Below are 72,089 nucleotides of genomic sequence, written 5' to 3'. Positions count from 1 at the left end.
TAGGGAAATCAGAGGTCACCTTGACAGCCACTGGGATGGGATGGCGACCACTCCTTCAAGTCATAGGTCCCATTCCAGCAGTTGGCATCTTTCAGTGACAGTATCCTAGGACTTCCTCAGTCTGCACTCACTCATCCGGAGGAAATAGCATCGAGGATAAACACTCCTGGATTTCCTCTGCACCCTGAGGAGGCCGTCAGCTGCAACCTCTTCATATAGAAGCCACACAGCAGCTGCTGGAGGTTGCTGCTGGTCTTGGGATTGCTGATAGATCCGCATTCCTCTGCATCTTTGTTCCATCGCAGCAACAGTGATGACAGTCCCCTGCTGTGGCTGGATGCATTAGTCATATTTGTAATGACCTTGTCTGGGGAATATAAGAAACAGAGCAGCTCCTCATCAATGTGAGCAGTTAGCATTCATATCACATGCAAATAAGTGTGAGTGCTTGCATCTTGCATTTTGGAAAATCATATCAAGGTAGGAGTTTCATGGTGAATGGTAGGGCATTAAGGAGTGTAGTGGAACAGAGGGACCTTGGTGTTCAGGTGCACAGTTGTCTAAAAGTGGAGTCCCAGATAGACAGGACAGTGAAGAAGGCTTTTGGCACACTGGCCTTCATCAGTCAGGGCATTGAGTATAGAAGTTGGGAAGTTATGTTGCAGTTGTACAGGACATTGGTGAGGCTGCACTTGGAGTATTGTATTCAGTTTTGGTCACCTTACTACAGGAAGGATGTTGTAAAACTGAAAAGAGCGCAGAAGAAATTTACAAGGATATTGCCAGGACTCAAAGATCTGAGTTATAGGGAGAGGATGGACAAGCTAGGACCTTTTTCTTTAGAGTATAGGAGACTGAGGGGGATCTGACAGAAGTAAAAGTCATGAAAGGCATGGATAGGGTGAATGCGCTCAATCTTTTTCCCAGGGTTGGGAAATCGAGGACTAGAGGACATCAGCTTAAGGTTAGAGGGGAAAGAATAAAAGGGAACCTGAGGGTCAACTTTTTTTACACACAGTGGTACACATATGGTTGAGAAGGGTACATTAACAATATTTCAAAGGCATTTGGACAAATACATGGAGTGGAAAGCATTAGCAGGCTATAGGCTAAGGGTAGGGAAAAGGGGTTAGCGTTGATGCATATTTTGGTCGGCATGGACCAGTTAGGTCCAAAGGGCCTGTCTCTGTGCTATAGGACTGCATGACTATAAGACAAATGACAGCTGATCATCCTTCTCCATACAGGTGGGACATGGTACATTCCGACTAGGAGCACCATGCAATAACTCATCTTGGAACTTTGAGATTGGACCTTGTTTGGATGAACGCCACAGTGATCATGTGGCAAAGTGACAGTAGGAAAGTGTACATGCTGTATGAATGCTGAACCCATCTCCTCCCATCCCCACATCACCCATGAAAGGCAGCATTCCATATAACAGCATCTTGCTGTATACATGCGGTTCAAGCTGATAGGGTTCAGCTCTGTGCCCCTGTAAACCTCAGGATGTTGTGCATTAGCATTATCCTTTACAGACAACTCTTTAATTGTCGCTTCACCTCAAGCAAGGGGCATGTTAACAAGGTGGCTACTCCTAGGGTAGTTATGGATGAGCAATAAATACCGGCCCAGCCAACAAAGCCCACATCCTCTACTGAATTAAAAAAAACACTTGCACCACTGGCATCTTCCATAAATATAGCTCAGAAAGTATGGGTGCCATCGGAGAGATGTTAAACCGAATATGATTGAAGTAATGTTGTGAGAAAGTGAAAGCGCTAGTTCCTGATTTAGGACTGAGAATGGTGGAAGTGAGAGGAAAGGTCACATGACCATATCATCACCATCCAAACCACCCGGTCCAGATAAATAGAACAACGTAAGCAGCTTTCGGCTTCAAAGGCTATATCCACAGGGGTCACCTTTCAATGTGCTCTTCAAACAGAACTGAATGAACAAAACCAGCATGTGATTTTATCTGGCATCAATGAGGATGTAACTGTATTATTGTATTTGTCAGAGAAGAATTTCCTGCATACTCAGCTTATTGAGAGAGTCATAGAGTCATAGAGCTGTACAGCACAGAAACAGGCCCTTTGGTCCAACTCGTCTGTGCTAACCAGATATCATAAAATAATCTAGTCCCATTTGCCAGCATTGGCCCACATCCCTCTAAACTCTTCCTATTCATATACCCATCCAAATGCCTTTGAAATGCTGCAATTGTATGTGCCTTCACCACTTCCTCTGGCAGCTCATTCCATACATGTACAACCATTTTTGTGAGAAAGGTGCCCCTTAGGTCCCTTTTATATCTTTCCCCTCTCACCCTAAACCTGTGCTTGCTAGTTCTGGACTCACCCACCCTTATCTATTTATCCTATCCATGCCCCTCATGATTTTATAAAGCTCTATAAGGTCACCCTTCAGCCTTCGACGCTCCAGGGAAAACAGTCCCAGCCTATTTAGCCTCGCCATATAGCTCACATCCTTCAACCCTGGCAACATCCTTATAAATCTTTTCTGAACCCTTTCAGGTTTTACACCATCCTTCTAATAGAAAAGGGACCAGAATTGCATGCAATATTCCAAAACTGGCCAAACCAATGTCCTATACAGCTGCAATATGATCTCCCAGCTCCAATAATCAATGTTCTGTGCAATAAAGGAAAGCATACCAAACACCTTCTTCACTATCCTATCTACTTGTGGTTCTACTTTCAAGGAGCTATGAACCTGCACTCCAAGGCCTCTTTGTTCAGCAGCACTCTCTAGGACCTTGCTATTAAGTATGTAAGTTCTGCTCTGATTTGCTTTTCCAAAACGCAGCACCTGACATTTATCTAAATTAAACTCCATCAGCCACTCCTCAGCCCATTGGCCCATCTGATCAAAATGCTGTTGTAATCGGAGGTAACCTTCTTTGCTGTCCACTACACCTTCAATTTTGGTGTCATCTGCAAACGTACTGACTACACCTTCTATGTTCACATCCAAATCATTTATATAAGTGACAAAAAGTAGTGGACCCAGCACCAATCCTTGTGGCACTCCACTGGTCACAGGCCTTCAGTCTGCAAAACAACCCTGCTCTACCACCCTCTGTCTTCTACCTTTGAGCCAGTTCTGTATCCAAATGGCTAGTTCTTCCTGTATTCCATGAAATCTAACCTTGCTAACCAGTGTCCCATGAGGAACCTTGTCAAATGCCTTACTGAAGTCCATATAGATCACATCCACTGCTCTGCCATCATTAATTCTCTTTACTACTTCTTCAAAAACTCAATCAAGTTCATGAGACATGACTTCCCATGCACAAAGCCATGCTGAATATCCCTCATCAGTCCTTGTCTTCCTACATATATGTAACTTCTGTCTCTCGGGATTCCCTCCAACAACTTGCCCACCACTGATGTTAGGCTTACCAGTCTGTCGTTCTCTGGACTTTCCTTATCACCTCTCTTACCACGTCTTCCGGCACCTCACCTGTTACTATCGATGATACAAATATCTCAGCAAGAGGCCTAGCAATCACTTCCTTAGCTTCCCCCAGAGTTCTATGACACAACTGATCAGTTCCTGGGGATTCTCTCGATCTCATGTGTCCATACTTGACATATGCTTCCTTCTTTTTCTTAACTAAAACCTCTTGTCATTCAGCATTCCCTCTACCCACCGGCCTTTCCTTACACCCTCTGGACTCTCGTTTTCTCATTTCTGAAGGCTTCCTATTTTCCAGCCATCCCTTTGCCTGCAACTGTCTGCCCCCAATCAGCTTTTGAAAGTTCTTGCCTAATATTATCAAAATTAGCCTTCCTCCAATTGAGAACTCCATCTTTTAGATCTGGTCTACCTTTTTCCATTACTATTTTAAAACGAATGAAATTATGTTCACTGACACCAAAGGGTACTCCCACTGACACCTCAGTTACCTGCCTTGTCTTATTTCCTAAAAGTAGGTCAAGTTTTGCACCTTTTCCAGTAGGTACATCCACATACTGAATCAGAAAATGTTCCTGTACACACTTAATAAATTCCTGCCCATCTAAACCCTTGCATTGAAGTAATTGCAGTTTAATTTATCAATCTTACCTTGTTCTCTGCTTTGTTCCTGCTTGCCTTACTCCTTTTCCCAACTGTACCAGTCTCAGATTGATGTCTTTCCTCACTATTTCCCTGGGTCCCCCCCCCCCATTTCCCTGGGTCCAACCCCCCCACCTTAGTAGTTTAAATCCTTTCAAGTAGCTCTTGGAAATCTACCTGCTCATATATTAGTCCCCTTCCAATTCAAGTGCAATCCATCCTTCTTGTACAGGTCACTTCCACCCAGAAGAGATTCCAATGATCCAAAAATGTAACTCCTTCTCCCCTGCACCAGCTCCTCAGCCACACATTCATCTGCTCTATCCTTCGATTCCTACCCTCACGAGCTCATAGCATTGAGAGTAACCCAGATATTACTACCCTTGAGGACTTCCTTTTGAAATTCCTGCCTAACTTCCTGTATTCCCCCTTCAGAATCTCATCCTTTTCCCTTCCTATGTCATTGGTTCCAATGTGTACAATGGCCTCCCTCCTCCTTGAGAACATTCTGCACCCTCTCCAAGATATCCTTGATGCTGGCACCAGGGAGGCAACACACCATTCTACTTTTTTGCTACTGGCCGCAGAAACATCTGTCCGTGCCTCTGACTAGAGAGTCCCCTATCACAATCGATCGCTTGGAACCTGACCTACCCTTCATTACATTAGAGCCTATCTTGATACCAGAAACTTGGCTGTTCCTGCTACATTCCTGAGAGTCCATCACCCCCTCCATTTTCCAAAGCACCATACTTGTTTGAGATGGGGTTAGTCACAAAAGATTCCTGTACTACCCACTTACCCCTCCTACCTTTCCTGGAGTTAACTCACCGACCTGACTGCATCAGTGGCTTTTTTCACTTCCTATAACTACCATGCATCACACCCCCTAGCTCGTGTAAATTTCTCAATGACTGTAATTGCCGGTCCAACCGATCCATGCAATCTGATAGGATTCACAACCAAACACATTTCCTGCAGACATAATCATCAGCAACATGGAAACTCTCCCTAAAGTCCTGCAGCTTACAGAAAGAAAATATCACTCTATTCAAGGCCATCTTGCTCCTTCATATTCTTCAGACCCAGAAAATAGCACAGTTTTTTGCTCTAAAAAACAGTGCTTCAGGCTAACTTAATACTTATAGTTTATATTTTTGAAATTTAAGGTTAGATGCTGATAACTATGCACTTACCTGTTCCTGTGCTGTGAGCTCTCCCACATAGGTTCCTCTGAGGTCAGCTGTGAATTTTGATGTCTGTTCATTTTTCCTAGATGCACTCCGATGTTCAGAAATAAGTGAACTCAACACCAAAGGCAGTAACTGTGCAGATTCACTGCTGTGTCAGTTAGCAGTGTAGGTTTCTTTATCTCTCTCCCTCACTGACCATGTGCTTGCTGACTTTGTCTATCTTTCCCACTTTTAAAAGTGCTGTTGTTTTGATTTTTTCCATGCAAAGTTCCAAAACAATGCAACAGCTTATAAAAACAGTAATTGCTGCTCCTGGAATTTGAGGAAAACACCAAAATACCTCAAAAAAAAACAACTCTTACAGCCACAAATTTTTCCCATCCTCCATCTTGGATTGCCCAGAAGAGAAAGGAGAACATTATGTCCTGACCACCCTTAAAGTATATCAATTTGTGAAATTTGGCTTGCCCCATTCATGAAGATATCTTTTGCTTGACCCTTATTTCACTAGTATGGATAGAATCAGAATATGAATAATCACTGACGAATCAACTTCTCAGTCGAAAAGTGTGGTGCTGGAAAAGCACAGCAGGCCAGGCAGCATCCGAGGAGCAGGAGAATTGACGTTTTGGGCATAAGCCCTTCTTCAGATTCTGGTTTCCAGCATCTGTAGTCCTCACTTTCTCCTAGTGAATCAACTTCTCAGCCAGGGATGATGTGAAAGAGTAATTGTCTGAGGATATTACTATATTTGGACATTATATTCCTCCCTTACTTCATCACTTGACTGAATTGACAGAAAGGACGAATTCCTCCATTTTTTTCATGCAATGCAAGAACGAATATAAACATCACAAAAGAGCTGCTTATTTTGAGACAATGCAACATTGGTGGGACTCTTGGCTTGATACTGAAATACCTTCTTGGACAAGACTAATACTCTACACATTAGTTGTGACCTGAGTGCATATTTTAATTGTGCTCTTTGTGGTTTTCATTTGTATGAAAAAAAGACTGAAAGCTGTGCATAAAATTTCCGACTTAAATTGGAAAATTTTTATCTTAAGCTGGAAAGAAATAGTTCAATCACAAAGGATCAAAATATTGCCAACATATGTTAGTCTCAACGTTAAGGGTAGAGAGATTGTAAATAATCCTGGACTTTAGATTCTAGTTTAAGATTTAGTTGATCTGGTATTTTTAATGACTTTTTACAGTTTAACAAGACCAAGGTGTCATTTTGTGAATAACACAAGAGCCATTTTAATTATTCCATGTTTAACAACCTCAAAACACTGGCAAACTCTAGTTGTGAGTATGGTTCATTAGAGTGAATAAGGTTGTATTTCTTCTATTCTTTCCGCTAATTTCCTTGTATTAATTAGCAATGTCTTTAAAATGCTGTGAGAAATAGGCAGTGGGAATGGGAGAGACAAGATTCACCCCAAATCCTATTAGCTAAAACTGTTCTGGTGTCTTAAAGCTACAGACATACAAATGAATATTCAAAGAGGTAATGCAGCCAGTCTAAAATGCCCCGTCTCAGACATGCTCCAATCAAATTGTTTGGAATGTTAAAATACACCTATTGTGGGTAAATTGCCTTTAATTGAGCTACTTATTAACAAATCTCATAGGCAATCAAGTAGAGAAACAATGATTTAAACATCATTGCAAGTAACAATCAAAATAAAGCCCCTCAGCTCAACTTGGCTATTACCTAATTAATGATGAATCTGCCAGGATTCCAAATGTCTGTCTCTGGAAGTATCCAGCATTCAATCCTTGAGGGATGTTGTTCTTCAAAGTCCTGTTGAGGGAGAGTTCTGGTGTTGGATTTTTATACAATTGTCTCTCTTTCAAGTGTGTGGTGTGACATTATGGATGACTCAACACATTCTTTCATCCCCCAATATGACAACACTTCTGGAGACCTCAATTCTGTTGTCTGCCTTCTTATCAGAAGTAGCTCCCCTATTCCTTGTTACATTCTATAGTTTTCTATTTGAAACACAGCTTTTCCTGCAACTAACCCCTTTACTCTAAGACATTCCTTCTGCAGGCAAACTGAATTGTCCATTTATCACGAGGCAGCAGGTTACCAGGTTGTGTTACCTTCTCTGTCCCAGGAAACAACTTGTGTATGTTGCTTCATCCCAGGAATGATTAATCAGCATATTGCTTTAAATTCCTTTGTAACAGCTTCTCCTTTCTCCTTTCATCTCAAGAAATAGTTTATTCCAGACAGTTATTTCTGATTCTTTCAATTCATGAAGTTATTAAAGTTCTGAAGTTTACATTGCCGTACACCTCTGGAGCAAGTGACACTTGAATCAGGGTCTCCTGGCTCAGAGATAAGGACAGTATCACCATGCCACAAGAGCCTCCTCCCATTGTCTTATGCTTAAGTTAGTTTACAAAGATGGAAAAGACCAATTAAGTTAACCATATACCACATCATTTACAAATTGAGCATTAACAATAGCTTTTAATTAAGGAGTATAAAATGAGTTTTTCAAGGTCCATGTTTTTTAAGTCATTGAAGTGATCAGATGAAGGGTGTTCTTGTTGTGGATTGATGTAAAAGATGTGTCGGTTACATTATAGGCAACCCAGGATTTCAGCACATGTGGAAACATGAGCTTTGGACAGTTAGTCAGTGATTTCTATCCTGGTTTCAATAGTTCATACAGACAGTTAGTCAGGACCTTTGACCAACATGAACACTCGAACAGTTTTGTTTCAAAGAGGGAAAGCTCCAATCTACAAACTGAGTTTTGAATTCAATTTGAAATCTACCTGGTCTTTCAGGAAACAATAACGGTTGTGTCTTTTGTTTGTTACTTCAGTAGTCTTTAGTTGTTGATTACATTCAGTGAATTTGTTATTATTCATTAACACCGCGTCATCTGTCTACTGGACGGTATACGTCTATCAAACTTAAAGCATTTGAACAATATTGTTTCAATCACAGAATAGTCACTGTCTAGCAGGTGGCACGGTAGCTCACAGTGCTAGGGACCTGGGTTCAATTCCAGGGTTGAGCAACTGTCTGAGTGGAGTTTGCATATTCTCTGCAGTGGTTTCCTCTGGGTGCTCTGGTTTCCTCCTACAGCCCAAAGATGTGCAGGTTGGGTGAATTGGCCATTCTAAATTGCCCCTAGTGTTCAGGGATGTGGACGTTAGGTGCATTAGTCAGGGAAAATGTAAAGTAATAGGATAGCGGAATGGGTCTGGGTAGGATACTCTTTGGAGAGTTGGTGTGGGCTTGTTGGGCCAATTAGCCTGTTCCCACACTGTGGGGAATCTATGAAGGCAGCCATTCAGTCCATTATGTCTGAACTGGTTTTTGTCATTATATTGATCATGTTTGCGATGCAAGGCTTGGCTATTCATTCCTCTTCTCCTTTTCGTTGCTTTTCTCACCTTTTCTCAATTGTACAAATTGAGGAGTTTATAGGAGAACTTTTCACTGAATGTCTACATGTGTTTCCTCCCATAGTCCAAAGATGTGCAGATCAGGTGGACTGTCTGTGGTAAATTTTCTGTAATGTCCAGGGATGTGCAGGCTAGGTGGAGTAGCCATGGGAAATGCAGGATTACAGGGATACAGTAGGTTGCAATAGATCTGGGTGGGATACTCTTTGGAGGGTTGGTGTGGACTCATTGGGTAATACTTCCACACTGTAGGGATTCAATGGTTCAATGGACACATTAGCTATCATGGTGATACACAACTGACATATAGCATACTGGACAGATATCTGTCAGAGGAATGAATTGATCCTAGATGATTCCTTAATAAAGAGGAGCATACTGCAGCAGTACAGAAGCAATCAGCTCAAATTTTAATTTTAATTGCTCAAATTGCTTGTCCTACAAATTGACATCATCAACATTTGCATAGCAGAGTTGCCAACCAAATTATAGATGTTAAATTAAATGTTGAGCTCTCATTTTATATTCCTGGTCATTTTTACCATTGGTAATAGATCATTATGATACGTAAAATCTTCACTCTGCTTGCAGTTCCAAGGTGGAGGATGTTCACAGCTTATTTTTATAGCTCACTTGATAATGTTATTGATTCCAAGAGATTTAATCAGAAGCAGCTTTTACAGCAGACTTGCCTGACTGGCGTTTTGATAATCTTGGCTCTGGTGAATTAGCTTATCCCTGTTAAATTTATAATTCACGCTGCCAGAGTTTTCTTCATTCTTCCATGAGAACTGCTGTTATAAAAACATGACCATTCTCAGCCTCCGAAAATTCCAACAACTCCACTGGCACATCGTCATGCATGTGAAGCATTTTAATGTCAGAAGGATTTTAAGAATTTCAGCTGGGAATTCTAATCAGTAATCTTTATTCAGCAATACCATAAGTTATAGAGCAGAATTAGGCTGTTCAGCTAGCGGCTAACATGTTTCTCAACTCCTGCCTCCCTCCACCCAATAAGCCTTAATCCCCTTAATAATCAAGAACCTATCTATCTCTTTCTTAAAGATGCTCAATGACCTGGCCTCCACAGCCTTCTGCAGCAATCAGTTCCACAGATTAACCATCCTCTGGCTGAAGAAATTCCTTCTCATCTCAGTTCTAAAGGGCTGGTCCTTCACTAGGAGGATGTGACCTCGGGTCCTAGGTCTTCCAATAGTGGCAAGATCTTCTCCACATCCATTTATCCAGGTCTCTCAATATTCTGTAAGTTTCAATAAGATGCCCCCTCATTCTTCTAAACTCTATCAAATACAGACCCAGAGTCTTCAAGTGCTCCTCAATGACAAGCTCTTCATCACCAGCATTCTTGTAAGCCTCCAGAGGACTTCTTCCAAAGTAAGAGCATCCTTCCTTCGAGATGGGACCCAAAACTGCTCAGAATATTCCAAATGCAGTCTGACCAAAGCCTCATACAGCCTCATGAGTATATCTTTGCCCTTACATTCTAGCCCTCTTGAAGTTAATCTTCCTAACTACCAACTGAACCAGAATGTTAACCTTAAGACAATCCTGAACTAGAACCCTCAAGTCTCATTTTGCTTCAAATTTCCAAAGCATTATATCAATTGGAAAATAGGCTATGCTTGTATTCTCCTACCAAAGTGCATGACCTCGCACATTCCCACATTGTATTCTACCTGCCACTTTTTGCCCACTCTCCTGACCTATCCAAGTCCTTCTGCAGCCTTCCTGCTTCCTCACCACTATCTGTCCATCCACCTACCTTTTGTGTCATCCACAAACATAGCAACAATACCCTCAGTTCCCTTCTTCAGATCATTAATGTATAATGTGAATAACTGTTGCCCCAACACTGACCTCTGCCGAACTCCAGTCACTGGCTACCATACTGAAACAAACCCCTTTATCCCCACTCTCTGTCTCCTGCCAATCCTTTATCCATGCCAGAAACTTCCCGCAATACCATGGGCTCTTAACTTATTTATCAGGCTCCTGGACAGCACCTTGTCAAAGGCCTTCTGAAAATCCAAATAGATCAAGTCCACTGGCTCTCCTTTGTCTAAAGTGCTTGTTAACCACCTCAAAGAAATTTAATAGATTTGACAGGTTCAACCTTCCTTGACAAAGTCATACTGACTCAGCCCTACTTTACAAAGCACTTTCAAGTACTCCGCAGTATCATCCTTAATAATAGACTCTAAAACCTTAGCAATGGCTGAGGTCAGGCTAACCAGCCTATAATTTCCTGCCTTCTGCCTCCTTCCCATTTAAAACACAGATATTTCACTAGCTATTTTTCAGACTCTGGGATCTTCCCTGACTTCAGTGATCCCTGAAAGATCACTACCAATGCCTCTACAATCTTTTCAGCTATCTCCTTCAGAACTCTGGGGTGTAGTCCATCCAGTTCAGGTGATTTATCCACATTCGGATCTTCCACCTTCCCAGGCACCGTCTCTTTAGTGATGGCCAAAACACTCACCTCTGCCTCCTCACTGTCTTGAAGTTCTGGTATGGTACTGATGTCTTCCATTGTGAAGACAGATACAAAGTACCTATTCAGTACCTCAGCGATTTATTTGTTCCCCATTGCTGCTTATCCAGCCTCAATTTCCAGTGGTTCATTACCTGCTCTTGCCTCTTTCTTACCTTTTAGATATCTAAGAAAACTCTTCCAATCTTCTTTTATATTACTAGCTAGCTTAATCTCATGTTTAATCTTTTCCACTCATTTCGCTTTTTTAATTATCCTCTGTTGGTGTTTATAGGCTTCTCAATCCATAGGCTTCCCACTAATCTTCATCAATTTGCATGCTTTTCCTTTGTTTTTATGCTGTCTCTGACTTCTCTTATTAGTCATGATTGCCTTATCTTCCCCTTGGTATGTTGCTTTTCCTTGGGATGTATTTCTGCTGTTCCTCCCAAATTACCTGCAGAAATTTCTTCCATTGTGGCTCCACTATCTTCGCTGCTTGACTCCCTTTTCAATCTACTTTAACCAGCATCTTCCTCATGTCTTCATTGTTACTTTTACTGAACTGTAATACTATTACATCTTAACTTAGTTTCTTCCTCTCACAGTGCATGGTGAATTCCATCATATTATGATCATGGCCTCCTAGAGGTCTCTTCACCTTAAGCTCCCTAATCAAGTCTGCCTCATGATCCATCACCAATCCAGAATTGCCTCTTCTGTAATGGGATCTACCACAAGTTACTCCAAAAAAACATCCCATAGACATTCCATGAATTCCTTTCCTTGAGATCTATTACCAACCTGAATTGCCCAGTCCATCTATACATTGAAGATCCCCATGATTATTGTAATACTGCCTTTCGATCTTCTGATTTATTTTCTGCCCCACATCCTGACTGCTGCTAAAAGGCCTGTACATAACTCCCATCAGGGTCTTTCTCCCTTTGATGTTCTTCAACTCTACTCACGAAGATTCTACATCATCTGACTCAATATCATTTCTTTCTGTCAATTTAATTTAATTTCTTACCAACCTCAGCCCCTCTGCTCATCCGCATTTCCTTTCAATAGGAGGTATATCTTTGGATATTTAGTTGCCAGTACTGATCATCTTGCAGCCATATCTCTATGACACCCTCAACACCGTACCCGCCAATTTCAATCTGCGCTATAAGCTCACTTGGCATGTTTCATATTCTGCGTGCATTTAAGTAAATGCCCTCAGTCCTGCATTCACTGCCTCCTTTCTCATAGTTGTCCCTTAATCTGCTATGCCTGAAGTAATTCACAATTTACATAGATGATTTGTAGTTGAGGACCACGTGTAGTGTTTGCAGATGACATTAAGATGAGTAGTAGAGCAAAGGTGCAGAAGACTGTGAAACTTTGCTAAGGGACATAGTTTAAGTGAGTGGGCAAATGTCTGACATCTGGATGGGTATATGAATAAGAAGGGTTTAGAAAATAGAACAATACAGCGCAGAACAGGCCCTTCAGCCCTTGATGTTGCGCCAACCTGTGAACTATTCTCAGCTTGTCCCCGTACATTATCCCATAATCATAAGGATTGTTTAAGTCCCCCTAATGTGGCTGAGTTAACTACATTAGCAAGTAGGGTATTCCACACCCTTACCACTCTCAGAGTAAAGAACCTGCCTCTGACATCTGTTCTAAATCTATCATCCCTCAATTTGTAGTTATGCCGCCCTCGTACAAGCTGACATCATCATCCTAGAAAAAAGACTTTCACTGTGTACCCTATCTAATCCTCTGATCATCTTGTATGTCTCTGTCAAATCTCCTCTTAGCTTTCTTCTTTCCAATGAGAACAGGTTCAAGTCTCTCAGCCTTTCCTCATAAGACCTTCCCTCCAGACCAGGCAACATCCTGGTAAATCTCCTCTGTACCTTTTCCAATGCTTTCACATCCTTCCAAAAATATGACAACCAGAACTGTTCAGAATATTCCAAGTATGGCCGCACCAGCGTTTTGTACAGTTGCAGCATGATATTGCAGCTCCGGAACTCAATCCCTCTACGAATGAAACCTAACACACCGTATGCCTTCTTAACAGCACTATCAACCTGGGTGGCAACTTTCAGGGATCTATGTACATGAACGCCAAGATCCCTCTGCACATCCACACTACCAAGAATCTTTACATCAACCCAGTACTCTGACTTCCTGTTATTCTTACCAAAGTGCATCACCTCATATTTAGCTGCATTGAACTTCATTTGCCACCTCTCAGTCCAATTCTGCAGTTGATCCAAGTCCCCCTGCAACCTGTAACATTTTTCCACACTGTCCACTACTCCACCGACTTTAGTGTCATCTGCAAATTTACTAATCCATCCACCTATGTCTGCCTCCAAGTCATTCATAAAAATGACAAACAGCAGTGGTCCCAAAACAGATCCTTGTGGCACACCACTCGTAACTGGACTCCAGGCTGAATATTTTCCATCAACTACCACTCACTGACTACTTTCAGAAAGCCAGTTTCTAATTCAAAATGCTAAATCACCCTCAATTCCATGCCTCTGCATTTTCTCCAACAGCCTACCATGTGGAACTTTATCAAAGGCTTTATCTGAAGTCCATGTATACCACGTCAACTGCTCTACCCTCATCTACATGCCTCGTCACCTTATCAAAAAGCTCAATGAGGTTTGTGAGACACGACCTGCCCTTGATGAAACCATGTTGACTATCTGAAATCAAACTTTCGTTTGATAGATAATTATAAATCTTATCTCTTATAATCCTTTCCAAAACCTTTCCTACAACAGAATTAAGGCTCACTGGTCTATAATTACCTCGGTCATCTCTATTGCCCTTCTTGAACAAGGGTACAGCATTTGCAATCCTCCAGTCGTCTGGTACCAAACCTGGAGACAATGATGACTCAAATATCAAAGCCAAAGGCTCTGCTATCTCCTCCCTAGCTGCCCAGAGAATCCTCAGATAAATCCCATCAGGCTTAGGTCTACATTCACTCCTTCTAGAATTGATAACACCTGTTATGTGGGAAGCAAGAGAGGAAATTGCAGAGCCATTGGCAATGATCTTTTCATCTTCAATGTCAACAAGGGTGATACCAGGGGACTGGAGAGTGACAAATGTTGTGTCCCTGTTCAAAAAAGGGAATAGGGATAACCCCGGGAATTACAGGCCAGTTAGTCTTACTTCGGTGGTAGGCAAAGTAATGGAAAGGGTACTGAGGGATAGGATTTATGAGTATCTGGAAAGACACTGCTTGATTAGGGACAGCCAGCATGAATTTATGAGGGGTAGGTCTTGCCTTACAAGTCTTTTTGAATTCTTTGAGGAGGTGACCAAGCATGTGGATGAGGGTAGAGCAGTGGATGTAGTGTACATCGATTTTAGTAAGGCATTTGATAAGGTTTCCCCATGGCAGGTTTATGCGGAAAGTCAGGAGGCATGGGATAGTGGGAAATTTGGCCAGTTGGATAAAGAACTGGTTAACCGGTCGAAGTCAGAGAGTGGTGATGGATGGTAAATATTCAGCCTGGAGCCCAGTTACAAGTGGAGTTCCGCAGGGATCAGTTCTGGGTCCTCTGCTGTTTGTAATTTTTATTAATGACTTGGAAGAGGGAGTCGAAGGGTGGGTCAGTAAATTTGCAGATGACACAAAGATTGGTGGAGTTGTGGATAGTGAGGAGGGCTGTTGTCGGCTGCAAAGGGACTTAGATATGATGCAGAGCTGGGCTGAGGAATGGCAGGTGGAGTTCAACCCTGTCAAGTGTGAGGTTGTCCATTTTGGAAGGACAAATAAGAATGCGGAATACAGGGTTAATGACAGGGTTCTTAGTAAGGCGGAGGAGCAGAGGGATCTTGGGGTCTACATTCATAGCTCTTTGAAAGTTGCCACTCAGGTGGATAGAGCTTGTAAGAAGGCCTATGGTGTATTAGCGTTCATTAGCAGAGGAATTGAATTCAAGAGTTGTGAGGTGATGTTGCAGCTGTACAGGACCTTGGTAAGGCTACATTTGGAGTACTGTGTGCAGTTCTAGTTGCCTCACTTTAGGAAAGACGTGGAAGCATGTGCAGAGGAGATTTACCAGGATGTTGCCTGGAATGGAGAATAGGTCGTACGAGGATAGGTTGAGAGTGCTAGGCCTTTTCTCATTGGAACGGTGAAGGATGAGGGGTGACGTGATATAGGTTTATAAGATGATCAGGGGAATAGATAAACAATCAGAGACTTTTTTCCCTGAATACAACAGAGTGTTACAATGGGACATAAATTTAAGGTGAAGGATGGAAGGTATAGGGGGGATGTCAGGGGTAGGTTCTTTACCCAGAGAGTGGTGGGGGCATGGAATGCGCTGCCTGTGGGAGTGGCAGAGTCAGAATCATTGGTGACGTTTAAGCGGCAATTGGATAGGTACGTGGATAGGTGCTTAAGCTAGGACAAATGTTCGGCACAACATCGTGGGCCGAAGGGCCTGTTCTAAGTTTAAAAGCAGAGAGGTTATGTTGCAGCTGTGTAGAGTGCTGGTGAGGCCACACCTGGTGTATGCGTGCAGTTTCGGTCTCCATACTTGAGAAAAGATATGCTAGCAATAGAGGGAGTGCAGAGGAGGTTCACTAGTTTGATTCCAGAGTTGAGGAGGTTGGCTTAGGAGGAGATGCTAAGTAGACTGGGATCATATTCATTGGAAAATGGAAGGATGAGGAAGGATCCTCCAGAAACATATAAAATTATGAAAGGAATAGATACGATAGACCGAGAGAAGATGTTTCCATTGGCAGGTGAAACTAGGACAAGAGGGCACAGCCTCAAAATTAGGGGGAAACAGATTTAGGACTGAACTGAGAAGGAACTTCTTCACCCAGAGGGTTGTGAATCTCTAGAATTCCCTGCTCAGTGAACTGGTTGAGTCTTCCACAGTAAATGTTTTTAAAGCTAAGATAGGTATTTTTCTTGAACAGTAAAGGAATTAAGTGTTATGGTGAGAGGGTGGATAAGTGGAGCTGAGGCCACAAAAAGATCAGCCATGACCTTATGGAATGGCGGAACAGGCTCGAAGGGCCAGATGGCCTACTCCTGCTCCTATTTCTTCATGTTCTTACGTAAGTTACATTCTTGAGTCTTTCCATATTCTCTGTCATACCACTTATTCTGGAAGCTTTAATTTCCTCTGCTCAACCTCGCCCCTCCCCCCCACATTAATTGTTTCCATACTTTAAGCCATTCATTTACCTCTTTAATCTTGTTGACCTTGTGCTAAATAGTTTGTATCTCAAGCAGTAATCAAGAGATTACTACCTTTTTGGTTCTGCTTTTCAGTTTAATTTCTTGTTGCTCATAATCCCTCAGCATAGCTTATTTCCTCATTCTACCTATATCATGAGTGCTTACATGGGCCACAAAAACTGGATCTTTCCCTTCTTGCTCTAAGGTCCCCTGCAGCCTAGATGAGATATCCTGAACCCTGGCACCAGACAGGAAACACAGCATTTTAGACTTTCAATCCTGGCTGCAGAGAATAGAGCCTACTCCCTGACTGTATTATCCCAGATTACAACTACATTTTCTTTTCTCCCTCCTCTTGAATGTCTTCCTCTACCAGCATGCTATGGTCATTTTGCCTATCTTCTTTACAGGCCCTCCTCTCATCCACAAAGGGAGCAAGAATCTCAAACCCATTAGACACGCTCAAGAGCTGAGGCTTCTTCAGCACTATCTCCTGGATCCCTCTAACTGACCCATTGGTAGTGACTCCCTCCAGTTCCTGAGCACTGACCAAATTCAAAGGTAGTTAACCTAAGGGATGGGACTGCCTCCTGAAACAGAACCAGGTTATGCCTCCCCCTCTTCCTGATGTGTCTATTGTATGAAGCTCAGTCTCCAGCTCATCAACTCGGAGCTGGAGTTCCTCAAGCAAGTAACACTTACTACAATGTGGTCACAACAAATCATGATGGGTCCACCAGTTCCCACATCATGGAGGGACAACACATCATCTGGCCCTGAATCTCTATTTTATTTACTTAGTTCTTAATTTGATTTTTAAAAATTTCCTACAAGTCTTTTAGTCTCTAACCTGAAAATATTTCCCCTATTACCTTCAGTCTGAAAGTAACCTATAATAGTCAGTCAAATTAACAGCTATTACCAATTAATAAGCTTGTGGTTTTCCTGTGATGGCGCTCTTTCTGCGACTGTGATTCTGTGTTTCAACTTATTCTGTAAAAAAAACCTTACAAACTATGAACCAAAAAAAAACAAGAAAAAAGCAGTTCTTCCCCTCAACACTAAATTGCCACGCAGCATCAAAAGACCCCGAACTTAATACTCGAACATTTTGGTCTCATTCTGGACGTGATTTGTCCTTCCTGATCATGCACAGCATAATGCCTTTAAATCACATCCCTGTTGGTGAAACATTCGTTCTTTGTCTCCACGCTCATTTATGCTTTTAAGGAACTTGGAAAAAAGGAATGCATATTTGCTTCTGAACAAACGACAAATTATTTGATTTTCACTGCTTGAATTTCAAGCTAAATGGGCAGCATGGTGGCTCAGTGGTTAGCGCTGCAGCCTCACAGTGCCAGGGATCCAGGTTCAATTCCAGCCTCGGGTGACTCTCTGTGTGGAGTTTGCACATTCTCCCTGTGCCTGGGTAGGTTTTTCCTCCCACAATCCAAAGGTGTGCAGGTTAGGTGAATTGGCCATACTAAGTTGTCCCTAGTGTTCAGGAATGTGTAGATTACGTGCATTAGTCAGGCTTGAATATAGGGGAATGGGTCTGCGTGGGTTACTCTTCAGAGAGTTGGTTTGGACTTGTTGGGCTGTAGGGCCTGTTTCCACACTGTAGGGATTCTAAGGCATTGCTCAGGAGCTCTTTCTCAACTGATAGCCACACAGATCTCCCAGTCATCATAAACCTTATTTCAGATAATTTAAAGGCATTTGGTGTCACCATCGATCCAAAGGAGATGGAAATTATAGAACTGAAAACCTTATATGAATAATATTACCATTGAAGGGTCCACATCATCTAAAAATGGATTTGTTTGAAATTAATTTAGCTCATCTTAATTAATTGTGCAATATTTTGGAGCTAGTTCAGAGAAAGTTCACTAGATTAATTCCAGAGATGAAAGATTTTTCCAATGCAGAGAGATTAAGCAGGTTAGACACGAATTTAGAAGGATAAGAGGAGATCCAATCGGGGTATATAAGAAGTTAAAGGGGATTGACAAAGTAGACATGGAGCAGATGTTTCCTCTTGTGGGACAGTCTAAAATGAGAGGTCATAACTTAGGATATGAAATAGCAGATTTAAAACACAGGTGTGGAGGAATTACTACTGGTTGCAAATCTGTGGAATGCAAGTGCAAGAGTGCTGCAAATACTGGTGGATATAAGGAGGTGATAGACAGGTTTTAATTAGTAACAGGTTGAAAGGTTATGGCTTGTGGGCAGGAAAGTCAAGTTGAGGCCGAGGTGAGATCAATCTTGATTGGATTAAATGGAGGAGTAGGTTTGAGGGACTGAATTGCCTACACCTGCTCCTAGTTCCTCTGTTCTAATGTCTTACAGTGACCCATCAGATAGATTAATTATTTCTACCCACATTTCCCCAGAAAGATCATGACAAGTCAATGGTGGTCAAAGATTAAGTCACTGAAAGTCTCCACAGGTGAACTATACCAAGTCTTGAAGCAATGAGAGTAGAAATCCAGGGGCTCGTCCTAGGCCAAAGTGACCCAAAAGTGTATTCCATAGGGAGCTGAAGCTTGGTGGTCACTTGCCAAGAAAATATCTCTAAAACGTGGCACAAGTCACTCAAAGAAACAAGATGTTTGTGACATAAAAATGTGGCATAAGATAATTCACAATGGCTCTTCAACGCCCCCATAGGAAGTTATGTACAATTAGCTGAAAGGAAACGAGCACAATGGAAATTGAGGAGCAATCAGTCTTCTGATCAAGCTGACCTCTTGACTTCCTGTGTATGGAAAGAAAAAACGTCTTGTGAAAAATGGATTTTAGAAGCATGTGCAAACCTTTGACAAATTTTTGGATGAAACATACACTACTATCAACAATCATCTACAAACCAGAGTTATTATCTGTTCCATTCAGTTATTAATAACATTTGATATTAAATGGATTAACACCTATGTTTTAAAAGCACACAAAGAGACAAACTGCAGGAAAATTAAATGGACATACAGGTTGTTATGCTATAATGCGGGTTTCATTAACATGAATCACTATAACACAGTTGACAAATTGGGCACACTGTTTCTAAATGCAATACACTGTTTTTGAAGAATGTATTGGTTATAATGCAATTCCAGCCCCAATAGTTTAAATGGTGCTGCTATTACACAATTTTCTTATAACACAAGGTTGCATGAGGATGGAACTACTCTGTTATAGCAGAACTGACTGTACATGAGGTTTGCCATTTGGTATTAAGAGTAATAAGATTTTCCAAGACATAAGAACAACAAACATTGGAATCTGTGAGAAGTGCTTGATGTGAGGGGCCAAGTTGGAAACAAGAGCTAAAAATGTGTTGCTGGTTAAAGCGCAGCAGGTCAGGCAGTATCCAAGGAACAGGAAATTCGACGTTTCGGGCACAAGCCCTTCATCAGGAATGAAGGCTTGTGCCCGAAACGTCGAATTTCCTGTTCCTCGGATGCTGCCTGACCTGCTGCGCTTTAACCAGCAACACATTTTCAGCTCTGATCTCCACCATCTGCAGACCTCACTTTTTACTCCAAGTTGGAAACAAAACTTGTGAACAAAATGGCAAGAAAAATGAAATTATTTATTGTGGGTATTGAAAGGAAAAAGTTAAGACTATAAGAAACAGTCGTAAATGTAAGCCATTCAGCCCATCAAGGAGGCTCTGCTATCCAATCAAAATTGTGCTCCAACTGATTGTGTTTTCAACTCCACTTTACGGCATACCCAATCAATGAGTCCCTTGTAGATCAAAAATCCTTGAATATATCCAATGAACCATCCTGCACTGGTTCTTGTGGAAGATAATTCCAAAACCCTGTGAGAGATTTCCTCCTCACCTCCTTCTTAATTCCTTTATTTTTCATATTCTACCTGCTACGTTCAGATTCCTCCACAAGAGGAACAAAGTCTGAGTACTTATGCAGCTGTGACCCCCTCAGAAATTTATAAGTTTCATTAAGAATTTCTGTCATTCTTTTAAACTTCAATTAGCTTTTCCTCATATGACCACTCCTTCAGCCCAGGATATAAGGCAGAATTATTTTATCTCAAAGGATATTCAGAATTCTATTTGTTTGTTTCTGGTTCAAGTCATTTATTTCTCCTTGCCTAGAAAACCATATGTTGTGGGAATCATATGTAGGCCAGACCAGGTAGGAATGGCAATTTTTCTTCCCTCAAGGGCATTAGTGAACCAGATGGGTTTTAAAACAATTGACACTGGTCAAAATCAGAGTAGATTTAAATTCCAGATTTTTATTGAATTCAACTTTTAACCATCTGCCTTAGTGGCATTTAAACCTACACCTTCTGAACATTCGCCTACAGGTTGGGAATTCATGGTCTTGTAATATTACCACTACATCACTGTCTCACTCTATACCAGCAGTAAAGGCTGACTTTTCAAATACATTTGAAACTGAGATCGACAGATTTTTGATTGACAAGAGAATCAAGATTTCTTGGGGTTGGGTGGAGAGGGGGTATGTAATGAGGTGGGCGAGGAGTGCTGGAAAGACAATTAAATGCAGAATCCTTATTCAAAGAAGGAGTAAGTCTTATGGGTTGAATTGTCTAATCCAGTTCTTTAAGAGCTTATTGGGCATGGTATAAATATTGCAATAGTAACAAATAGCAACAAGGCCTCCTTAGGTCACTTTATCCTCACAGGAGACAGCACTACTTCCTTCAAGATAACAAATGGTCATTGAGAGACATGTAACCTTTCCTTGGTAAACAGAAACAATGAACCACTGACGGATGAAACAAATCAATATCAAAAATGTCACAGCTGCTAAAGACTGTGTGAATAAACAAGAGTCACCAGTTTCTAAAATACAAATTGTTGACACTGAAGTGACTGCAGGTCATCATTCTTTAAAGATGATTAGATTGCAATTTTAGAAGTTGAGTACAACTTGCAATGTTGAACACATTTCCTTTGTGCAGATATATATCCTCAGACCAGAAAATGAACTCCGTCAATAATGTAGAGTAAGTGATTCCAATTTTGTTTATAAAAAGCCCATCTGTCTGAGATCAGAAGGAATTTCACTGAAGTCCTGTTTGTGCATGCAGGCATTAGAAACCAGTTGACTGACACCCGTTCAGCTATTGCGGAAGTGTTTTTGACAAATTACTCATAACATTCTATGTTTTGCTCTAAAGTACACTTTCTTATTATTGCCACATCCTTTGAAAAAGGACACAAAATAATTATTGATTTGGGGTTTGTGGTTAAAGACAGTGATTAGACTCTCAATGCTCATCTTTAAAGACAAAGTGGGTAAGCAACTTCCAGTGACTAGTTAAACGCAGAAATTTTAGATGTATTACCGAAAGCAAACCTACTGGAAATTATCTTTGTAAAAATGCCTGAATCTGATACATGAATTCTAGAATTAGGGAATGAAGAGTTAAGACTTGGGAAAGTGGCTCAAACAAGCAAACAAATCTGACTGCTAGAACCAAATAGCCTTTGAACCTATATTAGGACAAAAGGAGTGGATGTGGAATGTGTGTGTTGTGCATCCTCATCTGACTTCACATTCAATGACAGCATCATCCATGCTTTCACATCTTCAGACTCGGCTTCACCAACACAATCCTTGTCAACTTCTAAATCTGTCAGCTTCTAAATGTCCACATTAAGAAACTGCATTATCCAGAACTCTACTGCCTGCATACATTGAATGATAATTTATCCACTATCCAGCATTGAGTTTTTGCCATCCCCTACTGGCTCCATATCATTTCAATGCATTGGCTTCAACTCCCAACTCTTATTGCAGATCCCCTGTGGTCTTGTTGCCATTTAAACTCCAGATCTCAGAACATCTCTGAAGTGGGCTAGGGCTAGAATTTTTGCACAATTTCTTAAGGAGTCCAGAAGGCCTTTCCTGGCATTGGGAGCAATGTGTTGCATTACCCAACTGAGTTCTGGGTAGCGAGACAGGATTCTCACTAGGAAGCAGCAAATGTTTATGAATGAGGACACTTGTTTGTTGTCACCCTGATCACCATGGAATCACACCTCATTGATATGCAATTTCCAACTGTACAACCCACCGATACTAAGAATTCCCAACTTGAAAATAAGAGTGACTAACAAGCACTTGTACCTCCAGATCTCCATCCTGGACACCGGGCATCTACATCTCATAGCATGCTTCAGGACAATGGCCACATGCATGCCATATTCACCAACAGTGACATGCAGCATGCACCCACTTCACTGCACCATCAAGGCACATCCTCAGTCCACTTACAGCACACTTTTGCACTGCATTGTTGCACTTAGTTATCTTTGTAATACAAAAATATAATACCTGGACATTATCACATCAATGTTTGTGACAAGTTGCTGTGCACAAAGTGATAATTGCTTTAAGGGAAGTGGTGTCATGTAACTGGTTGCTGGAAAGTAATCCAGAAGTCAACACTAATCCACTGGCTCTGGTTCAAATCCTGGGGAGTGTTGGTGAACAAAGAGACCTTGGAGTGCAGGTTCATTGTTCCTTGAAAGTAGAGTTGCAGGTAGACAGGATAGTGAAGAAGGCAATTGGAATGCTTTCCTTTAATAGTCAGAGCATCGAGTATAGGAGTTGGGAGATCATTTTGCAGCTGTACAGGACATTGGTTAGGCCACTTTTGGAATATTTTGTTCAATTCTGGTCTCCCTCCTACCGGAACAATGTTGTGAAATGTTAAAGGGTTTAGAAAAGATTCACAAGGATTATGCCAGGGTTAGAGGACTTGAGCTATAGGGAGAGGTTGCATAGGCTGGAACTACTTTTCCTGGCACTTTGAAGGCTGAGGGGTGACCTTATAGAAGTTTATAAAATCATGACGGGCATGGATAGGATAAGTTGACAAAGCCTTTTCCCTGGGGTGGGGGAGTCCAAACTAGAGGGCATAGGTTTAGGGTGAGGGGAAAGATATAAAAGAGACCTAAGGGGAAACTTTTTCACACAGAGGGTGGTGAGTGAATGGAATGAGCTGCCAGAGGAAGTGGTGGAGGCTGGTACACTTCCAACATTTTAAAGGCATCTGGATGGGTATATGAATAGGAATGGTTTAGAGGGATATTAGCCATGTGCTGGCAAATGGGACTAGATTAGTTTAGGATATCTGGTCAGTATGAACGAGTTGGACTGAAGGGTCTGTTTCCATGCTGTACAGCTCTTATGATTCTAAATCTACCTGAGTGGCTGATGGAAGTTAAAAGTTAATAAAATTTGGACTTGAAAGCTAATTTCAGTAACAGTCATGGTGACCATGACAACAATCATAATCATTAAAAACTCTTCTGAGTCACTAATGTCCTTCGGCTAAGGAAATCTACCATCATCACCTGGTGTGACCTATGTGACTCCAGATCCACAGTAATGTTGTTGACTTGCAAATGGTTCAGCAAACCACTTAACTGCTGACTGAGGCACCAAAGATTTAATACAGATGTCCTACATTGTAACACTTCAAAAGTACTTAATTGGCTCTAATGTCTGTTATTCTTGAAGTCTGCTCTCTAACTACACTCTTGGGCTCTTGCAGTGCAGTGATAATGTCTTTACCTCGGAAGCAGAAGGTGAAGATTCAAGGTCCACCTGCTCCAGAAGTGTGTATTAACATCTCTGAACAATTTGATTAAAAACATAATTCCATTGGATCAGTAAGACCCAGCTTCCCCACATCAGACAACTCGCCCTTGAGCCTTTTTGAGGGTCATAGGCCACTATAATTATTGAGCACTTAATGACTCTATTCACCCCCACTGCTATAATACACAGGACAATTGCAGCTAGGCTCATGAAAACTTCATTTATATTACAATTTTGTTGAAAAAGAGAGAAGAATCACATTTGTTTTTTTTTGATGGGCAGAGTTGGAGTGAGGCAGAATTCCCTGTGCATATCTAATGTTATTATCCTTGGTTTCTCCACACCTGATCTTCAAAACCTAATGCATCACATACTGACCCAACACTCCCTCAAAGTAAGGCACATGGGGTCAGACTTACCCGAGCCTGGACACAATCAATGATGTCTATGGCCCTGTGTGCTGCTGTGGCAGTGTCCACTCCAGCCATGCAGGGCCTACCTACCTATTCAAACTGACTTGCAGGTATTGAGGGAGCAGTCCCTACTCCCTGAAAGACACAAGTCTGATCCTCAGCTTGTTTAAGCTATTCTTAGTGAGAAATCATTGCGGCAAAGGCTCTTTAGAAGTTGGTCAATTTGGAACTAACGTTTCTTCTGATGGTGCACAGTGGTTAGCACTGCTGCCTCACAGCGCCTGAGACCCGGGTTCAATTCCCGACTCAGGCGACTGACTGTGTGGAGTTTTCACGTTCTCCCCTTGTCAGCGTGGGTTTCCTCCCACAGTCCAAAGATGTGCGGGTCAGGTGAATTGGCCATGCTAAATTGCCCATAGTGTTAGGTAAGGGGTAAATGTAGGGGTATGGGTGGGTTTCGCTTCGGCGGGTCGGTGTGGACTTGTTGGGCCGAAGGGCCTGTTTCCACACTGTAAATCTAATCTAATCTAATCTAAGTGGAAGATGAGCTATAAACCTCCTATTAGATCCAGCTCAGCATTTCAGGTTGATTACCTCATCAGGACACTAGCTAATTTATACATCTCTAATCAGCATGGTAATTCATGTTAGGATCTGAAAACAGCAGTAACTAGGGATAGACCCTGGACTTGCCATGACCTGCACTCTGCCTTCAGACATTTGGTAGATTCTCTGAGATAATCAAAGTTATCTATGGACCACTTCAATTTGTACAATATTAACTTAACCTAAGATGCAAGTAATGAGGAATTCTTGAGTCAACTCAGTTGACTGAACAGCCTTCTTCTGCACTATAATGACTCTCAGACTCTGAATATGTACTGGGTTTCCGATCGGTTATTCACGTATTCACAGAACTCAAGATTTTTTTTATCAAGGTTATGCTGTACACAATACCATAGTCAGTCTGCCATCCATTATTTCAGTACGATTACTTCTGATGTTGGCTTATTGTAAGTAGCAACAATTGAATTTATTGATGATAAAGAAGTGATGATATTAGTAGTGCAGAATAATATTGAGACTTTACTGATAGTAGAACCCATCACACAATTATTGCACAGCAGTGAAGATGAACAATAAGTGCATTAACATCTTTATCACAAACAGGAATAATTTATTTTCTCATGATCTCAAGGGCTAGTCATTCGATGTTTCCGGCTTCACAGAATACAAATGAGGGTCTACAGTGCTACAAACACATCAGCAAAGGTCATTCCTTTAATTATGCTTTCAAAATTATTGTTAACAGCTCAGATCTGTAGTAATTGCATTATAAAATAGGAAAGATTGCTACTTTTTCATACAATCATTGATTCCCTATAGAGTGGAAACAGGTCATTTAGCCCAACAAGTCCACACCGACTCTCTGAACGGACCCATTTCCCTAACCTATTATTCTACATTTACCCGACGAATGCACTTAACGTACACATCCCTGAACACTATGGCAATTTAGCATGTCCAATTCACCAATCCACCAATGTGGGAGGAAACTGGAACACCCAGAGGAAACCCACACAGACACAGGGAGAACATACAAACTCCAACAGTCACTCGAGGCTAGAATCGAAACCACATCCCTGGTGCTGTGAAGCAGCAGCGCTAACCTGTTGGGCCACCATGCTGCTACTTAAAGTATCTTTTTAATAAACTTCAACCAACACAGAAAAGCAGACCTAGTGATACATCTGCAGTCAGAATTGGAAGTAAGTTTAATGGCGATCACATGCCCATGTCCAAACTGATGATCAAAAGGGCCATCTGAAATTATTCTGCCAACTGAAGATGATGTTCATACCCATGGAGTGTGCCAGTTATAATGAAAACAAAGATAAGCAGTAGTTCATTAACACCAAGCCCATGTTGTGTCCACAGTAGGGAAGAGTATGTAGCAGTTGGTGCTCACAAGTCAGCAATCTGGTCACAACAATGTCCTTATTGACTTTTCACTAAAGTAGAGGTCACATAACTATATCAGAGAATGAATGACATTTTCTGCTTGCACCTTCTGCACACCCTTCGCCACAATGGCTCATACGCAGACAACAAAGTGAGAAAAAAATAGTACCAAATAGTAATGAAACTTAACAGGTCTATGCACCTCTTTTACATTGCTTGGTCGTTGTACCTTTGCTGTAGCTCTCACCTTTTCAGGATTTGTGAAATGACCTTATGCTATTAGTACATGGCCTGTGTACTTGACTTCAGGCATTGTTAATTGTAAATTTTTCTTGTTCAGTTTCAAATTCACCTAGTGAGTTGTCGAGCAGTTGCACTAGGTTCTGATTATGGTCAGCAATGGTCATTTTTATCATATGCTAAAAATTTGCTGCTGGAAAAGCGCAGCAGGTCAGGCAGCATCAAAGGAACAGGAGAATCGACGTTTCGGGCATAAGCTCTTCTTCAGTAATGCTGTCTTTGATGCAACACTTTTAAACTCTCATCTCCAGCATCTGCAGTCCTCACTTTCTCCTACCTCATTTTTATCATGTCCCTACATCTATAAAAAATAACTATGGTCTCCACTCCAGGTAGAGCAAAAACTATTTCTCTGGAGCCATGCACATATATATAACTATCTGTATCAACTGAGGGACTTCTATAATGTGATGAGGAAACAGCTACTTTCATCCAACTTCACTTGCCAGTAACCATCCTTCACATCCGGGTGAAGATTTTTGTTTTTGCGAGTTGTGACAAGATTTCTTCAATTGTTGAACTGAGTATAAGATCTCTTCTGAGCTGGAGTCAATACACATTTGCAGCTTTCCAGGTTATTTCAATGTTTTCTTCATTCCTCCCTTCTTTTCCATTTCTCCTGCTGTGTGCTTTAATCTGTTCTTCAACAGATACTGAACTGATCTTACACGCTCATTAATGAGAAGAAAATATTCTCCTGGATGACATTCTAACACTGTAAACACATCTTATACTTGCGTAGAATGTGTTCCAGGGTCAATGGGTGCTGTTACATGTTGAAAATCTCTTTTAGCGTAATGACAGTTCCCAGTCAATGCTTTAGAGTTGCTCTGGCTGAGATGATTGGCCTTAGCTTGCCTTCTATGATGTGGAATTCCAGATCCTCATTCATGTTATTGCATCGACCACACAAAATAATATGCACCCTCAGTACATGTATGGTGCTATTGTGTAACCTCAAGTCTTATTTTTGAAGGCTTCATTTTTTAATAGTCACATTGAGCCACTTTGCGTCGGGCTGTGAAGGTTATGCATGATGCACTAGCTTCTACCTGAAATTAGATGTTGACCATTCCAACATTCAACGATCTATCAAACTGTCTGAACCAACCTGTTGTATAATGTATAGCGATTCAACAGATACTTCAGTTCATATCTCCCCACTGGCCATCTGTACTTTCTTCCTAGCCACAGATGGGTATGCAAAATGATTTGGATTCTTGCAGTAAGAATACTGCTTTCCCACACTGGATAAGTGGGGTTTTTTGCATGCTATTGCGCACAGTATTTACAACTGCCCTTTGTCTATCATTGATCTGTCCTATGTGCCTGGTATCTACCAGAATAATGCAAGACCTGATCTGTTCTACTAGAAATAGATTCTAGATGGTGACTCACAACTTCACTACTGGTGCATATATCAATTGCTTTCCATAAAGATCCTTCTCTCTGCTCTCACTGCATGATCTCTCCTATCTAATTCGATCAGGTCTTTAATTACATTGTCTTTCAGATGTGAAAAAAAATCACAGAATTTTGTGAACTAATGAGATCATATGTTGATCAACGTACTCTTTTTCACCTTGACCCTAATACTGACTATGTAACAACTGTAAATCACAATCACTTGGCATTGAATGTGTGTCTTCTGAACTTTCAACATTTCTTCAGCCATTTTACCTGTTCTCTTCAGGGAGATTCAGGGTGACATATACTTTGAAACAGTCTTCCCAAGATGCTGGGTGTAATGGCATAGCTACAGTGACTTGTTAAGCAGATTTTGCTCTTAATTCAAAATTTTGTTATTCTGCCTGAAAAAGCTTTTTGCTTCATTCATTTTATCTGGCGCTGGGAGAAGGAAAGCTGCAGTAATTTTATTTTGTCCAGTGTTCCATCTGTGGTTTCAGTTTGTTCTTATAACAGCTTTTAAACCTCTGACCATTCCTGTGTCTCTGTGTCAGTAGCTCTAGTATTTTCCAGCTGTTCCACAATCAAACTCAGCTTTTCGCCTGGCCCCATGCTCTGTGTTCACAAGACAGTGGAATGATATTTTTATTGAGGTGCCACTAAGATGGCTGTCTGTAGTGTATGTGCCTCATGGTAAAGGTCACATAGCCCTGACAGACTAAGAAGAACATTTGTATACAATTCTACTTCAATCCAAACATGCCGCATGGAAGTGTCTTGTGTTGCTGCAGTGGAGCTAAAAATTAGCTGCCTGCTTTTCCATATTTCAGGTGAATTTTTTTTTATCTCAAGGCTTTACAGTTCCAAAGCACTCCTGGCCATCCTCCAACTTTTTCACTCTCCTGAAACTTGAACTCACATTAAGTCCCATTCATCCATCACCACTTTGAACTCACTGAGGGATGAGGCAAAAAAAGGGGCACCATCTAGAGTCGTGATGATCAACTCTGGATCAAAATAATAAGGGACATTTCACTATGGAAGAATCTGACAACACCTGGAGAACAGTTTAAATGCACAAGGGTCAGTGGGTTTGGGAGTGGATGATGATCTGCATTCACACATCCCACCCCAATTCTAATGCTGCCTGTTCAGATGTCACCCACCTGACATCCACAGGACATCTTTGGAATACAAATCTTCAGTCTGCAGTGCCCAATGCATGGGCAGAAACAAAATCTCCAGAAATAACAGCAATCTGGGGCTAAATGCACTCCAAGGTGTCCTGATCTGGGATGCAGGGTGATAGATCAAATTGTGGGTCAGCCCTGGACATTTTAGCACTCTTAGTCACCCTGTCCTGTTCTCCCAGGTGAGTGTAAACAATCTTTGGCTCTGTTTTGAAGAAAGGCAGACATATTATCTTCACTGTCCTACTGCAAATTTATCCTCAACTAACATTAAGGAAAGCAGATTATCTGCTGCATAGGCATTAATATTTCGAATTTCCTTTCTACATACCCTCCTTAAAAACATGCCTTAAAACTAATCTCTTTGACCAAATTTTTGGTAATGTGTCCTAAATCTCCTTATGAAACTTGATGTTACACATTGTTTGATAATACCCCTGCGAAGAACCTTGTGATGCCTTATTATGTTAAGAGTGGTATATAAATACAAATCATCATTGTTTTTACTTAGGAAGCTAAGCCTGAGCCATTTGCTGAGCATAGGGAATGAGTAATATAGATTTTGCTGCAGATGAAAGCTCAAAGTCTGCATCATCAGCAACATAGCCAGGCAGCCACACATTGCTGTACAAGTGATAGCTCTGGTCTCCCACTGAGTTCCTCAAACTCTAAAAACTGTATTACACTTGTCACTTGTCAGCAGATTGTAATCTGTCAGATTCCAACCTCGGCCCTCTTCAATCATTGGCTGTGCTTCACCAAGTCTTCCAGTCTGCAATTTGGGGCTTTAGGTTATACTGAGTGATCTCAAGTGTTTGATTGAAGCTACACACCACGCTCTGAACTTTTACACTTTTGGGTCCCGATGGGAATGAAACAAGTTTGCATCTTAGGGAAAGCCAGGCATTGGACCTGAAGCATTGACATTTATTTCTCACTCCACAGATGCTGTCTGACTTGCTGCACAACATCCCCTCCTTTCAGAGTATGTAGTTTAAATGCTCAGCCCTTTAAATTCTCTTGCATGACCACAAACAGAAAGAGGTTAAGCTGAACGCTGGGCATTTGCAAGCTACAACTCTCCTGTATTAAAATTTCAAAAACTACTTCCTTGAACAAGGTTCTGTGGTAGCACGCCTTATCTGCAACCTCTTTCTCTAATGTAATCAGCATAGCCCATGTAAGAACAAACAGCAACTATTTTAAAGCTACTTACCAGATATTGGTGTGCTCCCCTCAGTCATTGTGCATTCCAGTGCATGGTATTGATACTTTAGGAGTTCTTTGATAAGTGAGGACCATTAGTTGCAACATTATGAAAAGGGGCTGAAAAAGACAATGACCCAGGTATTGTAGTAACTAGATAGTTGATACAATGTGGTGCCCCTACCAGACATCAAGAACCTGTGTGAACAGAGCAAGTATCTGCATGCCTCCTTAATCCATCCGATTGAAGATGTATCAATAATCCATGCAGGATATCAAACAGGAAGTATCAATTACAAAATTAATTCAACATCAAATCCACTACAGAAATGAGGCAACAAAATGTTAAATTAAAAGAAATGGGAGAAAATAAATGGATTTAGCATCATTCAAATATTTCCAATTTGATTATTACCTGATGGAATGAGAATTAAAAGTTCATTTTCATTCCCATGAGGTATTTGAAATAAATAAGATTTTCCATGTTTTAAAGGGACGATTAGAGTAGAACTATTTCAACTGAACCCAACCTACACTATAAGCTTTGCACAGCAAGTAATGACAATGGAAACTGTTATTGCAAGGAATGGTGAAGCAACGAATTTGGATGCATTCTGGGGGAAGGTGGATAACATCACGAGGAAGGATGCGGAGTTATATTTATTGCCAGGTGAAAGAAACTGGGAAGTGTGGGACATAAAAACTGAAGTGGACACATATGTCAAATAGCCTATAACCAAGTATTCCTATGTTATATATAAGTGCAGGAAATTCAATTTGTTTGAAAGTTTAGTCAAATACAAACTGCTATTTTTGTGCAGCTTTAAGTGGGTATCCTGTCAACAACTTCCACGTTTCCATGTTTAGCTGCAAATGCACACAAGTTGAAGTCCGATTTGCTAACAAATAATGGCAACCACTATGAACCTCATTATTACTTCCATTGCACAATCAAATTCCAATGTGTTGTAACAAACTGTCAGAAATCTGGGATTAAATATATACTTAAAGTCAAATGGACAACAATGCAATTCACACTGCAGTGATTCTGGTGTTTGTTTCGACTTTAAAGTATGATTAGTATAAGATTGCTTTCCTTTAGTAGTTGTGGCAAAGTGTGCACTATACTAAACAAATTAAGTACTATAATTCTGGTTGTGTAAAAGAATCACAAAGTGCATAGTCTGTGAGCATTTTATGGCTTCTTTAAAAAAAAACTCTCTAGGTAGTTTTTAACTAATATAAAGCACTATAGAAGATCATGATTTCTAATGATTGGACAGTCTTCAATTGCATCTCCCAAATTCAATACATTTTTAGTTTGGATGGCAGACAAAATTATTCTATATTTAAATTTCTGAGGTTTCACAGCATCATTCAGCAAGTAATTCCCTATCCTCTGGAAATGTGCTAAATCCTTTCCACCATTTGATTTAGTAAATATTAAAACAAGTTCTTATTGAAGGTAAGCAAACCATTCTCCCATAAGTGCCCACACCAGGTCCTAGCTCCCAGCCCTGCCATATTTTCACCATCCCTCCAGAACTACCCCTCTCTGAGGATGAAAGATCAGTCCTTGGCAGAGGCCTCACCTTCATTCCCCTACGCTCTCAGATCTAACGAGTTCAACACGCGGCGAGACATCGAACAATTCTTCCGCCGACTTCCCCTCCGCGCCTACATCTTCAACCAGGATTCTCGCCCACCCTCTGACGATCCCTCCTCCCGCTTCCAACACACCCCATCCACTTGGACACCCCGTGCTGGCCTCTTACCTGCCCTTGATCTCTTCATAGCCAACTGCCACTGCGACATTAACCGCCTCAACCTCTCCACCCCTCTCACCCACTCCAACCTCTCACCCTTGGAACGTGCAGCCCTCCATTCCCTCTGTTCCAATTCCAACCTCACTATCAAACCGGCAGACAAGGGACGTGTGATGGAGGTGTACAGGGACTGGATGCCCATCACGAAAGACTCAAAGCCCTCCACTTCTTCCTTTCCCACCGTACCAACCAGTACCCTTCCACTGACACCCTCCTTCGACTGACTGAACTGGTCCTCACTCTGAACAACTTCTCTTTCCAATCCTCCCACTTCCTCCAAACCAAAGGAGTAGCCGTGGGCACCCGCATGGGGCCCAGCTATGCCTGATTCTTCGTAGGAAATGTGGAACAGTCCATCTTCCACAGCTACACTGGCACCACCCAGCTTTTCCTCCGCTACATCGATGACTGTATCGGCGCTGCCTCGTGCTCCCACGAGGAGGTTGAACAGTTCATTCGCTTTACTAACACCTTCCACCCTGACCCCAAAATTTACCTGGACCATCTCGGACTCCTCCCTCCCCTTCCTAGACCTCTCCATTTCTATCTCGGGTGACCGAATCAACACGGACATTTACTATAAACCGACTGACTCCCACCCCCACTCCGGCCTATCACCCTCACCTTAACCTCCTTCCACCTATCGCATTTCCAATGCCCCTCTCCCAAGTCCCTCCTCCCTACCTTTTATCTTAGCCTGCTTGGCACACTTTCCTCATTCCTGAAACATCGATTCTCCTGCTCCTTGGATGCTGCCTGACCTGCTGCGCTTTTCCAGCAACACATTTTCAGCTCTGATCTCCAGCACCTGCAGTCCTCACTTTCTCCCATAAGTGATAATATATTTAATGAAGGGGATTATTTTTAGGTAAAATCCACATTTTTTTAAGAAATCCCCAATCTCTTAAGTATGTTAAGTACAGCTGTTCTGGCAGCCTTGTAATTTCACTGTAACATTCCCACGACCTCCACGATAAAGATCTCAAGAGAATGGGGGTAGGGATTCGCTGTGGGGAATATGTTGTAAATACATCTTTAGCTACGCTATCACTTTAACTTGGTAACACTGAATTTTCCACTCGCTCTTGTTTGCAGTGGCCTGATACAACGAATACCGAATGTATGAAACACATCAAGAATCGCTGGAATGTGACTGAACGTGGAATGTGAATGGAGGGGAGAACGAGGCATGTGAAAGTGCACTTCGCTCCTTTGAAGTCGAAATGTCTTCGCTGCTTTCCACTTTGGAATGCAGTTTGCAAACTCTCCAGCGACTCGTCCATCGCTTCCGCTGGAGGCTGTGCTGGAACCGTGGGAGAATCGTTCAGAGGACCAACATGGAGACGCAGGGAGCTCCTGTCAACAATTAAAAATGATTTGGGGGGGAGGGGGGGTCAATGAAAACACACGCTGCAGCACATCTTGCAGACACAGTCCGACAGCAGTTCAGACTAGGACAGGCTCTCACGTTGAGGTACACTCTGCTGCCAGGCGCTGGGAAGATGCTGCTGCTGCTGTACCAACTCATGCTGGGCACCCTGAGGGGTCACTGGGCCGCAGCGTCCTCGCACCCTACCCTCTGCACCAGCGGCGCCTGCTACACGGCGCACATGGTCGCCAAGCCCTTCTGGCGGGCGCTGGACAGCTGCAAGGCCAACGGCGGGAACCTGGCGACGGTCAAGGACCAAGGGGAGGCGAGGCACATCCACCGCCTGCTGGAGTCGAGCCTCGCCGGGTCGCCGGGCGCCCGCCGCAGGTTGTGGCTGGGGCTCCAGCTGCCCCGCCGGCACTGCTACCAGCAGCACAAGCCGCTGAGGGGCTTCCTCTGGACCTCGGGGGGCGAGGAGAGCACCTACTCCAACTGGGCCCGGGAGCCCCTCAGCACATGCACCGCGCACCGCTGCGTCTACCTCACCGTCTCCTCCCCTTCCAGCCCCGGGGCCTCGGGGATTCGCTTCGCCTGGGCGGACGGCGTGTGCAGCGACCACAGGGTCGACGGCTACCTCTGCAAGTTCAGCTTCCGAGGCATGTGCCGGCCAGTCGAGCTGGCCGGGCCCGGCTCGGTCACCTACACCACTCCGTTCGACGCCGAGAGCTCCACCCTGGCCCTGGTGCCCTTCGGCTCGCTGGCGGCGGTGTCGTGCCAGGGCTCGCTGTCGGTCAGCTACACCCTGTGCCAAGAGACCAGCCCCGGCTCGTACGGCTGGTCGCCAGCCGAGCCCGGGCTCTGCGCGCCGCTCTCCGCCTGCGAGGCGGGCAATGGCGGCTGCGCCCACATCTGCCGTGATGGTTTGGGCGGGAGCGCCACGTGCAGCTGCCGCGACGGTTACGCGCTCGCGGACGACCTTCGCTCGTGCCAGCCCCTGGATCCCTGCCTGGGCCACCCCTGCGAGCAGCTGTGCGTCCCGCGCCCTGGAGGGTTCCAGTGCGCATGCGATGCCGGCTACGCCCTGGCTGGGGACGGGCGCAGTTGCCCGGATGTGGACGAGTGCTCCTCCCGGCCATGTGCCCACTGGTGCCAGAACACGCCAGGTTCCTACCAGTGCCATTGCCAGCCAGGCTACGAGGCCAATGGGCACACCTGCTTCGACATGGATGAGTGCGCCGGGCAGCCATGCCAGGGGCCCTGTGCCAACACCCAGGGCAGCTTCCGGTGCTTCTGCTGGTCTGGATACGTCCTGAGCGCCGATGGGGTGTCCTGCGCTCCGCTGGATGTAGTCAGCTCCCCGCTAGATGTAGTCAGCACCCCGCTAGATGTTGTTAGCACCCTGCTAGACGTGGTCAGTACCCAGACTGCCCCAGCTACGGACTGGAATGCAGACGTGGACACCAGAGCCAGCTGGGGTGCCACCTACGACACGATGCCAACAGCTCTAGGGATCCACTTGGGCACCACTGCAGACATCCAACCAGGTGAAGGAACCACGAGGAGTAGCGCCGTCATGACTTTCAGCACCGGGAGCCAGCCACCGGTCACATCGCCCACTGGCAGGGAGCTCCATGGCACGGACAGTGCGCTCGACCCAGTGAGAAACGAAGCGGACAGAGGCTGGTTCCTGGCCTGTGTCCTGGGTTCGCTCTCTGCTGGCCTGCTCCTCCTTTGCATAGTGGCTGTGATTCTGTGTCGTCGTCACAGGGCTGCAAAAGACAAGGCCGATAATGGCAGGCATTTCTCCAGCTGGATCCAAGCCCCAGGGCCACCACCATTTAGAGCTGCAGACAAAGTCACGTCTGTCAACTCTTCCATCAATAACTACATTGAGATGGAGACAGATCAGAACACAATCTAGATCAGAATAAACAGAACTTTCCCTCAAAATCCTTGATATTGACAAAATCCAACAAAAAAAATGAAGTTGTTTTAGGTCACATACGACAAAATAAGTTTCTTTGTTTGAGAACCAGATACCATGTGCACTTCTGTTCTTTGATGAAAGGATTTTCAGCAACAATCGATTTTCGTTCATTCTGATATGAACTTTACAAAAGCAAACGTCTGCAGATGCTGGAAATCTGAACTAACACCAAAAATAGTTGCAAAACTTGCAGATCCAGCAGTATCAATGGAAATGGGGAAAAGAGTGAGAAAACAGAGTTAATGTTTCAGGTCTGCGACCTTTCAGGGAAGTGTTCCCAGCATTTTCTCCTGCATAAACTTAGTTGGGCTTTGTTAAAATTTACATTTACTTTCTAAAGCTATTAATAGTGTCAACACAACTGTAAAGTATTATTTGTAGCTATGCACTGTTTTTATGATATACTGGTACGAATTGTGACCAAAAATTTAACATGTTACAAGGTAGATTTTTTTGATACAGGTAACAGGTCATAATAATCTTAGGACAGTACAGGTATTGTCTAATCACCGTTATTTAATGATGTATCTTTTTTTGTTTAACTAACCAGCATATCCTTTTGAATAAAGATAAGTGAAACTTGTTTAAAATTCATTTTGCTGAGCATATGAAATTAAAATATGGTGGCTATTAATAAACTAAACGTTACTTCCTCAAAATATACAGTAAGGAAGGCAAAGATCATTCTTCATGTTGTCAATTGATAGTACTTTCACCTCTGAGTCTAGCAAGTTCAAAATTCAGCTGCCACTCCAAAAGATTATAATTAAGGCTGACACTTCACAGCAATATTAATAGAACACTGTGCTATTGGAGACACTGTTTTGAAAACACTGCTTTGGAGATGCTTTTAAAATTATTTAATGGCATATGATGAGACTAGTTTGTTACCCACCCCTAATTGTTCTTGAATTAGTGCCTTGTCAGATAATCTCAGGGGGGCAGTTAAGATGCAACCACTTCGCTATATGTCAGCCAGACCAGGTAATGACAGTAGATTTCCTTCCCTAAAGGACATTGGTGAATCAGTGGGTTTTTAACAACAATTGATAATAGTTTTATGGTCATTGTTACTGAGACTAACTTTCAATTTCAATTTTATCAATTAATTGAATTTGATTTCCACCAGCTGTCACGGTAGGATTTGAACCTGTACCTTCATAGTATTTTCCTGGGTCTTTCGATTACTAGGAGAAAGTGAGGACTGCAGATGCTGGAGATCAGAGCTGAAAATGTGTTGCTGGAAAAGCGCAGCAGGTCAGGCAGCATCCAAAGAGCAGGAGAATCGACGTTTCGGGTCGATTCTCCTGCTCTTTGGATGCTGCCTGACCCGCTGCGCTTTTCCAGCAACACATTTTCAGCTTTCGATTACTAGTCCAGTGACATTACTGCAATGTCCATTTAAAATGTGGCCTTGAGTGCTCTCTGGAGTGGAAGTAAAACATTTCGTATTATTATTCTCAGGAACACCCAATAAAAAAAAAACTAGTTGTCAAAATTGTATCTCATAAATATAAACATTGACAACTTAGATTTTATCCAAAGATAGAAAGCAGCAAGTCATGGTGAATGGTTATTTTGCAGATTGCAGGATGGTAGACAGCGGTGTTCCTGAAGGGTCAGTGGTAGGACCACTGCTTTAATTGATACATAAAAATAACTTGAATATTGGAATGCAGAGCAAAATTTGCCAATGATCCCAAACTTGGAAGAGTGCCAGATCGTGAGAATGATACAAAATGAGTGCAACAGGATGTCGAGAGGCTGGCTGAGTGGGCAGACAAGAGGCAGCTATTGTTAAATGCCAAGAAATGTGAGGTGGTACATTTTGGAAGAATGGATAGCAAGAGGAAAAAGAGATACCATCATTCTAAAGGGAAAGAGGGACCTTTAGATTTTTGTAAGGTTGCAAGGCATATTAGAAACTGGTTAGCAAAAGATATGAGAATCTTACACTTTATATGTAAAGGTACTGAGTACAGAAATAAGGGAGTTATGCTGAACCATGTAAAGTAATGGTTAGATCGCAGTTGCATCCAATTTTGGACAACACATTTGGAAAAGATGTTAGGGTGCTTGAATGAATGCAAATGGGATTTATCAGAATGGCTGCAGTGATGAAAGAATTTAGCTATAAAACCAGTTGGAGAAACTGGGGTTGTCCTCATTGGAGTAAAGCACATGGAGTAGAAATTTGATACAGGTACACAAGATTGTGACGTGTGAATAATGTAATATAAAACAGTTCTCATTAGTAGATACTACAGCACTAAGAGCACAGATTTAAGGTTAGGGCAAGAAAGGCAGGTGGCAGATGAAAGGAAGAGTTTACACCAAGCAGTAATGATGTAGAACTTGCTGCCTTCAAGGGTAATGGAGACAGAGACTACCAATTCTTTCATAGGGAATTTGGACTGATACTTGAAGAAAATAATCATGTAGGGCTATATAGATAGAGCAAGGCAAGGAGATTTATTTTGTCCAGAGAAAGCAGGCATAGACTTGATGAACTGAATGTCCTCCTTCAACACCAGTAGTAACTCCTTGGCTCTGGATCTAGGATTGTGTGCTTGAAAAGAAAGATAACTGCCCAGCATCCTACCAATACTCGCCCCTCAAGTGGCTAATCATTGTCACATTGCCATTTGTGGAAGCTGGTGTGTGCAAATGGCTGCCATGTTTCCCAGTTACTATGTCTCAAAAGCAATTTATTGGCTGTGAAGCAGTTTGCAATGTCTACTGATTGTGAAAGATGTTCAACAAATATTGTTTTTTTATTTCTCCTTGACTATCTCAAATGGACCTTTGAAATCTTCACAAAACTGTGCATCTGCACTAACCAAATGCATGAAGCAAAGTTCTACATGAAAGACTCCAAGCTACCTTTGAAAACAATTGACTAACACAAAAGGTTAATGTTAGAATTGGGACGTGGTACTAATATGGGTGCTCAAGGGACCAGTTTGGGATCCAGAGCATATCAAGTTGATAATTTGCATTTGTACTTTCCTGGGCCGTTCTCTCATTTTTTTCCATTGTAATTTTTGTAGTTAATGAATAGAAACACCAGAGACATGGCTTAACTTGATGTTTATGTAATTTCATAGAAGGCAGGTTTTATAGATCTCTGTCAAAGTCTTGGTCAATTAGGGAGCCTCCAAAGAAATTCAATCTGTTGGTTTCAAAAGCTTAAAATTAAACTTGTTTTGGGAAATTAATCAAATTTATCAATGCTGCTAAATCAGGTGTTGGAATTAAATAGGCAACAGAATTATTGAGTTTGTGGGGAGAACAATGACAATTGAACAATTGACAATTACCTAAAACATAAATTCAAGATAAACAAATCCATAACATTGCAGAATCTGACTGTGCCTATAAATGATGCTTAAAGAGCTGTGATTAGAATTTTACATTTAAAGATCCTAAGTTCTTACCAGTTTGGGATCCATAGCACATCAAATTGATAATTTGCATTGTACTTTCCTGAGCCATTCTCTTCAATTTCAACCTATTAATAATACAACAATCTCAAAACTCCTGCTCCATGTACTTCCAAAAAGAAAACATGTAACTTAAAATGTTAAATAATAACTCAGTTATAGTTATTTCTCTCAGGCTTTAAATCCTTCCAATATCTTGCAGTCAATGAAACAATGCAGTAATAGAGTGCAATTTCAATTCTGCGCTGCTGGCAAAAGCTCTGGCTGCTGGTACTTCCTCTTAGAAATTTGGGTATACCCTGTCCATGATTCTGACTGCTTCATATCCCTGAACTGTTACACACTACCAATTGGTTTCAGAATATTTCCCATTAGAAGCCACCTTACATACATTTGCAATGGTATCAGACTTGGATTATTTTAAGTGATAGTTTTAAAACTCCAACAGACATATTTGGAAAGCTGGAGGATTTATTTATGTTGTTTAATTGCATATTTGTGAACTGTACTAATTCAATTGACTTACAAATATTGATTAGCTTAGTAGCAGTATAAATGTTTGCACTTAATGCAAACGTTATAATAGCCTGTTACACAAGCGTACTACTGTGGTACTGTCATATTTAAAACCTGTTTTATGAAATGTATGATATCTTAAAATATTAGCTTTTTCTTTTCTGTTACTTCTTCTTGCCATCTCTCTGATGCTTGTTCCATTTTCATTAGAATTGACGCAAACTCCTAAAGTCAATTGGCCAAATGTTGGATGATTCAAAAGCAAGTTGAGTTAGACCCTTCAGTTTTACCCTGTGTTACACCTGATGTGTCTTGAGCTTGTTTGAACCCACTCTCAGGGAGCCATGGGCAACACAATATTGGGGAAGTGCCATCAGAATGCGTAGCATCCTGGCACTTTGAGTATCTGTGCTCTCTGGGCGTATGGATAAGGAAAATTGAGCCTAACATCCTCCCAAGTAAACATCATTATTTGCATGTGTGTAATTTCACCAGGGCTCTTACGGAGGAAGAGAGGGGAAAGGAAATCAGCATGCATTCCCCAAAATTTGGAACAGGAGCCACAGCAGTTTGAGCACTCTAAAATGTTGGTTTTGCATCGTAGCTGTCGGCAATGCAGTCCACAGTGGTATAAACTTGTTTTGACAAACTGCTGGCAGTAATTCAGGACAACTGAGCCATGTCTGTTATATATCGGTCAATATCATTGATAGTTAAAATGTTTTCACATGTAAGTGTCAAAAGGATTGTCAGTGATGTGTTAGTTGTTTTTAAAAATCCGTCTCCCTAATCTGTTTCTGTTTGTTACATGTATTTGCCATGATTTCAAACAACAAATGAAAATAATAAAAACAAAAAAAATCACAAAGTTAATTTTATGAAATTGTGTTCCCACTGAAGCAAACTGGCTCAGTCTTGGTGGAGGATAAAGATGTAATGTGATAATACAGACCAAATGTAACAAGTAGGGTTCCTGGTTTTGTGCTGAGTCAATTTATCTCGACTGAGGCAAAAGTCGTGGTGTGACAATTGTCATGAACGGATGCGATCTCAATGATTTTTTTTAAAACCTTGTGTAGACTTATATGAATTTGTTTTGAACTCGTAACCAAAGATTAAGGAAAAGGCACTCTGTACAACAATGTTGCCTCTGCAAGAGGAATGAAGGTCGGATGGAGTCATTCAATCTGGAGAACTGGACAGGTTTGGCCAAGTCACTTGGCCCAGTTCGTGAATGGGACAACCCTATTGCATTGTTGAATTTGGAGAGAAATTGAACCTCCTAAACATCAACAACCCAATGTCCTCGCTCAGTTTCTTCACGTACCCTCTTAGCAAAGTGTCTGAGATGATAGGCGACCAGAAGTCATCTTTATTCGTCATGGAGGATTCCAAGAGAGAATTTAATGGAATTTACCCCACCATCTGGAACAAAAGGAATTTAGCCAGCTGCAACTTTTCCAGGAAGACACCACAGTGCCAGCATCGTGTGTGTGTGCAGAATACTTCAGAAGGAGAAGACCATTTGGGACAATTTACGATTTATCCATTTTTATACTGTACTACCTGACCAAAGTATTTTAAATTTAACACTGTGGGATTTTCATTCTTTTTGTTTCTTTTCAAATGTGATTTTTTTAAGAAGGGTAGATATGACTTCTGTATCTTTGAAGAAGTTTGCTTTTGATAATTAAAGCAGTTATTTGTGGTTGACAAAAAGCTGGCTGACTTGTTCTTAATGCTAAACCTGCACAACATGAGAACTGTAAAACTGACCATATCATCAGCTACGTTAAACTTTAAAAATTTTAAAACTTTAACCAGCAGAGGAGTGGGATAGAAAAATAAGTTGTGCAGCCCTCCAAAGTGAGTCATAACGAAACACTTGTGAGCAACCCTGAATGAGGGATGAGAGAAAAATGAACATTAGTTTATATCTCCCATTCTTAATAGATAGCCAATGAATTGTATTGTAAAGATATGTCTAATAGTGCAGGATGAGGACAGGATTTGATTTGCAAGGATGCCATCCATAAGAGAAAGTGAGGATTGCAGATGGTGGAGAGTCAGAGTTGAAAAGTGTGGTGCTGGAAAAGCACAGCAGGTTAGGCAGCACCTGGGGAGCAGGAGAGTTGGCATTTTGGGCAGAGACGTGAAGGGCTTGTGTGAAATATATGTTCTTCTGCTCATTGAATGCTGTGAATTTCCAGCACCACACTTTTCTATTCTGACATCCATAATTTGTTGCTGACAAATTTCTCTGCTGATGTTCATACCTGAAGGAGGGCTGAAGCCTGTGAATAGGGGGTTCCCAATTTATGAATGGCTGACTTACAAGCGCTCATACTTAAGATTGTGAACCTATACAGGGGTGTAATTTTAAAGACTCAACATATGAACATTTCCTGTATTTTTGATCAGCTGTTGTATATTGTCCTGAATGGTGTGTTTCGACTTACAAACAAATCAATTTGCAAACAGCCTCCACGTCAGAACCCGTTCACCACCCGGAGACTGCCTGTTACTTAACTTGGCAATATGTTAGTCTCTTCAAGAAAGAAAGAGGAGAGTAAGGGGAGGAAACAAAATGAGGAAAGAGCTAGAGAAACAGTTTTCCATTGGGTGATGAAATAACTCCACAGAGGCTAGTATCCTGTCACCAAGTCAGCCAGTATTTACACCTGAATTGTACTTGAAACTGGTCCAACTTCCTCAGAGCCAGCTGTCAGAGTGAACCTATGATAATCCTGTTTATTTACTTATTTTTTCTTACAATCTTATGGACAGTTGCAAGTGAGTCTTCTGTTTTTTTTCCATACACTGACTGTGACCCAGACGGCACAGAGTCATCCCCTAAACTGAGGAGATTCTAAATCTCCTGGTTTTAAAAGAAAATTATTCAACAGTACAAAATACAGTTATCAATAAACAGAAAGCAGCAGTTCATAAAAAAAACATGTATAGGGGAATGTGCAGCAAAGCCAAACCCCAAACGCCACTGTTCAACCAGTTTTCAGGGAGATAAGGACAAACCTTAAATCTCATTTCCATTCAACACAAAGATAACTAACAAACAGAGACAAGATAGTGCAATCAAATCAGAAACAGTGTATAGAACATAGACTCAATTATAGCTGTAAATAAAAGACACCTGACACCATCCACACCACATACTGGTCAGACCGTCCTTGGCTAGCCTTCCTGCAGGACAGTCTTCAGCCTTCCTGTCTCTGGCCGCCCCGTGCAGTGACTGACCCTTCCCAGGCCTGTTTTCCTTCAGGCTGGTCATCGACTATCCGGCCCCCAGTAGCCCGGCATTCTGACTGGACTACCCCGGGCCACTTGCCAACAAGCTGGTTGTTGGCCTTCCAGTCTCTGGCAGCCTGCATATTGACTGACTCTAGTGTAATTCTGGAAAAACACAGGTCAGGCAGCATTCGAGGAGCAGGAAAATTGACATTTCGGGCAAAAGCCCTCCATTCCTGCGCCACACCCTCGAACCTAATCTCCAGAATCTGCAGTCCTCATGTTGACCTATTGACTGACCCTCCCCAGCCCACTTTCCTCTGGGATGGACGTCAGCCACCAGTTCCCGGTCACCCCGTGTACTCACCAAACCACGCCCGACCTGCTTTCCTACAGTCGGGCTGTCGGCCTTCTAGCACCTGGCCATCCCACGTACTGACTCACCCTTTCTCCTGGCCAGTGTTCCTATAGACTGGCCATTGGCTGTCCATCTCCCAGCCTCCCTGCGTACTGACCAGTCCTCCCCCGGTCGGCCTTCCTCTTGGCTGTCAGCCGCCTGGCTCAGCCTCCCTGCGTACTGACCGGCCTGCCCATACCAGCTTTCCTGCAGGGACGTTCTCAGTTGCCTGGCCCCACCCACCCTGCATACTGACAGGCTTCTCCCAGGCAACTTTCCTTCAGGCCGGTCATCAACCCTCCGGCCCCCAGCCAGCCCGTGTACTGACTACCGTTCCTTGACCAGCTTTCCTACAAGCACGCTGTCAACTGCCTAGCCCCCTGCCATCCTATGTACTAACAGACACCTCTCCCACCCCAGCCTGCTTTCCCACAGGCCGGTCATTGACCCTCCAGCTCTTGGCCACCCCACGTACTGACTAGCCCACTCTGGCCCGCACTCAAACACAATTAATTACTAAACCCACATACAGTAACAGAATTCACAAAGTCCTCAGTACTGTTGCAAGTACAAAGACAGAGTCCATACCTGACGGCAGAGCCTACGCTCGAACTCCAGGCTGTAACAAATGCTCACCTCCCAGCACACACACAGGTGTTCAGTCTCCATAGCGGTCTGACCCTTCCAGGTAGAACCAGGCCCACTCTCAGGAACACAGTACATTGTGAAGCTGCAGTTAACTCACAAGGGTTTGGTCCAGTCTCAAAGGCTGAGTCCACTCCTGAAGGCAGAGTCAATGCCACACACACACACACGTGTTCAGTCTTCACAGAGGCTTGGTCCATCAAAAGGATCAGGCCCACTCACAGGAACACAGTACGTTGTAAAGGTGCAGTTAACTCACAGGAGTTTGGTCTGCTCCAGGATGCAGAGTCCATTCCAGGATGCAGCAATTACTTACCTCCCAGCATACACACAGGTGTTCAGTCTTTACAGAGGTCTAGTCACCCACAAAGGGCCAGGCCTACCTATACAGGAACAGCTCAATTGGAAAGATGTATTTTCTCACAAGGGCTCAGTCCAAACACCAAAAGAAAGTGAGAACACAATCAAAAGAAAGAAAACCAGAATGCAAGAAACAAGACGTCACAAAATCAACATAGTCCTTTTCTCAAAGTAAAAGAGAGAAGTACAACACACAGGCTCTACCCAGCCAGTGAAACAACAGTTTCAACCCTAATAAGGGTTGAATTACACCTGAAACACATTGACTGGGTAAATCAGGCAGTTTAGAAATCAGTCCTCAATAAAAAAAGAATACCAGTTAACAAACTAGCTAAACCTGGGCATGGCCAAACTGGCCATAAACAGGTCCAGGCAGCGGACCATGGAGGGGGTCTATATCGTCGATTGTCTCTTCTGTGGCTATGTCCGAGCCCCGGTGTCTACTCACATCCTTGAGCAGTTCACGGAGAGGTGGGTACTGCAGGGAGTGGAGTGCTTTATTTCCCCCTCCAACTCTATTTGATTTAATCCCTGCCCTCCCCTTCACATTTTTGATCACGCAGCATTGCCCTTTGATGAGAAGGGCACTGCTTGTCACTGGCCACTCTGGTGTTTCCTTTCTTCCTGGTGGTGCAAAATGAATAAAGGTTTATACACCTGAAAAAAAAGAAATACCAGTTAACAAAACTAGCTTTGTTAACCAGCCATTTTAAGAATCAGGTTCTCCCAAAAAAGCAGAAATGATCAGCAGCAGTAACACCCTAACTGTGGCCCAGCCAGCATAGAATCAGTCCTGTAAACTGAGGAGATTCTAAATCTCCTTATAACAGTTAACATTAACAGCTGTGTGCAGAGAAACAGCAATTTACAAGGAAGAGGTGCAGCAAAGCCAGGCCCCAAACCCTACTATTTAACCAATTTTCAGGGAAATTAGGACAAATCTCAAATCCCATTTTGTCATCACAAAACAGTAACAGGAACATCAGGGGGCCTTTGCAGATCTGATAAAGCGAGACCCTGAGCTGAGACAGGGTTGATTGTAGTGAGAGAAAATGGTGGAGCATGGCTGCAAGAGCTGAGGATCCATATGGAGAACCATTGCTGCAGGCTTTGGATTTGCTGTAGGTGGTGGTAATCACTATCTGGTCCAAATTGAGATGGTCTGAATGTTTCTTAGGGGATAAGCCAACTGGGTAGACAGGTGCTGAGGAAGGAGACATGGCTGGAATAGCGGGATTTTTTCAGGATGCAGTTGAAAAGCTTCAGGATGAAGGAAATGACCAGGGGATTGCAGTGAGAGTGAGAGATCCCCTCAGATCTTTGTGGAGGGAGGAGGAAAACTTCTAGGTTGACATCCTTAGTCGTGGTTTCACAGTATGGTTTTCAGCAACTTGAGATGCTGGAAAGTCAGAGTGGATAAAGAGTGGAGCTGGAATAAGCACAGCAGGACAAGCAGCACGAGGTGAGAAGGAGAGTCAACACTTCAGGTTGGAACCTTTTATCAGGAGTTTAAGCCTGCCTTCAAAGTTTGGATTGCATTTTCCAGACCATTGGCCGATGGATGATATAAATCTGTCCTGATATGTTGAATGCCTTTCGACTTTAGGAAGTATTTGAATTCCCTGCTGGTAAATGATGGCCTGTTGCCTGTGGCCAACATTCTGGGAGCCTGTGTATTGCAAAAGATGCTTGCAGGTTTTCAATCATCGTCCCATGTTTGACGAATGAATTCTGTGTACATCTAACCTCTTTGAGTGGGCATCCACGTTGTCTAAGTGCAATGAGCCCATGAAATGACTGGCATGGTCGATGTGTAATTGAGTCCAGGGTTAACCCAGCCATACTCACAAATGTAAGGAGCTAGTGGTGGTAATTTTTATCCTTGTTGGCACTCTGAGCACTGACCTACTAGTGTGGCTATGTCTGCATTTAATCCTGGCTATCAGACATTGTGTCTTGCTAACATCTTCATTCTGGAAACCCCTGGATGACTTTGGCAGAATTCAGCCAAAGTCTGGTGGCAACCTTTGCTCAGGACAATCATTCTTGCTCCCCATTATAAAAAGCCATACTCTGTGGTGATCTGTTCTCATCTGGTCCAGAAAGATTTCAATTCTGGGTGTTGCCCCCATCACCCACCAGCTGCTTTAGTCTTGTTAGGACTGGATCTTTTTGCATCCAGAGTTTGATATTGTCAACGGGACTACAACGGTTGCAAATGTGTTGCTGGTCAAAGCACAGCAGGCCAGGCAGCATCTCAGGAATAGAGAATTCGACGTTTCGAGCATAAGCCCTTCATCAGGAATAAGAGAGAGAGAGCCAAGCAGGCTAAGATAAAAGGTAGGGAGGAGGGACTAGGGGGAGGGGCGATGGAGGTGGGATAGGTGGAAGGAGGTCAAGGTGAGGGTGATAGGCCGGAGTGGGGTGGGGGCGGAGAGGTCAGGAAGAGGATTGCAGATTAGGAGGGCGGTGCTGAGTTAGAGGAAACCGACTGAGACAAGGTGGGGGGAGGGGAGATGAGGAAACTGGAGAAATCTGAATTCAATTGGAAAGATGTATTTTCTCACAAGGGCTCAGTCCAAACACCAAAAGAAAGTGAGAACACAATCAAAAGAAAGAAAACCAGAATGCAAGAAACAAGACGTCACAAAATCAACATAGTCCTTTTCTCAAAGTAAAAGAGAAAAGTATAACACACAGGCTCTACCCAGCCAGTGAAACAACAGTTTCAACCCTAATAAGGGTTGAATTACACCTGAAACACATGCATCCGCTGCACCCGATGTGGCCTCCTCTATATTGGGGAGACGGGCCGCTTACTTGCTGAACGCTTCAGAGAACACCTCCGGGCCGCCCGAACCAACCAACCCAATCACCCCGTGGCTCAACACTTTAACTCTCCCTCCCACTCCACCGAGGACATGCAGGTCCTTGGACTCCTCCACCGGCAGAACACAACTACACGACGGCTGGAGGAGGAGCGCCTCATCTTCCGCCTGGGAACCCTCCAACCACAAGGTATGAATTCAGATTTCTCCAGTTTCCTCATCTCCCCTCCCCCCACCTTGTCTCAGTTGGTTTCCTCTAACTCAGCACCGCCCTCCTAATCTGCAATCCTCTTCCTGACCTCTCCGCCCCCACCCCACTCCGGCCTATCACCCTCACCTTGACCTCCTTCCACCTATCCCACCTCCATCGCCCCTCCCCCTAGTCCCTCCTCCCTACCTTTTATCTTAGCCTGCTTGGCTCTCTCTCTCTTATTCCTGATGAAGGGCTTATGCTCGAAACGTCGAATTCTCTATTCCTGAGATGCTGCCTGGCCTGCTGTGCTTTGACCAGCAACACATTTGCAGCTGTGATCTCCAGCATCTGCAGACCTCATTTTTTACTCGGGGACTACAACGGTGTCTAGAAAGTTGAAAACCAGGATGGACTTTTCCTGTGGCAGCACCACTAGTGGTGTATTCGCCAGTAGGAGGTGGCTCAAAGCATTCACATTTGCTACTTGGCCTCCTGGATGGTGTTCTAATTTGTAATTGAAAGTACTTGGAATGAGAGGCCCCACTGAATTTGACCTGAAGCTATGGGTGGCATGGCCATGTCCTCTTTGAGTAGCTTTAGCAGGGGTTTGTGGTCTGTTTCTATTACAAATTTACGTCTGTAAAGGTATTTGTGGAACCTTCTCACATCAAGTAAAGCCACCAAACCTTCTTACTCTTTGTGGGTATATTTGTGCTTTGCATCAGCCAAATTCCAGGAAGCATACGCTATTGGGTATTTTTCTTCAATGGGCTATCCGTGAGCCAACATTAGCCCGATACTATAGGGGGAGAGATTGCATGTCATCACCAGATCTCTCTTCGATCAGAGTGTGCCAACACATTAGACGATGGTAGCTGCTTCTTCACTTCCCTCAAGGGTATTTCTTGGTTACAAGACCATTTGCAAGGTTGACCCTTTTTCAAAGCAGATGTAAGAATGCCAGAATGGAGGCCAGGTAACAAATGAACTTTCCATAATAATTTCACCAATCCAAGACAAGATCTAAGCTCCAGTACAGATAGGGGACCTGGGGTACTTTTGATCACTGTCATTTCATCTTCCAATGGGCATAATCTAATCTTGCCTATTCTGTAGCCCACATTGATCTTGATGCCTGGAACTCACTATTTCCTTTCGAAGTTGTATGCCTGCCTGGGAGAAACATTTAAGGACTACATCCTAGTTCTCCAAGTGCTCTTTATTGGTCTTCCCTGTTATTAGCTTGGCATCCAGATAAATATCAACCTGAGTAGACCTTATAAAATGTTCTCCATCATCCACTGAAAAATGGCACAGGCTGATGATACCCCAAATTGCAGTCTCAGAAGTTGGTACAAATCCTTATGGGTATTAATTGTAGCATACGTCTGGGAATCGTCATCTAACCATAATTGCAGGTCTATGTGGCTCATGTCCAGTTTCATGAAGGACAGCCCCCTGCCTGGAAATTTAGCATTTAGATCCTCTGTGTGAGGGATTGGATATTTATTCAACTGCGAGAAATGGTTTATCGTTTGTTTAAAATCCCCACAAAGGCGAGCTGACCCATTGGGCTTCACAATCTGTACAACTGGTGCTGCCCTTTCTGCAAACTGTACTGGTTTGATGATTCCATCACTTTTCAGCCTTCTGATTTCTGCCTCTTCATTTGCACATAAGGCAATTTGCACTGGGTGGGCCTTGTAGAAGTGTGAAATTGCATCAATGCGCAAAGTGTCCTTGGCTCCTAGACCTTCCTGAAAAACTTTTATTAATTTAATTAGGACTTCACTTAGGCAGCCATTTTCTAGTCGAAAAATGTTGAGCTGATTCAAGGTGAATTGTTTTCAACCATACTCACCGCATTAGGCTTGGGCTCGAGTGTTTTCCTGCAATCAGTGATAAGTGAACTAGCCGCTGCTCCTACGAGACCAGGACTGAAGTTGTACCCTTAATCTTTAAAAGGTTCTCAGTCTTGCTGAGGTCTTATGCAAACCTAAGGGTTGGAGTCCAGGGCAAATTTTGTCAAAGATAGGTTGTGCGATCACTGATACAACCGCTTGTATCAGCCTACTTTAGAACCGGGTGACTATTTAACCAGGCATTTATTTTGACTCATTCTGATTTGGATGTTGCTAAGCAATTTAACTGCTCCCAAGTCAGATGTAGGTTACAATCACTAGAGGTGACGGATGGAACTGTGTTAAAAATGAGATAACTTTCTTAATAATGTGTTGCCCAACTTGTAACTGATCTCTTCACACCAATATAGTTTTGGTTGCATCTCCCCATTTTTAAAATGGAGTTGGCGATGGAGGATAAGAGGAAATTGTTCCATTTGAATTGATATTTTCTAAACAACCTGTTCAGAGATATTATTTCACATCTCTGGTGCAAGTGGAACTTGAAACCACATCTCCTTGCTCAGATCTAGGGACAATACCACTGTGCTACAACAGCCCTGCTCCCATATCTGTAATCACCCTGTGAGAAAGCAGCCTAAGATCTTCCTATTTATAATGGGCATCTACTGATGAGCAGCATCTTAATGTTCCACTTGGGAATGAGATGTTTGTGCAGCAATGAGAAAGGGAAAAGGTTGTGAAATACTTTGTAATAGTAATAGTCATCACACTCACCCTCTCTAAACTTTCAAAGAACCTTACATATATTCCTTTATATGCCATGCATTGCCATAATTCCAAAGAGTAAAGGTGCAAAGTAACATTGAACATGTTGGCACATGTCCAAATGTGTATATGAAACTATTGTCACAAACATAGATGCTTACTGAGAGCCAGCTGAACTTCAGGTTGGTACATGGCAATCATCAATCTTTTTCTAATGGCCAGATAATTGTTGGAGTTTGTTGGAGGGGGAGAGATGTCAAAGAGGAGTCTGCAAACCTGTGTCTAGCAGCACAAGTTGATCTTTATTCAGAGCTCCTTGCCATAGCATGGGAGAGGTTCCTGGAACAGTGTCTACTGAACACTTTGCCCTTCCCAGTCAAATGCAGCAGTTTTACACTACTACAATTACATGCAACATTGATGTCATTGTTAGTCATGTCCCACAATCTATACATCCAATTCTGTAAACAAATGATCAAAGATGGACATTTCTTGGACAGCTCTAGGTCCTCCCATGATCTTATAATGCTACCAGACATATCTATCACTGGTCCTTGGGATCTTATCAGGGATGTTGTGTTTATCCACATTCCAATATACTAATAACCACACTCCTTCTCAGCCACTTGCAAGCTGCAGCACATTAATTAACAATAACTTATCTCTAATGATCTTTTAAAATCTGTTATGCAATCTATCTTTCTCACTGCTCTGATTATAAGAGGTAAAAAAGGATTTAATTTCTACCAAGTCTTATGAAATTTATAACATCAGTCCCAATATACAGTTAGTTATATGTATGAACTTATATAGTTCTTTAACAAGGCTAACAAATTGGACAGATCAAACAAACAGTCTTTCCAATTAGTAGCTGCGAGTTGGTTCAAGGCAGAAGTTTGATTCTCAGGTGCCGTCACGGTCTTTACTTCAAATACTTTTCACACAAGTTTCCCCATGAAATAGCATGTATTCAAATTCCAGCTAAAAAGATACTAAAACTAAAACCACCATATGAATATACATATGAATGTACTTGATTACAGTACTTGAAAATTAGATTAGATTACTTACAGTGTGGAAACAGGCCCTTCGGCTCAATAAGTCCACACCGACCGCCGAAGCGCAACCCACCCATTCCCCTACATTTATCCCTTACCTAACACTACGGGCAATTTAGCATTGCCAATTCACCTGATCCGCACATCTTTGGATTGTGGGAGGAAACCGGAGCACCCGGAGGAAACCCACGCAGACACGGGGAGAACGTGCAAACTCCACACAGTCAGTCACCCGAGTCGGGAATTGAACCCGGGTCTCAGGTGCTGTGAGACAGCAGTGCTAACGACTGTGCCACCGTGCCGCCCATAAATGTTTTAACTAAGTGGGCTGAGTTTTCCCTTCTACTCCATATTAAATGGAACCTTTATATTAGCTTGCTAAAAAAAGGTTTTCATTTGTGCCTCCCTCATCAGGGATGCCTCACTGACTATACTCCCCTATCATCTCTCACTGAGACCTTTCATTATTTTATCCAGTAACCCTGTATGGAGGTCACAAGTCTGGCTGTGAATATCTACTAAATGTGACTGTCAACTTCTTTCAGCCATCTTGTGTTAGCTAAAAAGCCCCAGCCACCCATCTTGTCAACTTTAACCATGGGCAGCTGCAACAGGGTTAGACATTGGAGCTCTGTGAAATCATAGATTCATAAGACTCTGGGAATTGCCTGAAGAATTAAAGATTCTAATAGGCAATTTTCCTGCATCTAGAATCCTCCCAAAGAATCCATTAAAAGTAGAGCATTCAAAGAGTTTGGCTTCAGTTAACAGTTACCTGGGAAAGTTTGGATGGTACAAAAATCCAGTCTAACTGCTGGATAACTATGATCCTGACTTTTTGACTCATCACATCCCTCTCATCTACAATGGCATCAAAACTTATGCTTCTAAATTCCTGATCAGAGGACCCCTACCCAACCCACTCCCACCCTGCATGCACCCCACAGCCCCACCATCTGTGAGCCTGAAACCCCTGGAACCTAACACCCTATCCATTAGCACCTGATTTAATAAACCCTTCTCAATCACCAGTTCTGACACCACCTCTTCCTGATACCCCTTTGCCTCACTGTTGTCTTCCAGCTCTTCGCACTGCTGTGGAAGCTGACATCGTCCCCTCTTCCCAACTATACTAAGGATTCCATCACTTACCAACCTGGCACCCTACTCAGCTGGCAAGCTACCTCATTAACCAACTGCAACCTTAAACCCACACATTCCTTACCTGCCCTATCACAATGACTGTAAAAGTGTTTGGCTTCACGGTTAGACATTTAACTCGCAGAACATGCAAAACTGAGCTGCAAAAGGTGGCATGGTTTGACCTCCCCTAAATATGCTGCACTCTGATGGAACTGTTTGATGTCAGGTACACTTCACAAATCCAAAGGAGCTGGGACCAGAGTTCCTGGATAGAAATGTGGAACAGTTCCTGATGGGGGAGAAAAAAAAAGAGCAAAAAAGGTAATCTGAGTGTGATTGACATGGGCATTCTGAGGATGACAATCAAAACTTGATTGAATCTTTTGAAGAAGTAACAAAGAGGATTGATGAGGGCAGAGCAGTAGATGTGATCTATATGAACTTTAGTAAGGTATTCTACAAGATTCGCCATGGGAGATTGATGAGCAAAGTTAGATCTCATGGAATACAGGAAGAACTTGCCATTTGGATACAGAACTGGCTCAAAGGTAGAAGACAGAGAGTGGTGGTGGTGGGTTGTTTTTCAGACTGGAGGCCTGTGACCAGTGGAGTGCCACAAGGATCGGTGCTGGGTCCACTACTTTTCATCATTTATATAAATGATGTGGATGTGAGCATAAAAGGTATAGTTAGTAAGTTTGCTGATGACACCAGGTGTAGTGGACAGCGAAGCAGGATACCTTAGATTACAATGGGATCTTGATCAGATGGGCCAATGGGCTGAGAAGTGACAGATGGAGTTTAATTCAGATAAATGCATGGTGCTGCATTTTTGGGAAAGCAAACCTTAGCAGGACTTATACACTTAATGGTAAGGTCCTGGGTGGGGGGCGGGGATTGCTGAAGAAAGAGACCTTGGAGTGCAGGTTGATAGCTCCTTGAAAGTAGAGTCACAGGTAGATAGGATAGTGACGAAGGGGTTTGGTATGCTTTCCTTTATCAGTTAGAGTATTGAGTATAGGAGTTGGGAGGTCATGTTGTGACTGTACAGGACTTTGGTTAGGCTACTGTTGGAAAGTTGTATGCAATTCTGCTCTCCTTCTATTGGAAAGATATTGTGAAACTTGAAAGGGTTTAGAAAAGATTTACAAGGATATTGCTAGGGTTGGAGGATTTGAGCTATAGGGAGAGGTTGAATAGGCTGGGGTTATTTTCCCTGGAGCAATGGAGGCTGAGGGGTGACCTTATAGAGGTTTATAAAATCATGAGGGGCATGGATAGGATAAATAGACAAAGTCTTTTCCCTGGGGCGGGGTTGTCCAGAACTAGAGGGCATAGATATGGAGGGGGGTGGGGCAAAATATAAAAGGGACCTAAGAGGCAACTTTTTCACTCAGAGGGTGGTACATGTATGGAATGAGCTGCCAGAGGAAGTGGTGGAGGTTAGTACAATTGCAATATTTAAAAAGCACCTGGATGGGTATATGAATAGGAAGGGTTTAGAGGGATATGGGCCAGATGCTGGCAGATGGGACTAAATTGGGTTGGGATATCTGGTCAGCATGGATGAGTTGGACCGAAGGGTCTGTTTCCGTGCTGTACATCTCTATGACTCTATGACTCTAAATGGTTGAATGCACTGGACGCAGCAAATTTCATGGATCCTAGAAACTTCTTGACTGTAATGCTGAAGGTCTGACCTGTAGAACTGACCACATGCAGCCAAATGCCCATAAATAAATATGAGACTGGCCTTTATCCAACATTTTACTTAAGGTTTCATTCTGCTTGCACAAAGGAGCATAAATCAAACTCAACTAATTGGTGTTCTATCAACGCCCTCCGAATCACCTGCAACACCCCTAGAGTGTTTCCTGCAAAGGGCTGGAAAATGGGAGTAGAACAGACATGCTTGAAGACTAGCATGGACAAGATGGGCTGAAGAGCCCCAGTCCATGCTGTAAAACTCAATGACTCTACTTATGACTCTACCCACCTTTAGTCCACCTATATCTGACTGACCTGACCCCAACCCATTACTGCAATGCACCGGAGATTTAACTCATTAAACTGCATGATATTTTGCTTTCCCAGCTTTAATATGGGAACCAAGAGATAATTAAATTCATAAATAAATGAACTTATATTTAAAAAGACACTAATTTATCATAAAATAATGCACCAACATTTGAATTTCATTCTCTGAAGAACCAACATTTCCAAATCTGAGATCAGTAGATTTTGGGAAATTAATGGTATCAAAGGGCACGGAAATAGTGCAAAAAAAAGGAGAAGATATGAGGCTTCAATCATGATCTTCTTGAATTGGTTGAGCCTTGAGGAATAGCAAGGTTCCTATTTCAAACAGTGTTATCAAGAAACCTTGAGACTTTATTTAAAACTTGAAATGTGATTTATTCATCTGTCTATCCAGTTATCAGTTGGTCTACCTTTACATGGAAGCACTTGGAATTTATTGCTCATATGGAGGCAATTGAGCCAAACTGGTCTATCCCATTGTTTAATCCTAAAAAGGGGACTCCAGCCACTGCTTCATCCAACCCCTCTTAATGTTTCTACTTCACTGTATTTATACTATTCAACATAACTACTCCTTGTGATAGTGACCTCAACATTCTTACCATTCTCTGGATAAAGAGGTTTCTCCTGCAATCTTAATTGCATCTGTGGGTGATTGTTTTACACTCATTAGCTTTAGTTTTGGTCTTGCCCACAAGTGAAAAAACATGCAGAATCTTTTAAGGGGTCAGAGCAATCTGAGACATGGTGGAACGTGTGACAGATTCAGAAAAAATGTCCACCCAGGTCCATCTTGACTTTTAAAGCTTCTTAATCCATCTTATCTGCTTTTTGCAAGTGTTGAGGTGAGTTTCTTACTGGGCAGCAGTGGGTTGCTGATTTAGGGACTATTAGTTGTTAAAGTTTTGTTGATGCACCCTGTCTCCTCATTAATATTCATCTTTGTATCTTACCAAAAAAGTTAGACATTGAAACCAGTCATTGTGGAAACTAGAGCAGGTATTTCATGAGTTCAGCCTGCAGTTTGCCCCAAGTGACCTCCTTGTTGGACAACCAGCAACAACATCTCAGGATATGCTTCAAGAGCACCAGCCATATGAACCCCTGGTCCATGAACATTGATATCCAATATGAGCCATCCTCATGGCACATCTGATCAATGTACAGGATGATTCTGCATTCCAATTCTGCACTTCAGGTTGCACAGCAATCATCACTGTCATGCTTCAGCAAGGATATTGTGTGCTCAGGGACCCACACATGCTCATGGACCAGACAAGACTGCATTTACAGCCTTCTTGCATTGTCATAGCGCTCACTCACTCTGTTTCAAAGATGGATATGGGCCCTTAATTCAAAATGTTAACACTGGTTTCTCTCCACGGGTGCTGCCAGACCTGCTGAGTGTCTCCAGCAATGTCTGTTCTTGGTTGTAATTTAACTGCATTTTGTATTTTTTGAAATTGTGTTATGTGTACCTAGTTTAGTTATTCCATATTATCTTCATTTCTTTAGCATAATAAACTTCTGTTTTGTTGTTAAAACCAACTTTGTAGCATTGTATGCTGTGTTTCAGTGAAAGACTATCATGTTAAATAAATAAGTCTTGAAAAACCTTTAGCTGGAACTATACCACTCAGCATATCTGATTACCTTTTTCATAATGAAGCAAGATGGTTTCAGTTCTTCAAAAGCATCATAAAATCCTACTATTCAAATCAAATGGAGAACGGAGAAGCAACTTCTTTACCCAGAAAGTGGTGAGAATGTGGAGCTCATAAGCATGCAGGAAGATTGACCAGATTACACAATATGTTTAAAGGAAGGCTATGTAAGTACATAGGGGAGAGTGGCAAAGAAGGTTACATTGAGAAATAAGGAAACAGAAGAGGAAGCTTCTACGGAGCATAAATTCTAGAACTGAACTGTTGAGGTCTTCTTTTCTGAGCTGGTCATTGTATGTAATTTCATGCTGCATTGAACAAGTCAAGAGCACAAAGAGGTTGGAAGAAAATGGGGCTGGAGGGTGGGCAATAATATGACTAGACGATTAGATCTAGTCCACTCCGCATTTTAATATCATGCATTTTCTACTGATTCTTATATTTATGTGTTTGTACTATTTGTAGTTAAATGGCAAAATCTGCTTTATTTTGTAAAGCCAAGCAGCTTGGAGTACTGGTGCTTCTCTGTGGCAAAAACTCAGAAGGGAAGCTGAGTCATGTGTAATAATTCAAGTAAATACCCCAGGGAAACATCTAGGTGACATCTGACCTCAGTATTCAGAAATGTGGCTTATCCTGTTCATCACAATTTGACTGCAATCACTCCATCTGTCAGGACCCTTGCTTGTTGCTGCCACTTATCAAGCCTTGATTATGGTTTAACAAGCAGGATCTGAGAAAGCATGTGGAACATTGCTACTTTAATCATATTTACTGGGTTATTATAGAAGATTCGAATTACAGCGTGATGCTGCTTTTAAATGTGGACACAGATTTAAAATGGATAAATTCAAGTAAATATGTAACAAAAAACAAACGAGAAGTTTTTTAAACATAGTTAGATGGTGTATGCAGATAGATTCATTGAGATATACAGCAAAGAATCAGACCTTTCAGTCCAACTTGTCCATGCTGACCAGATATCCTAAATAAATCTAGTCCCATTTGCCAGCATTTGACCCATATCCCTCTAAACCTATTTTATACACATCCAGATACTCTCTAAATGTTGTAATTGTACCAGTCTCCACCACTTCTTCTAGCAGTTCATTCCATACACACATCACCATCTGCATGTAAACATTGCCCCTCAGGTGCCTTTTAAATCTTTCCCCTTTCAGCCTAAACTTAACCCCTCTAGTTTTGAACTTCCCCACCTGGGGTAAAGACCTTGTCTATTTACACTATCCATACCCTTCATGATTTTATAAACCTCTTTATGGTTACCCCTCATCTTTCTGCACTCCTGGGAAAAAAAAACAGTTTATTCAGCCTCTTTCCATCGTTCAAACCCTCCAACCTTGGCAACATGCTTGCAAATCTTTTCCAAACCCTTTCAAGTTTTACAAATCCTTCCTATATAAAGGAGACCAGAATTGCATGCAGTATTCCAGTAGTGGCTAACTAATGTCCTTTACTGCTGCAACATGACCTCCCAACTCCTTTACTCAATGCACTGACCAATAAAGGAAAGCATACCAAATGTCTTCTTCACTATCATATCTACCTGTAACTTACTTTCAAGGAACTACTCCACACTCTAAGGTCTCATTGTTCAGCAAAACTTCCCAGGACCTTACCATTAAATATGTAAGTCCTGCTTTGATTTGCCTTCCCAAAATGCAGCACCTCACATTTATCTAAATTAAACTCCATCTGCCATTCATCAGAATTTATTGGCCCATCTAATCAAGATCCTGTTGTAATCTGAGGTAACCTTCTCAGCTGTCTACTACATGTTCCAATTTTAGTGTCATCTGCAAACTTATTATCCATACCTCCTATGTTCACATCCAAATGGTTTATATAAATGACGAAAAACAGTCGACGCAGCAGCAATCCTTGTGGCACACCACTGGTCAGAGGCTTCCGGTCTGATAAGCAACCCTCCATCACCACCCTCTGTCTTCTACCTTCAAGCCAGTTCTGTATCCAAATAGTCAGTTCTTCTTCTATTCCATGTGATCTAACATTGCTAACCAGTCCACCATGAGGAACCTTGTCAAACGCCTTAGTGAAGTCTATACAGATCATGTCCACTGCTCTGCCCTCATCAATCCTCTTTGTTACTGCTTCAAAAAATTCAATCAAGAAAGTGAGATACAAGTTCCCATGCACAAAGCCATGTCAACCATAACTAATCAGTCCTTGCCTTTCCAAATACATGTCCCTCAGGATTCCCTCCAGCAATTTGCCCACCATCGATGTCAGGCACACTGGTCTATAATTCTGTGGCTTTTCCTTTTCACCTTTCTCAAACAGTAGCAGCACATTAGCCAACCTCCAGTCTTCTTCCACCTCACCTGTAGCTATTGATAATACAAATATCTCAGCAAAGGGCCCAACAATCTTTTCCCTAGCTTCCCACATAATTCTGGGGTACACTTGATAAGGTCCTGGGGATTTATCCACCTTAATGCATTTTAAGACATCAAAATTTTTCAAGACGTTGCTATTTATTTCCCCATGTTTTCTATCTTCCATGTCCTTCTCCTTAGTAAACACTGATGAAAAATATTCATTTAGTTTCTCCCCCATCTCCTGTGGTTCTACACACAGATGGTCTTGCTGATCTTTAAGGGGCCATCTTCTCTCCCTAGTTACTCTTTTGTCTTTAATGTACTTACAAAAACCCTTTGGATTCTCCTTAATTCTGTTTGCCAAAACTATCTCATATTCCCTTTTTGCCCTCCCGATTGCCCTCTTAAATATACTCCTACTGCATTTATACTCTTCTGGTCAATCACTTGATTACTGCTGTTCAGACCTGACATATGCTTCCTTACTGTTCTTGACCAAAACCTCAATTTCTCTTGCCATCCAGTATTCCCCACACCAATAACCTCATCCTTCACCTTAACAGGAACATACTGTCGCTGGACTCTCGTTATCTCATTTTTGGAAGGTCCCCACTTTCTCATTTTCCCTTTCTCTAATTTGGAACTTTAACTTTTAGATCCAATCTATTCTTGTTCATACTACTTTAAAACTAATATAATAATGGCCACTGGCCCCACTGACACCTCAGTCACTTGCCCTGGCTAATTTCCCAAGAGTAGGTCAAGTTTTGCACCTTCTCTAATAGATACATCCACATATTGAATCAGAAAATTTTCTTCTACACACTTAATAAATTCCTCTCCATCTACATCCTTAACACTATGGCAGTCCCAGGCTATGTTTGGAAAGTTAAAATCCCTACCGTAACCATCTTATTATTCTTAGAGATAACTGAGATCTCCATACAAATTTGTTTCTCAATTTCCCGCTGACTATTGAGGGGGTCTATATTACAAACTCAGTAAGGTGATCATCCCTTTCTTATTTCTCAGTTCCACCTAAATAACTTCCCTGGAAATACTCCCAGGAATATCAGCCCTAATACACAGCAGTAATGCTATCCCTTATCAAAAATACCAGTCCTCCTCCTCTCTTGCCCCCCTTTCTATCCTTCCTATAGCATTTGTATCGTGGAACATTAAGCTGCCAGTCCTGTCCATTCCTGAGCCACATCTCTGTAATTGCTATATGATATCCCAGTCCCATATTCTTAACCATGCCCTAAGTTCTTGTGTCTTACCTGTTAGGTCTTTTACATTGAAATAAATGCAATTTAATTTATCAGTCCTATCTTGTTCTCTACTTTGTTCCTGTCTGCCCTGTCTGTTTGACTTACTTTTCTTCCCAACTGGTCACTTTCCTCACTATCTCCCTGAGTGTCACCTCAGCCTTTATTAGTTCAAATCCTCCGGAGCAGCTCTAGCAAATCTCCCTGCCCGGTATATTAGTCCCCTTCCAATTTAGGTGCAATCCGACCTTCTTATATAGGTTTCTTCTACCCAGAGGGCATTCCAATGATCCAAAAATGTGAATCCTTCTCTCCTGCACCAGCTCCTCAGCCATGCATTCATCTGTTCCAGCCTCCTATTCCTAACCTCACTAGCTTATAGCACTGTGAGTAATCCAGATATTACTACCCTCAATTATCTACAATTTAAATTCCTGCCTACCTTTCTAAATTCCCTCATCAGAAACTCATGCTTCTCACTTCCAATGACCTCCTGCTGGTCCCACTCCTCTGTGAGAATATTCTGCACCCTTCTTGAGAGATCTTTGATCCTGGATCCAGGGAGGCAACACACCATTCTGATGTCTTGCTGTTGGCCAGAGAATTGTATTGTTGTGCCTCTAACTAATGGCTCCCCTATCACAATTGATTGCTTGGAACCTGGCATACTCCATGTTACATTAGAGCCAGTCTGGATACCAGAAATCTGTTGGTTCTACATTCCCCTAAGAGTCCATCACCCCCTACATTTTTCAAAACAGCATACTTGTTTGAGACGGGTATAGCCACAGAAGACTCCTGCAATACCTAACTCTCTCTCTTACCTTTCCTGGAGGTCAAGCATTACCTGACTGTATCTTCAGTTTATCTTCCTCCCTGCAACTGCCATCTTGGTCATTGCCTCTAACTGCCGCTTCAACTAATCTAAGCGATCTGATAGGATTCACAACCAAACACACTTCCTGTAGATATAATCATCAATAACATGGAAACTCTCCCTAATCTCCCACATTCAACAAGAAGAGCACAACATTCTATCTTTGCATCTTAAAAATCTACAGACCTAGAAAATATCTCAGTCTTACTGCTCCAGGGTAGCTTAGTACCTATGTTTTTATATTTTTAAAGATTAATCTAGAGACAGATCTCAATAACAACATATAATATAAAAAAAACCCACTCCATTCACTATTGTAGATTTACAAAAGAAAACCAGCAAGGTTACACTTTTAAAAATCACTTAGCTACTCTCCCGCTGTGAGCTCCGACGCACAAGTTTCTCCAAGGTAAGCTGTGAATTTCGCTGTTGGTTTTGTTTTAGAATGAACTTCGATATCAAGAGATACTTGAAAACAGACAGAAAATGCAGGAGCTGTGCTGATTACGACTGGGTCAGATAGCAGTGTAGGTTTGTCTATCTTCCTCCTTTCTAAAGTACTGTTATTTTGATTTTGTTTTCCCAAAGTTCCAAAAACAATGGAACAGTTTATAAAACTGCTCCTAGAATACGAGGAAAACAGCTCCAATACCGAAAATACCTCAAAAAAAAGAGCAACTCCGCCAATCACAATTTTCTGCCATCCTCCATTTCGGATTACTCAGAATCCTTTTCATAAGGTCCCTTTTAACATGTTATAGATAGACAGCCGATGCTTTAAGGGAGTTTGGAAAAGTTTAAAGACTAAATCAAATTGAAACATTTCTTCAATTCTACCATCAGGGGAATGAAAGTAATTTTCTTAAAAAATAAAGACATTCCATTCGATTAAATACTGTAAATACCACAGCTTTTTACAGGTCGTTGTACTATAACGCGCATTTCATTAATGCAAATTCGCTATAACATGAATGATGAATCGGACACGCTGTTTCTCAAGCACAAAAATTTAAACTGTGTATTAGTTATAACGCAATTGGTTTAAATGGTGGGGCCCCATTGGTTTAAATGGTGGGGCTGTTACATAGTTTTCTTATAACACGGGATCGCATGAAAAGGTAACTACTGCGTTATGGCAGAATCAACTGTATTTCCTTTATGTTTGAACTGTAGACTAAAAAAATGTTTTACAGCTATTAAACCAAGGCGACAATGCAAACATATGGTTTCAAATTTAAAAACAATGATTACTGGATCACATTATGTATTTTACACAATGCTATGCTCTTCTGAAATCGTAACAGCAAATAAGCAGATACTACCATGCCAAGGGGTTCTGAACTAAGGGAGATAGTTGCCTGGCAACAATGCTCTGATTGGCTACCGAGCAGATGACCATGCCTGATGTGGCACTGGTACAGCAGAGAGCCAAAGTTCGCAAAGATAGAGCATCAAAAAATCTTGGTTTCTGTCTCTCTAACGTGCAAATTCTAGGAAGTCTTCAATAACAGCTAGCTATCTTCCACTCACCTTTCTTTGCAAGCTTCTTGTTGATGGAGGAATTACATACCTTTAAAAATGGAGAAAGGGTGAATTCTCAACCAATGTGTAAAAGAGTCTTCACGTGTAACATTCTTTTGTCAACAGCAAAGAAATTTTAAAAAGAGAAGAAACTGAGAAAAACAACTCATCAAGTTATGTGGTCCAGAGTCATATAACATGGAAACAGACCCTTCAGTCCAACTCATCTGTGTCAACCAGACATTCCAATTTGATCCAGTCCCATTTTCCAACTTTTGGCCCATATCTCTCAAACTCTTTCTATTCATACACCTATCCAGATGCCTTTTAAATATTGAAATTGTACCCACCTTCACCACTTCCTCTGGCAGCTAGATTCCATTAACACACCATCCTCGGCATGAAAAAGCTTTCCTTTTCTTTCCCTTCACACCTTGAATCTATGTCCCCTAGTTTTGGACTCACCCTGGGAAAAAGACCTTGGCTATTCACCCTGTCCATTCCCTTCGTGATTTTGTAAACCTCTGTAAGGTCATGCCTGAGCATCCAATGATCGAGGAGAAAAGCCCCAGGCTACTGTTGAACTTTCAACTTTATTCCAATATTTTTCTAATCTATACTAAGAAGAGCTTCACTGATGAACTTTTAACTATATTTCTTTATTTTTCTACTTTGCACCTAAAATTTTGCACAGAGGTACCTTTGTAATAATATGGCGCTGGGAATGAAAATATCATATACTTTTCACTGTTCTCCTGTATCCCTGTATTTGAGTACACATGATAATAAAATCTAATTCTAATTCTAAATTACACTTTTCAATGTGGAAGGTGACTTATTAAATTATAGAAAATGGCACCAATTGATTAATATGATGATTAAGTGACAGCAAAGCCCTGAGATTCAAGAACCTTTTTTTCCCTGAAGCACAAATCATGAGTGATCCACAATTGCCAAAACAAGGAAGAATAATTTTGACCAGTAATCAGATATAAATTACAGACCAGAGGCAGCATAACTTCCATGACCACTGAAAGACTTTTGCTGAAAAAAAGATATGTTGCTGACATTTTTCATCTTGCATTCATCCAGAACCAATGCAAGAATGTCAAATTTTAAATGACCACACAATGCATAATAAAGGAGGAAAAGCTACTACTTATAAATTGGTGTGACCATTTGAAATTTGGAACTCTTGCACTGTTCCTGATGGGTACAAAGGAAAGCTTTAACGAGTCCTTTATTTCAACAATGTTCGGGTTCTGTATCATCAAATGTCAGATTGAATGACTATTGTGTTTTTAGTGCTTGGTATTATAACTTACTGTTTTCTTTCAGCTAAATACTGGAATTCCCCTGTGTGTGAATTTCCTTGAACTCTAAAGTAGATAGTCTACATTTTTCTTTTGAGATAAATATTTAATGTTGGCCACGTGCTTGTTGCACATGCTCATGCTAAGTGGTTTTTTTTCAATTCAGTCATGGGATCACCGTCTAGGCCAACAATTATTGCTCATCCCCAGAAGGAGGCTAGGGGTAAACCACGTTGCTGTAGACCTTGAGTTTTATATAGGTCAGACCAGGTAAGGATGGCAGTTTACTTTTCTTTAAAGGGCATGAATGAACCAAATTGTTTTTTTTAAATTAACTGTATTAAATGCTCATAATTAGACTAACATTTTGATTCAGGTTTTTGTGAAAATTTAAAATGTCAACCAATTCCATGGTGTAATTTTTGCATATGTCCCTAGAACATTAGGGTCTGACTCTGGATCGTAAGTCCAGTTACATTACCGCTGCATCATCACCTCCCCGAGTGTTTGCAATGTGATTTATCAGATAAATTCTTTGCTCAGACTTTGCTGTGTGTGTGTGTGTGTGTGTGTGACAGAGAGAGACATTTAGTAAAGCAGCAGACTTGTGTCACTTCTGCACCTCCTTCAAGTTCATTTATGTCACCTGCATAGAAAAGCACCAACACCCTTTTTAACAATGTAGTGCTCAGCTATATGCTAAGATATCTAGTATCTAACGGTCCTGAGCTGCTCTGGTTATCTTAACAACAGCAATTTCTACATATATAGCATCTATAATGTAACAAAATGCCTCAAGCCGGTTCACAGGAATGTGATAAAACAAAGTACCACGCTGAGTACATGTGAACAGATATAAGATAAGTTGACCAAAATCTTGGTCAGAAATACATATTAATAAGATTCTTTACAAAGGAAAGTTGGGTCATGGAGTGGAGAGGTAATGGGAGGGCATTCCAAAGCTTAGTGTCTAGGAACCTGAATACACCTCGAAGGAATCAAATGTGGAAACACAAATGGGAACAGCTTTAGGAGGTGACATGTGCAAGGACTTTGGAGAGCAAAGAGAGCTCGGAGACAGAGGTGGTCACTTGAAAGGAGGGTGGGTTGAGGGGTTTTGTTTGGGAGGTGGTGTGATGCGAACTGATTCAAAAGACAGAAAAAAGAAAACACTTGACGAGAAAGAACCATTTATAATCTAGCTACCATGGATACCAGGAGGTTATTGAATGATTAGTCATTCAGTACATTGGATTAAGAGAGCAAAACATACACAAAGATGGTATAAAAGTAAGTTATTCAAAGTGCATAAGGAAGCTACAAAGGGATATTGATGGCAATGGGGTCTTACGAGAAATGTTTGGAAAGACCTGGCTTGTATCCATTGGAGCTTAGAGGGGTAAGAGGTGCCTTGATTGAAGCATGTAAGATCCTGAGGGGGCTTGGCAGGATGGATGTGGACTGGATGTTTACTCTTTTGGGAGAATCTTGAACCTGGGTCACTGTTGAAAAATGAATGTGTTACTCACTGTAGACTGATTTCTTTCTGATGGAGTCACAAATCTTTTGAACTCCCTTCCTCAAAAGATGGTAGGAGAGTCTTTGAATATTTTTAAGGCAAAGGTCAATCCATTCTTGATAAGTAAGTGGAATGTGGAGTTAATAGACTGACTTTATCTTTATGCAGAGAAGGCAAGGGTTGATTGGCCAACTCCTACTTCTAAATCATATTTCAGGGCTGAGTACAGTGTATCCTCTGAACCCTTTATATCCAGGTACCCATCCAGATGCCTTTTGAATGTTGTAATTGTGCCAGCCTTCACTGCTTGCTCTGCCAGCTCATTCCATACACCACCACGCTCTGCATGACAAAGGTCACCCTTTAGGTCCCTTTGAATCTTTGTCCTCTCACCTAGATATGTCATTTTGTTTAAACAACGTTGCTTGATGTGCATTGATCTTTTTCTTTCATTGGATGACTTGAAACTACTTTCATTTGCAGCGGGATATATTGGTCAAGTAGCCAATATTGATAGCAGGCGAGTGAAAACAGAAAATGCAAGAAATTCTTGGGATATCTGGCAGTGTCTGTATCAGGAAGAGCAGAGTCAGCGTTTCAGGTCATTGACCTTTTATTAGAACCAGGGCTGTTTTGACTTGGTTGTGTATTGAACCTTTAGCCCTGAGCCTTTACTGGATAATGGAAGTCAAAACAGCACTGCCAAATGCCTAACAGTAATCCTCCCTGACTTGAACAGTTTTCAGCTCGAATACTGAGTGCTGATGTGCTAACAGGGTCTAGAATAGCTGGCTCTGAGGAGCTAGTAATCGGCAATGAGGGATCTGTCCTTTCACACAAAAACATGTTCAATATTCATAAGAAATTGATAGAAATATACAGTTGACTGATTTGACAAGAATTATTATAATAAGAATTATTATTATACAAGAATTATTATTGAGTAATAAGCATTTGGCAAACAGACAAAGTCTTTTCCCTGGGGCAGGAGAGTCCAGAACTAGAGGGCATTGGTTCAAGGTGAGATGGGAAAGATTTAAAAGGGACCTAAGGGGCATTTTCACACAGAGGGTGATGCATGTATGGAATGAGCTGTCAGAGAAAGTGATGGAGGCTGGTAGAATTACAATATTTAAAAGGCATCTGGATGGGTATATGAATAGAAAGATTTTAGAGGGATATGGACCAAATGCTGGCAAATGGAACGAGATTAATTTAGGGTATCTGGTCAGCGTGGACGAGTTGGACCGAAGGGTCTGTTTACATCTCTACGGTTCTCTGATCATTGACAAGATGAGCTCAGAGGGGAGCAATAGGGTGATGGGAGAGAAACGGGGATGAAAGTTTAGAGGAAGTTTGAACGGGGAGGCTAAGTGGAAAGGAGGGATTGTGCAGGGGCAGTTGTTTGTGGCAAAGAAGCTCAGGAGCTTCCCACATTTAATATCAGGTGCGAGGATAGGAAATACCGGACAGTGATGATTAGAAAACAGACGTGGATGGAGGGGTAGTTATGCTTGGATTGTGGTATAGTGAACATTACGGGAAGTGGAAGAGCCCATAGTGTATAAATGACAATCGAGTTAAACAGGAATAATTATCCCTGAAAGTTAAACGGACATTGCAAAAGTCAATGCCTCGACGACCCAGAGAGTGTGTTTTTGAGAGCAAAAAAAAAGTCTGTCCTTCAACATTTCTCATAAAGTTAACAACAGCGCCACCAATTTCTCGGGAAATCGCCACAAAAGCCTATTGCAAAGACACACGCTGTGCCAACAAGAAAATTACATGTTTTGGCTTCAGCGGGCAGAACTTTTAAAACCGCAAGTATTCGGCGGAGAGACCAGCAAATCCTCACGGTGATAGCTCGCTCATAGGAAGAGATTGACTCGTTCATTCCCAACTATTTAACACACCAGCCATTTCACAAATGACCTCGGGGGTAAGGGCTGGATTCTGCCTTCATTACATCCTGACAGTTTTAGGGGCAGGGGAGTTCGGAACCGCATAAGTTGTGTTAAATACTTTGCTACAGCCCAAAACATTGATGTTGCTTGAATGAATGAAAATCCAATAAAAATATGCTTGAATGAATAAAAATAAAAATCCAAACTATTTAAGGGCTGAGAAAACTTTCCAACTGGTAACGTTATCGTGACCTTGGTTCGGGAATAATTTTCACCATGATCAAGGCTGACAGCAATTCAGCAGAAGCTATTAACAAAGTTTAAAATGAATATTCCAGCGGTATGCATGTATTTCTTCAGTGTTACCGTCATCCACGACTTGCTCCAGAGTTTTGGTTGCCCCCCCCCCCAATTGTGACAGCAAAATCACGATTTCTTCCTCCCAAACCAAACTCGGGCATTGTGTACCTTCCTGTTCTCACTTCTATTCCCAAATCACCGATAACGATTGATGTTTTCCCAGAATTCGCAGTTTTTAAACACATTCCCTTTCTGATCATGGAATGCACAGGTCACGGTCTGATTTCCAATGCAAAACCCTTATTAAATGGTAACTTGTTGGGTTTTGTTTTATTTGACCATCTTGGTTTCGTTGCGGGAACTTGGGTTTTCAAGTCGCTCGTGGTGTTTGCAAACAGGAAATTGTGCAACTATGTTTGAAAACCCACTGAGACACAATTTAAAAATACTGTGCAAATCCAGATAGTTTGCAACGACTTGAGCAAAACAGTAACTGAAACGCCTGTTTTAGAAACTGGGTCTAGCATTTGCTTTTGATATGAGCTATCTCACATGCCACAAATGACATTTGCGGCACTAGCAAATTTGGCTACGACAAATGAGGCGCAGAGGAGGATTTGCATTGAAAAACATGTGGAAAAAAAACACGGCTTGGGGTGTGGTGGTGCATGGTTTCATAACGTGAAGCATAAAATTCCGTTGGTTTTATGACCCACCTGCCCTATATATCAAAAATATGAAAAAATGGTGCTGGAGAAACCCAGAGGGAGAGAGAAAAAACGCCCAATTTGCTTATACATTCGAAAAGGTCGACTTAAAACTTTTTTTTTAAATTACAACATTTGAAAAAAGTGATAAAGGAAAGTAAATGGGGTGTCTCCGCGGGGAAGTAAGTACATTTTTATAGGGAGAATACTCATTGTTCTTCCTAGGGTCGTATGAAGGTGTGGGCAAATGTTGACAGACGTGGGAGAGAGGATCTGTTCGAGTGTTCAGTCCGCAGTGAAAGTTTGGCCAAGTTCACTTCACTCGCATGAAGTTTGCAAAATTGGCACCGGGACAAGTAACTCCTTTGAATCAGTTGCATCACAAAGTCCCAGCCCTTTTTTTTTGTTTTAACCCACTTCCTTCCGTAGTGCAATCCGTCCTGGACTATTTAAATCAGAGTCTGGCTGGCTGCGGGACAGTGTTGGAAGAAGTGGTTTCTGGAGCAGCGCAGTAGCAGAGAGTGGAGACAATGTTGTTGCTGCTGTGCCTCTGCCTGAGCGCCGGGCTGCACGGCGGGCTGGTGCACGGAGTGCTGAGCCCGCAGCCCGCGGTGCAGGAGCCCACCCCCAGCGTCTGCGTCGCCACCGTCTGCTACAGCCTGCAGCGGCAGCGCAGGAAGTTCAACATGGCCCGCAAACTCTGCAAGAACGGCGAGGGAGAGGCGATGACCGTCGGCTCCACCGTGGCCGCCGAAGCCATCGCCGTGCTGCTGGGCTCCGGCGGCGAGGTGGGGGGCGAGCGCCCCCGCTGGACGGGAGGAGGAACCGAGAGCCCCGCCGCGGGAGGGGGCGAGCGCCCCCGCTGGACGGGAGGAGGAACCGAGAGCCCCGCCGCCGGAGGGGGCGAGCGCCCCCGCTGGACGGGAGGAGGAACCGAGAGCCCCGCCGCGGGATGGGGCGAGCGCCCCCGCTGGACGGGAGGAGGAACCGAGAGCCCCGCCGCGGGAGGGGGCGAGCGCCCCCGCTGGACGGGAGGAGGAGTGAAGGAGAACTTCTGGGTCGGCCTGCAGCTGCACCGCAAGGCCTGCCCTAGCAACGAGAGCCTGCTGCGGGGCTACCGCTGGGTGGACGGCGAGGCCGCCGCCAACTACAGCCAGTGGGGCGCGACGACGGAGGAGTGCGGCCCCCGCTGCGTGACGGTGTCCGCCGGCGGCGCCTGGGAGGAGCGGCCGTGCAACCAGAAGGCGGACGGGGTGCTGTGCGAGTACCGGTACCCGGGCAGCTGCGGGCGCCTGAGGGCCGGCGGCAACGCCACCGTGGTCTACCGCACCCCGTTCGGCGCCGACGGCCGCCACCTGTCCGAGCTGCCCGCCGGCACCCGAGCGCAGGTGGCGCCCTGGGGCCTGGAGTTCACCTGCCGCCCGGGGGAGGCGGGCGAGCCGCGCGGGGCCTGGCGGGGGCCTCGGGCCTCGGCGCCCTGGGCCTGCCAGGTGGAGAACGGCGGCTGCCAGCACACGTGCCTCGGCGATGCGGGGCCCGGCGGCGGCGGCCCGCGGTGCGGCTGCCCGGCCGGCTCCACCCTGGGCGCGGACAACACCAGTTGCCAGGCCTTCGACCCGTGCCGGGAGGCGAGGTGCGAGCACCGCTGCATCGTGCAGGGCGGCACCCCGTACTGCCTGTGCTGGGACGGCTACACCCTGGGCGAGGACAGCAAGAGCTGCACCGACGTGGACGAGTGCCAGCAGAGACCGTGCGAGCAGCTCTGCGTGAACACCCCGGGCAACTTCAGCTGCCAGTGCTTCCCCGGCTACTGGCTGGGCGGGGACAACAAGTGTCAGGATGTTAACGAGTGTGAGACCATCAACTCCTGTGCCCAACGCTGTGCCAACACTCTGGGAAGTTACAAATGCAGCTGCAATCCAGGCTACCACCCAGACCCCGACGATAGTCGAGAATGTGTGTTCTATTGCGAGGAACAAACAGACCCCTGTGCTGCCCGCTGCATTGGAGTGAACTGCTACTGCCCCGTGGGTTATATCTATAATGACCTGCTCAACATTTGCCATGATATCGATGAGTGTGAGGCCGGTGCTTGCGACATGACTTGCGCCAACACCCCTGGCAGCTTCAAATGTGACTGCAAAGAGGGCTTCGTGCTTCAGGAGGACGGTGTTACTTGCGACATCGAAGGCTCCGGCAGTGGCAGTACCCTACTGTCCACCACCATCTCGCCCCATGTCGTCCAACCAGGCCAGGCTGGGGTCTCACTCGTCGTGGTTTTGGCCTCCATTTTCGCTATCGCCGTCTTGACTCTGGTGTTTGCTGGCTTGGCTCACCACCTGCTGACCAAACGGGGCAAGTGGAAAGCCTCTGCCGCCTACAAACCAACTAACGTAGACATGGACCTCTGTCAAGTCACCTCTCTGGATGAGCAAAAGCAGCAGCTTCAGAGCACAGAGATATCAGGTGTGGCCACCTGAAGAGCTGAACTTTAAATTGGAAGAACAAACTGTTATGATTATATTGGGGTGGGGGAATTAACAAAAACAAACTAATTTGAGTTTAGAACAATGCGAAGCTGGGGAGTGTGTGAACATTCCTGTGTTTCCTAAAAAGAATAGCTTCACCCAACATTCCTCATGGATACTCTTGGCCAAAGATCACAATAAGGTACCTACGTGAGCTACAACCATAACGACGAAGCTGGGCTAATTTGCAGAAGCCAGCTTCTGACTCTAGACTGCATTTTCTCCTAGTTGACAGCTCTTGTTACAAGTTTAAGGGCAGTCAGGATAAACTAAATCAAGAACTAAGGAAACGCCATTGTACTAAGAATTATATCAACTAGTCCATTTCAAGAAGAAAGGTCTGCAGGCTTAGAATGGCAGATGAATTGTTTTGGAATTGTAATCATCTGTCCAAATTGGGTGAGATCTACCTGCAGAAATTAAAGAAAGCATGTAGCTGCCATACAATGGCTGAGCCAAAGATCAAGATGGCCAGTTGAAGTCAAACTAAGTCAGGTGATGTTTACCGAAGCAGTTCTGAGGGGGGACTATTAAGAATGATCCTGTTAAATAAGAGTAGGGACTGAGTTGCACTATTGGCGATTTGAGTGAAAGGACTGGATATCAGAATTTAATTCAGTGGTTCTCTTACTGGAATATGTGGAGTGCTGGGTGTTCACAGGGACCTGCCGAGGGGTGGCAATGCCAGGCTGACCCACTGGTAATTGCCTAGACTGAGATTGTCCCAGTAAGTGAGTGAGCAGTGGTTGGAGGCAATATCAGTCTACGCTCTCACCACCACTCTTGGTGCTCCAGCTGTCTGACTAATTCGCTAATGCATTATCTGTGTCTGTGCTGTTTCTCCGTCACGGCCTATGCTCCCTGGTTACGCCCGCTCCCTCGGCACCTTTTCTTCCTCTAGGCTTATGCTCTTGCTATCTGACTACCTCACAAATTTGTTTTCTGTGCTCCCGCACCCTCTGTGCCCTCTTGTGCTTTTTCCATTCTCCTATTCTCCTTTTTCTTCTGTGCTCTGCAATCTGCACACTCCTGCTGTCACTGCAGTGTACACTTGCTTCATTCCTGTGCTTCCCCATTGCTTCTGCTGACTCCCCTGCTTTGTACTGATTTCTGTGCTCTGTTCTCATCAGTCATTTTCATAATGCACACCTCCCATTCTCTTTGGCTTCCTGTTGGGAGTAAACAGTACCTTCACTGACAATCAGGCACACCATCTAACTGATATTCATGAGCAAATAGCTGTTTTCTTTTTAAAAAGTCTTGTAAATCTCTCTTTCTATGAAGCACCTCAATTTTAAAGTATTGTAGAGATGTGGATGATTTAGTAGTCCTTCTGAAAACAGGTATTTCAACAAATAAAATTGGGAACCACTGTTTTAATCAACAAGATATTTTTCAATGTTGTCCGCTAAAGATTAGTTATCTGAACTTATCATCCAAATGACATGAAATTCATTTGTTTGTGTGAAATCACATATGTCACCATTCAGGCATTACTTTAAACTTACGTTTTCCAGTTGCTAATTGCATGTTTTTATGAAGGGAATGAGAAGATGAAAACTTGTATATTTATATTTATTACATTTTTAAAATATCTGTATACTCATTTAAAATGTTTTTTCACATTTGTATGCTAATTGTCAGGATACAGAAACTGAACATGTCTTTTTTTTTGGACTGAATTAAAATGCATACTATTTTAAAAATAAAGATGTTTGAAGTCATTTTTTTTGGAAACAAAAACCTTTTCTTGATTTTTTTTTCAATTGTGAAATCTAGAATATTTCCAGGTCTGCAGAAAAATTGCTAAATGCTGAAGTATGTGGCATTCTGCCAAGTGTTTCAACACTTTGTACATTTGGATTACATTGATACCTTCTTCATAGACAAAGTCAGTAACCTCCTGTGTTTTCATGCT

General features: G+C 42.7%; 1 protein-coding gene across 1 annotated transcript; it reads left to right on the top strand.

The window, feature by feature from the left end:
• The first annotated feature begins 33,788 nt into the window (after nucleotides 1–33,788).
• Nucleotides 33,789–71,881, top strand: LOC132819590 (uncharacterized). The gene is made up of 2 exons (XM_060831161.1): nucleotides 33,789–35,642; nucleotides 68,162–71,881. Exons 1-2 carry the CDS (start codon nucleotides 33,858–33,860, stop codon nucleotides 70,121–70,123), a joined length of 3,747 nt encoding a protein of 1,248 aa, XP_060687144.1. The 5' UTR covers nucleotides 33,789–33,857; the 3' UTR covers nucleotides 70,124–71,881.
• The last annotated feature ends 208 nt before the right edge of the window (nucleotides 71,882–72,089 follow it).

This window comes from Hemiscyllium ocellatum, chromosome 10 (assembly GCF_020745735.1).
Source record: "Hemiscyllium ocellatum isolate sHemOce1 chromosome 10, sHemOce1.pat.X.cur, whole genome shotgun sequence".
Taxonomy (NCBI): Eukaryota; Metazoa; Chordata; class Chondrichthyes; order Orectolobiformes; family Hemiscylliidae; genus Hemiscyllium; species Hemiscyllium ocellatum.
The sequence above is the reverse complement of the archived record's forward strand: the minus strand, read 5'-3'. Positions and strand labels throughout refer to the sequence as shown.

Coding starts and splice junctions, on each gene's coding strand:
- LOC132819590 (XM_060831161.1), top strand. CDS start 33,858: ATGCTGCTGCTGCTGTACCAACTCATGCTGGGCACCCTGAGGGGTCAC. Junction 35,643..68,161: donor AGACAGATCAGAACACAATC/TAGATCAGAATA, acceptor GCGCAGTAGCAG/AGAGTGGAGACAATGTTGTT.